Consider the following 72,089-nt stretch of genomic DNA (forward strand, 5'->3'; position numbering starts at 1 on the left):
GATTTCTGGGGAGAACTGAAATAAAAGGAGATCCTATGATTGGAGTGGCTTCCCTGGTCGCTCCGATGGTGATGAATCTGCCTGTAATACTGGAGACCCGGTCTTAACCATGGGTCAGGAAGACCCCCTAGAGAAGGGAATGGCTACCCACTCCAGTATTCTTGCCTGAAGAATTTCGTGGACAGAGGAGCCTGGTGGGCTACAGTCCATGGGGTCCCAGAGCCAGGCTCCATTGAGTAACTAACACTTTGACTTTCACTTCAAGGGTGGACATCACCTACTCAGTGGGTGTGAGTTTGAGCAAACTTCAGGAGACAGTGAAGGACAGGGGAGCCTGGCATGCTCCAGTCTGTCCATGAAGTCTCGAAGAGTCAGACATGACTTAATGACCGAACAATAAAGGGTGAGTTTTCTCTGAACACAGACCTGAGTAGTGAGGGTTTATACCAACCAACTTCATCTTTTGAAAAAAATAATTTTATTTATTTATTTTTGGTTGTGCTGGGTCTTCAGTTCTCTGAGGGCTTTCTCTAGTTGCAGCGCGCAGTCTTCTCATTGTGGTGGCTTGTCTTATTTTGGCTCATGGGCTAGGGCTTGGGGGCTTTAGCCATTGTGGTGCTCGGACTTAGTTGCTCAGAGGCATGTGGGATTTTCTGGGACCAGGGATCCCTTGCCTCTTGCATTGGCAGGCGAATTCTTATCTACTGCACCACCAAGGAAGTCCCCAACTTGACTTTTAACACTCATGACATTTCATAGCAGAACAATATTAAGATATAAATATTCAGAAAGGTAGTTTTCCTAGACCATGTTTTGAGATATAGTCATGTGTTTCTTAAAAAAAAAGAAAAATGACTTCTGGGCTCAACCATATCTGAGAAATGAAGAATTAAATAAAATTAAACAGGTTACTTTAGGAAGTCTCAAAACTATTAACACACTAATGTATTTTGCAGATCTCCAAGAAAAGATGAACATGCGGCATTGCTCACAGTTATGCAGACACTTTACCAAGAAAGTATGTTGTAACTAACTTTGGGAAATGGTGTACTGATATTATGAATGAATGAGCGAATATCTAACACATCAACATCATTCACCTTAAAAAAATACACCCACATACAAACACATTTAATCCTCACAAAAATCATACGTATTAGGTGCTATTACTTATTATTATCCCCATTTTATAGGTGGGAAACCTAAGACTCTTTCCCAAAGTCCCATAGATAACAAAGAAGGCTTCCTTTAAGTCACTTTATAAACTTTTTCCTCAATGGTAACCAAACATATTTGTTCATGAACCCATTATTAACAATTTACAGTGTACTACTATGTCATAACTTATAAATATATAATCACTACTATGTTTATGTATCAAGTCTATTATAAAATAGAGCAAAATAAAAATTAAAAAGGTATGATAAAAATGGAATAATGAATGCTTTAAAGTAATCCTTTATTTTATTACTGAATACAAAAATTAATTTGCTCTTACTACAAATATAAAATCACTATTATTGAATATACTGAATTTTAAAAATAATGTTTTCTGATACACTGACTTGAAAATCTGATTCTAGATTAGTTTCAGTTAATATTGATAATTGGTTTGGTTGTTGGAAAATACATGTCCAAAGTGTTATTATATAAAATAAACACTTGAGGTGTGTTGTATTGCTAATACTAATGAATATGCCCATATTTTACATACTCTTTTTTTTTTTCAATTTCCTTTCAAATGATCACTCTTTTTTTCTTGTATCTTAACTAATGGGAAACTAGGACTTGAAGTAGAAATATCAAGCAATGTCATTTTTTTACTGCTTATTTGTGCTTGTGCTATTTGAATTAAATTTTTAAACATTTGACTTTGAGTGTTAGGTAAAGGTAAACTAGAAAATATAATGCACAAATGCAGTTAACCCATAACACATAGCTGTCAAATGTTAGTATGTGCTGAAAGCAAGGTGCTGCTGAAAGCCGTGTCGACCCCTCTGCCCTCTCTCAGCATCCTGCTCCCCACACCTGGGATGAACGTCTGACATTTGCATGAGAACTTTGAAGTCATTAGTATGTATCCCTAAATTAAAAATTAAGAAAGATTAACTTTTATTATTCCTATTCATTTTAATATTAATGGATTAATTAGGCTGCACCTGCTTAGTTTCCACACACAGGATCTTCGATCTTCACTGTGTCATATGGGATCTTTAGGCACGGCATGCAGACTCTCAGTTGCAGCATGTGGGATCTAGTTCCCTGACCAGAGGTTGATTCTGGGTCCCCTGAATTAGGAGTGAGGAGTCTTAGCCACTGAACCACCAGGGAAGTCCTACTTTTGTTACTTTTAAAGTAAAAAATAGGTATACTCTTTCTACATTCCAGTAGTTCATTGTGTTCACCTCTGGGGGACCCCTAGCCCACTTTGGGGACTAGTCCTCTAGACAGTTCAACATAAAAGACTAATCTGGTCAGAAATATTAAGTTTCAAATAAAGCCAAAAACAAAAAAACTTCTTACTGATGAAAAGAATGATTTTGTTACCTCTTGGAAATGAACATTTTTTTTTAAGAGTAAAGTAGCATTTTATTCAAAAGAAATTTATTCTCTAAATAAATGCTATTCCCTTGAGTAAAAGTCTTTTAAATTGACAATCAGTCAACCTTTATCTCTCTTTTTTTTTTCCTGTGGCATACATAAATCCAGTGTAATGGACTCCATAGGGTAGCCTTTCCTTCTGTGTTGAAATTTTAGTTTACTGTGTTCCTTCCTGGATAACATGGAAGGTTGAGAGTGTACTTTGGAGATGGTTGTTGTTCTTGTTCAGTTGCTAAGTCAGGTCCAACTCATTGTGACCCCATGGACTGCAGCATACCAGGCTCCTTGTCTTCCACTATCTCCTAGAATTTGCTCAAATCCATGTCCATTGAGTCAGTGGTGTTATCTAACCATCTCACTCTCTGCCACCTCCTTCTTCTTTTGCCTTCAATTTTTCCTAATGTCAGGTTCTTTTGCAGTGAGTCACTTCCGTGCAACAGGTGGCCAAAGTATTGGGGCTTCAGCTTCAGCAACAGTCCTTACGGGGTTGATTTCCTTTAGGACAGACTGATTGGAAATGGTGAAGCCTCTCAGTCGTGTCCGGCTCTTTGCAACCCTATGGACTGTAGCCCGTCAGGCTCCTCTGTCCATGGGATTTTCCAGGCAAGAATACTGGAGTGGGTTGCCAGTTTCTTTTCCAGGGGATCTATCCAACCCAGGGATCCAACTCAGGTCTTCTGCATTGCAAGCAGACTCTTTACCCTCTGAGCCACAAGGGAATCCCTGATTGGAGATGGTGGAGTTAGAGGTGGGGGTTAAAGACATCAGTGGAGAGTTGCATCTTGGTGACTAGATAGGAAAAAGTTGCAGGCACTTGGCTATTGCTAGATTCGGCTTTTCTTTTTGCAAAAAGTAGAGCCCATTATTTCTGTAAAAGATTTCAGTTACCATTTAGTAACTTTTCTCCTCAGACCCAGTGCCATATTGCAATGTAGAGTGAGCAGGGCAGTAGCATTTACTCAACTTGGTCTGAAGCTCTCAGGGAGGCAGCTGCGGGAAACTGGAAGCTGCTAGGTTCCTCCAGTGGCTCAGACGGTGAAGAATCTGCCTGCAACGTGAGAGATCTGGGTTCGCTCCCTGGGTTGGGAAGATCCCCTGGAGAAGGGAATGGCTAACCACTCCAGTATTCTTGCCTGGAGAATTCCATGGACAGGGGAGACTGACGGGCTACAGTCCATGGGGTTGCAAGAGTTGGACATGACTGAGCGACTAACACACACACACACACACACACACACACACACACACACACACACACACAGAGGTATCCAGGGCTAAGTCTAACACCTCTTACATAGATGGTGTTCAATAAGCATTTGAGGAATAAATGATTGAATGAATTTATAAAACAAAGAAAGAAAAGGTATGAACAAGTAGCCATTTTGGGAAATTCGGTTAGTCATTTTATGTGAAATGAATTAGAAGAAGAGAAATCAAACTAAGGTGAGAGAGACAGAGAGTAGCAAATCTGGGATGATATAAGCAATGTAATGACTTTGGATGGAGCACACTCTAGAAAGTTATCTAGTTAGCCCCTTTGCCCATGTTATTTCCATAGGCTGCCCTAATCACAGCAGGGACAAAGTATCTGGGAGGGTGTAAAGAAGCAGTGAAAGCTGGTGCATGAACTGTAGCTTCATTTTAGGTTGGCCGTGACATGAATACATGTCCACCGGTGGTTAGAAACCTGTGATGCCATTGCTTTGCATGCATTGCAAGGCTGACTGTACTAGATCTCTGGCATCACCTTGATAGTCCAAGCAAGGTGTAGGAGGACATGCTACCAGAAAGGCTGAAAGTGTTCTCTAAGGACTGAACCGTGTAATTACACCACAGAAAGGGAAGGACTTCCATTATTCGATTTTGCAGAGACTATTGGGGAACATTAGAGTTGCTTGAAGTTGGCGAGTATTTTCCATGTGATTATGCCTCAGGTAATGCTGATATCCTAGCATCTCAAACCACCGCTGACTCACTGGTATTGAGCAGTTCCGGGAAATGCTGCTCACTCTGAGAGAAAAAGTATATTTCCTTAGCAGGGATATTGACTCTCAGTGCAATCCTTCTTTAAGAGCCAAATGAGAAGGGCTTTATATTAGAAACAGAATGAAAAAATACCTATTCAGCCAGTGTGTCTTAATTATGAATATAAAGCTAAAGATGGCACTAGTGGTAAGGAACATGCCTACCAATGCAGGAGATGTAAGAGACTGGGGTTCGATTCCTGGGTAGGGAAGATGCCCTGGAGAAGGAAATGGAAACCCACTTTAGTATTCTTACCTGGAGAATTCCAAGGACAGAGAAGTCTGGCAGGCCCCAGTCTATAGGGTCACAAAGAGTAGGACAGGACTGAAGTGACTTAGCATGCACACATGCAAAGATAAGACACCAAAACCATGGTATCAGGAGAGATTAGACTGTCACATGAGAGATTAATATGAGATTGACAGATGTAAAGAGAATTGCAGATAAGAAGGAACTAATATTGATACTTGTGAACCACCCTCCATGAGCCAGCTGCTGCGCTTGAAGGCACAAACCTTATCTTATCATGAATTCTTATAAAATTTGAGAGATAAGTAATACTTTTCAATAAGGCCGAAGAAACTCAGAGAGGTTAAGACGCTCACCCAAGGCCACATGGTTTCTTCTGGCAGAAGTGAAGTGAAGTGAAAGTCGCTCAGTCATGTCCAACTCTGTTCGACCCCTATATAGTCCATGGAATTCTCCAGGCCAGAATACTGGAGTGGGGAGCCTTTTCCTTCTCCAGGGGATCTTCGCAACCCGGGGATCGAACCCAAGTCTCCTACATTGAGGGCGGATTCTTTACCAACTGAGCCACAAGGGAAGTTTTCTGGCAGAGCAGGGACCAAATGAGGATATTGACGACTTCAAGTCTCATGTTCTTTCACGTCTCATGTTCATTCTCTACAATGAATCAGTAGAACAAATAAATAAATTGGACAATTTATTTTTGCAGGAAATGACTCCCTTCATAAAATAAGCAAATAAACTAATGAATAAAATGACTCATGAGAGTCTTAGTTATAGGTGTGCTCCCTACCAGCATGTATATTCCACGCAAAGGGTCAAAACCTACCTTGCTGGTGTTGACATAATCTATGACAACACCACAGCATAGTTTGTTCTGGTTCCACTTGGAGAGACAGGAGGGGGCAATAACTGAGTAAAGGAGCTAGAGGATGTAACTAGGCACCTGGCCATTCCTTCTGGCTAAGATATGTGGCAGGTTCATTACCTTATGTTCAAAGCAGTGTATGTCATGAGGGTTTTTCTATATTTTCCACTCTTTGGAGAGATCCCCTAGAAGTTTATTTTCAAGATTTGAAAGTGATTCTTTTCTATCTCAATGTCTAAGCTTAAAAGTTTAGACATTTATGTCATGATTATACAACATTAAAAAAGAATAAACTGTTGTCTCTTCTATATGAAATGCTCTCATAATGTTGCTACTACCTGCCAAACAAACACAAGTCAGAGATTCAAGGCAAAGTTTGGAGAACTAGTGTTAACTCTCTCATGTTAGTGGAGAAATCAGCGAAACAAGTACAAGATTTTCTTCTCGTTTCAATTACCACAAAGCTCAATCACTCTTTCAGGTGAATCAATTATTCAATTACACTTTGAATTGATAAGACTCTCAGGCAGACCACATCAATGACTTACTGATCTACCTTCAACTTCTCCACTTCTGCTTGTGAATTATATCTAGTGGGCTGCAAGAAGTGCAAGATCCAGATCCAGAAGGCAGGTGAGGTGGAGAAGGCAAGTGGAGAAAACACCCCCTCCTTTAATAACCTATATGAGAAGCACTGGGAAGCCAGGATGTATCAAATCTTACCTTCTGCTACAATGGCTGAAGTCAGCCTTTTTATGTGTCTAACTGGGAGATAAATTGTTGTTCACAGAGCATGGCAATGTAGCATCCTTTCTGTTGGGTTTGGGCAGAAAAATACCCTTCGCTACTGAAAAAGCAATGGGAAATTTGAAAATGAAGTTTATACAACCTCTTTATGGCCAAAGAGCAGTCGTTTGAAAGATTGTCTTTCTCACAATGGAAGCTAATTTTATATTCCTAATGAGGCGTGGGAGACAAAAATCTGCTCTTGAAACATTTCAATCTCTGCAGTGTTCTCTATTTAATTAGAATTACTCCCTATATGAATCTCTCCAGCTAGCAATCTAATAGCTATTAGCAGAATTTATTTACTGTTTAAATTGCTAAAGTTTAGGCTTGATTCCAAGGATTTGGGCAGGTAACTAAGAGAGGGTTTGGCCTTTTAAGTTAAATCCTTTCCTTATCTCTCCCATCAGTGGATGTATAAGAACTCGTGGGAAAAAAGAAAAAAACTCAGAGTCTTAGCAAAGGAGATTCCTTTTGGTGGGGAAGAGAGGGAACGCAGATGATGGAGTAGCAGATAATTACACGTATCTGAAAGTGAAAGTGTCAGTCGCTCAATCATGTCAGACTCTTTAAGACCACATAGACTGTAGTCCACCAGGCTCCTTTGTCAGTGGAATTCTCCAGGCAAGAAAACTGGAATGGATTGCCATTCCCTTCTCTAGGGGATCTTCCTGATTCAGGGATCAAACTTGGGTCTCCTGCATTGCAGGCAGATTCTTTACCGTCTGAGCCACCAGGGAAGCCCCATATGTATATATCTGAATGTACCTGCAAATCTGTTGAACTTGGGAAAAGTTTAAGTAAATTATTTTTTCTCCCTTTGGTAAATGTAATTGCAGATGTGAATCCTAGAGTTTAATGGTGTATGAGACAGACAACAAATTAAAACAATAAAAATGGATCTGCCACACTTAGTAAGTCAGCATTTTTTCATTGTCTATAGGGGAGAAAAGAAAGCTACAGTAGTAATAACCAACCTAGAATTAGGGAGGTTTACAATTATAACTTCAGTCCTTTGGGGACCTTTATTTATCAGTTCTATCAAATTCAAATAGATTGTGTACTTTAATGTTTCAGTTTTAAATTCATAACTCTTTTTCCATTTTTACATTAGTATGATTAGAATAATTACAAAATAATTGCATTTTATAGTTATTAGGATTAGGAAAATCAATTAAAATAAAATGGTATGTTTCCAAAGGTTAACTGACCAGCAATGTGAATGATAAATTTTAAGTAAACCGTTACATACATTGTTCTTCAGTTCAAGAGAACTCATATATTGTTTAACTGCTTTCTCAATTCTGGTTCATTAAAACATGACACAGTAGAGGATAGAAAATATATTTTCATGACTTTCTGTTTAGACATGGTTTGTTTTTGTTTTAGTTTTATTTACTTGTGTTCCCCATCCTGAACCCCCCTCCCACCTCCCTCCCCATCCCATCCCTCTGGGTCATCCCAGTGCACTAGTCCCGAGCACCTGTCTCATGCATCCAACCTGGACTGGAGATCTGTTTCACACTTGATAATATACATGTTTTGATGCTGTTCTCTCAGATAATCCCACCCTTGCCTTCTCCCATAGAGTCCAAAAGTCTGTTCTATACATCTGTGTCTCTTTTTCTGTCTTGCATATAGGGTTATAGTTACCATTTTCTAAATTCCATATATATGCGTTAGTATACTGTATTGGTCTTTCTCTTTCTGGCTTACTTCACTCTGTATAATGGGCTCCAGTTTTATCCACCTCATTAGAACTGATTCAAATGTATTCTTTTTAATGGCTGAGTAATATTCCATAGTGTACATGTACCACAGCTTTCTTATCCATTTGTCTGCTGATGGGCATCTAGGTTGCTTCCATAGACATGTTTTAAGTACTTTTTATATCAAAAATATGAAGGTCTGTGTATTTTCACTATTTTATAGGATTAGAATTGCAGAGAAGTATTGGATCAGATATACTAATGCTCTGTGATTTGAAGGAGTAGTAGTAACAATTGCAACAATAAAAATAAGCTTAGAGGGACTTCCCTGGTAGTCCAGTGACTAAGACTCTGTGCTCCCAATGCAGGGGACCAGGTCTGGTCCCTGGTCAGGGAACTAGATTTCACATGCTGCAACTGAAAACCTCAGATGCCTCAACTGAGATCCAGTGCAGCCAAATAAATGAATATGTATATGTAAAAAAAAAATTGTGTTGAATCTCCTCTAAGAAGATTGTTTGGAATAGCCTCATTTTAAATAATAATTCATTGCTCACATATGAAGATGCCATAATGGAAAATGTCATCAATGCAGAATGCATTTAAGAGGTGTTTCTCTGCAATCATTAATAGAAAGATTCAACTATGATATGGTCAAAACACGCGACTTGGAATCAAAAGTCTGGACTTGAAGATATTTCCACTTGCTTCCTATATGATTTGTAGCAACCCTCTCATCTACAGAAATTCCAATTTCCTGTTATGTAAAATAAAAGTATTAATTTCTGTCCTTACAAACGTCTCAGGGCCACCTGTGAGGATCAAAGGTCAAAATGAGTTTTGATATGTGAAAGCAATAAGTCAACAGTAGGGTACTGTAATAAATTACTATGATTTACACAGACATGGCCCCAATTTACATATTAAAATCTGGATCCAGAACTTGGGGATGAAAGTAGAGATAGGGTACTTTGGTACATAATTATATTTAGTCTAAAATGACCTTATTTCTATTCTGCATAGAGTGAAGTGGCTGCCTAACTACTAAAGTTGCCATTTATGAAGTCCTTTGTTTATTGCTTGTAATTATGCCACAAATATTACAAATCTAAGACATGTGCCAGATACTGGGAATAAAATATCCTTTGCCCCATCAAGAAGTATATAAACCAACTTGAAGATTATAAAGATACGCCATAATTTAAAAAAATTTTTAAATTGTTTTGGTAACATCCCATGGCATGTGGGATTTTAGTTCCCCAACCAGGCATCGAAACCGTGCCCCCTGCATTGGAAGCAAAGAATCTCAACCACTCGACCACCAGGGTTATAATTTTAATTATAAAACTGTTCACAAAAAGAAGAGTTTAAATCTCTGTTTCATATGTGAGTAAACTAATGCTCAGAGTTGCTAAGTAACCACCCTAAGATCACTCAGCCAGCAAGTGGTGGCACCAACATGGGGTGCCTTCTGTCAATTTCTAAAGTAAGTGATTTGGACTGTGTATGTTTGTGTGTGTGTGTGCTCAGTTGCTTAGTTGTGTCCTGCTCTTTGCAGCCCCATGGACTGTAGCCCACCAGGCTCCTCTGTTCGTGAAATTTTCCCAGTGAGAATATTAGAGTGGATTGCCATTTCCTACTCCAGGGGATCTTCCAGACCCAGGGATCAAACCGACATCTCTTGCATCTCCTGCATTGCAGGTGGATTCTCTACCAATTGTGCCACCTGGGAAACCTTTGTGTGTGTATGGCATCAAAATAAAATTTTTGGTGCTTTCCTAGAGACCCACTGAGGCTCTAATAGGTAGTTTAGATGTTACATTGTTCTTTTATAAAGAGAGTTATATACACAGTGATATTTTAAATATATCTGTTTTCAGGTGAGAAATATATTTTATATCATTTAACACTGAAGGCTTAGTGTCTCATCTTTAAAATTCCCACTCTTTGTCACCAAGTAGTGAATTTCTGATGGACTGATGAAGGCCTAAAGACAAAGCAAGTCAGACATGACTATTCTGATTAAGAACCAAGTGTTTGCCAAGAGCCTTGTGGCTTGTGATACTTTTACATGTCAACTTGGCTGAGCCATAGTACCCCCATATTTGGTCAAATGTTATTCTTGGCATTTCTGTAAGGGTGTCTTTGGGGTGAGATTAACATTTAAATTGGTGGATTTTGACTAAAGGAGATGGCCCTCTGTAAAGTGGGCAAGCTTCATCCAGTCAGCTGAAGGCTTTCATAGAACCAAGACTGAACTCCTCCCAGGAAGGAATTCTACCAGCAGAAGCCTTTGGACTTGAACTGCAACACTGGCTCTTCCCTAGGTCTTCAACCTGTAGTTCGTCCTGCAAATTTTGGACATGTCAGACTCCATAATCACATGAGTAAATTTCTTAAAACTAGTCTCTCCTTTTGCATCGTGTAGGTGTGCACACATATCCTACTGTTTCTATTTCTCTGGAGAACCCTGACTAATATACTGCTCCAGAGTGACCAGCAAACCTGTAGGGAACTTCTTAGAAATTCATAATCTCAGATCCTTCCCTTGAACTATTGTTCAGAATTTGCATATTTTATCAGGATCCCCAGGTCTTTTGTGCACACAGTTAAGTTAAAGAAGTTCTGCCCAGGATGATCAGAATTTCATTTGTTTTTTTCTCTTTTCCCTTTTATTTTTTTAAGTGCATTGCTGCTAGGTTGGTGTCTGTTTGGGGGGCATTTGAGGGTCCTTTTATTTCAGGCTCGTTGAATGCTCTGGGGCAGTGAGGGGTTAGTGAGGGAAATTGTTGTTGGTTTCATTTGGCTACTGAGAAAGCTCAAAAATTTTGATAAAACTCTCCAATTTTGTGATCGAATTCATTGCCATGGAAAGCTATTCCATGTTTCTGCTTGGATTGATGGTGTTGATGCAGGGACTGCTCAGCTAAGAAAAAAAAAAAAATTAACGGGTCATGAGTATCTAGGATAAGAGATACATAAAACCATAATAGACTCATCTCAGTAATGGTTGGATTGTGGTTAGTAAAAGCCCATTCATTTGAATGACATTTAGACGGTATCTACTTTGTGTCAGGCATTGTGATAAATGCTACAGAGAGAAAGATTTCTTTCCTGTCCTTAAAAACCTCATAGTCAGTTCAGAAGAATAGATGTATAAGTCAGAGCAATAACAAAATACAACTGCCTCCTCAACAAATGACCATGAAAGGCAAAACGGGTAAATTTTTCTTTAAATTCTTACTCTTCTAATTCATTCCATGTAAAATGATCAGCTGAATTTCCCAAAATGGCTACTTCTTCATTCCCATTCTTTCTTAGACACCAGCAGTATATCTTTACACTATTAAATTCATCCATTCATTTATTCCTCGAATACATGTTGAGCACCTCCTATGTACTAGGTACTGAATTGAGCCCTGGAAATCCAGCTGTAAACCAAATAAATAAGGTCTAATGAAAATAAAAATGAAATAATCACACAGATGATTACATAGCTGCATTGATAATGTGCTATGGAAGAAGACTGAATAATATGAGAGTGAATCACAAATTTTATCTAGACTAGGAGTTAGAAGGAGCTAGATTTCCTGGGAGGTGACATTTTCACTGAATATTAAAGGAAGACTTTTTTGACTATGCCAAAGCCTTCGACTGTGTGGATCACAATAAACTGTGGAAAATTCTGAAAGAGATGGGCATACGAGACCACCTGACCTGCCTCTTGAGAAACCTGTACGCAGGTCAGAAAGCAAAAGTTAGAACTGGACATGGAACAACAGACTGGTTCCAAATAGGGAAAGGAGTACGTCAAGGCTGTATATTGTCACCCTGCTTATTTAACTGATATGCAGAGTACATCATGAGAAACGCTGGGCTGGAAGAAGCACAAGCTGGAATCAAGATTGCCAGGAGAAATATCAATAACCTCAGATATGCAGATGTCACCACCCTTATGCAAGAGAGTGAAGAGGAACTCGAAAGCCTCTTGATGAAAGTGAAAGAGGAGAGTGAAAAAGTTGGCTTAAAGCTTAACATTCAGAAAACTAAGATCATGGCATCTGGTCCCATCACTTCATGGGAAATAGATGGGGAAACAGTGGAAGCAGTATCAGACTTTATTTTTTGGGGCTCCAAAATCACTGCAGATGGTGACTGCAGCCATGAAATTAAAAGATGCTTACTCCTTGGAAGAAAAGTTATGACCAACCTAGAGAGCATATCAAAAAACAGAGACATTACTTTGCCAAAATGTCTGTCTGGTCAAGGCTATGGTTTTTCCAGTGGTCATGTATGGATGTGAGAGTTGGACTGTGAAGAAAGTTGAGTGCCGAAGAAGTGATGCTTTTGAACTGTGGTGTTGGAGAAGACTCTTGAGAGTTCCTTGGACTGCAAGGAGATCCAACCAGTCCATCCTAAAGGAGATCAATCCTGGGTGTTCACTGGAAGGACTGATGCTGAAGCTGAAACTCCAATACTTTGGCCACCTCATGCGAAGAGTTGACTCATTGGAAAATACCCTGATGCTGGGAGGGATTGGGGGCAGGAGGAGAAGGGGACGACAGAGGATGGATGAGATGGCTGGATGGCATCACCGACTCGATGGGCATGAGTTTGAGTAAACTCTGGGAGTTGGTGATGGACAGGAAGGCCTGGCGTGCTGCAATTCATGGGGTCGCAGAGTCAGACACGACTGAGCGACTGAACTGAACTGAACTGAACTGAAGAATTTCTCAGGTTAATGGATGTGGGATGAGGGCTAAGGAAGAAGATTCCATACAGAGGCAGTGGTATTTGTGAAGGATGTGTGGAGGGACGGAAAGAAACTGACGAGAAAAGGAGAGAAGGCAGACCCTTGGGGTTAGGGTGGGAAGGGGCAGAAGGCTAGGTTTTAGAGTAGGGAGGAACCAGATCATTCAGGATCCTGACAGAATTGGAATTCTGTTCCAAGAGCAAAAGGAAGTCATCAAATCTGTTTAAAAAGGGATCAAAATGTTTATAATACACTTTTGAAGGATTATGCTTACTGTTAATTGGAAAATGTGATGGAATAGCCAAAAATGGATTTGAGGAGACACGTTCGGATAAAATCCAGGTTCTTTAGTTTAACATTCAGATTCCTCAGAGCTGAGGCCAAATCTGTCTTTCCAGTCTTCATTTTCACTTCTCCCTTACATAAACATGCATTGCAGCCAGACTAGTCTACTCACTCTGTCCTTTACTCAATCCTGATTTTTGGCTTTCCAGAACACCTTATTACCTATTTTTCAAGAGCTAGGCAAAATTTTATCTGTCCTCCGTACCCTGGTTGAGTGTTGCCAATTTCTTAAAATGTCCCAAATGATTACCATTTTTCTGATAAGTTTTTCAGAAAAAAAAAGATTGTAAGAGACAATAATATTTTTGAACAATGAAGAAAATGAAAGTACTGCTGATAAATTTGTGACAAAGTCTTAATGTCAGCCTGTTGAGGTATATAAATTAGTCATATCAGCTTAGCATTGGCTTTGAAATTTATCTCATCTATTAATCTGCTTTTGAGTCTTTGTTTCTTAGGTCCTAAAGGCACTTATTTGTTTTTTGTAAGAAAAATCAGATTGGAATCAACTGTCAAATAACATATTTTTCCTTACTATTAAATTTAAGCCCAATAACACAACATTTAATTGCTTTGCTTTGGGCACATATGATAACCTTTTCATTTTCATGCTCTTTCAGGATGGCATTTTAAACACAATTAAAATGTATTTTTGACCCTTTAGACTAGCCTGCAAGGCTCCTGTGTCCATGGAATTCTGCAGGCGAGAATACTGGAGTGGGTTGCCATTCCCTTTTCCAGGGGATCTTCCTGACCCAGGGTTCAAACCCAGGTCTCCTGCATTGCGGGTGGATTCTTTGCCATCTGAACCACTAGGGAAGCCCATAAATATATATATACATACACACACACATATTTATTGTAAGTTAATTTTTAGAAAACTAAAATCTCACAAATCTCTTATAAAGAAACACTATTTGAAATTGATCAATCCTTTGGCATGACATCAATTCTGTTTTTTTCTTTCACATTCAAGAATGGATCTCTTTCTCTTTCACACCTGGCTGGCCGTGGGCTCCTACCCACCACCTCAGTTTAAGAGAATCATTCAAGTTGCTTTGTAGACATCATCCCCTCTGGGAAATTTTCCTGATCCCACATACTACACCCAAGATAGAGGTAACCATTTCATCTTTATATGTGTTTTAAGTCTGTAATCACATGTATTATACACTATGGTAAACATTTAGCTGTCCTGCAAACACATTGTGGGAGGGCAGGCAATACTGTCTTATATCATAAGCATTTAACACTGTGCTGAGGTGAAGAAGAAGGAGAATGAGGAGGAAGACAAGGAGAAGAGGAAGAAAATCACCTGAGTATACAATAATAGTCAACTTTTTTAGTACTTATTTTGTACCTATCTCAAGAGTTCATATTTCACACATCTCTTCAATCTTCACAACCTTTGTGTCAAGAATTATTATCTCTCAGATGAAGATATCAGACCTAAAGACCTTAACTAATTTGCCTGTGGCTACACAGCTCACAGGTCACGGGGTGGGGTTGGGGGTGGGGAGTTGGAATTTGCACAGTGACTTCTCTGCAGACCACATGAACTTCAAGCGCTACAGAAAATTGGTGTATGGATGTGTATAGATACTAACAAACACAGGGTGTTTTTCCACTAGAAGAATTTCAGAGACTTGGCACTCAGGTTGAAAATTTCAAAGTTATGGTCACGGTGACCCCCTCCTCCCCCACGTACTCTGACCTCACTCTCCCTCATACGCTGGTGGCCATCTCAGAAGGACATATTTCATTCTCCCCACTACTCCCCTAGCTTCCTCTTAGCAGGGTTTCTCAAACTCAGTTGCTGGCATCCGAACTGAATAATTCTTCGTTGTCAGGATTATCCTGGCCAGTGGAAGCTGCTTAGCAATTTGCCTCTACCTGCAAATACCAATAGCTCACCCTTTCAACCTCCTGTGGTGAAACCCAAAAAACATCTCCAGACTTTGCCAAATGTCCCCTTGGGGCAATCAAATTGCCCAGGGCAGGAATTAGATACTGCTACCAATCTTTATCTATGGTTTAGAACCTAAGTCCTGGTTATTAGCTTCCAAAGAGCTGTGGGCATCGTTCTTATTTTGCTGGTCCACAATCACAGATCTAAATGACTGCTTTTTTCCCTCACTTACTGTAACATCTTTTACACTGAAGATACACCTTAAATATTAAGTCAGTGACAAGAAGTTGCACTCTGAGCCTGTAGTTTTTATCATTCACATGTCAGGGCAAAGGCTCTGAAGACACGTTATTGGGTTCTTGCAAATTCTCACAGATGATTAGAATCAGATAAATAGTTTGTAACAGAATCCATTTCCAAAGTTTAAGCTTCAAGGGGTCGTGTTAGGGAATGGTTGGAACAAAACCGAATTGGGCTGCATCCTAAATGTGTGGTCAGAATCCAGGTGACACGGGGACCTGAATACGAATGTCGACTGTGTGGTGGTTGGTGCTGCTGGAGTCAGCTCCTTGTTGGCAGAGGGATGGGTTGGAGACAAGTCTCTCTCGGGACATCCTCGCCACCAGTGTGCCAACAAAGCAGGTGCTAAATGTTGATCCCAAGGCTCTGTGCTGCTGCCTGATGCATGCTGGGCTGCTTGGTCACTAGACTTTATGACATTCGCAGTGACCCTTAAACGTAGTTTGGAACTTGTGACTTGGAGCCGGAAACTCGGGAACAGTTTCAGGGTGTGAGGGCTACTTTGTGCTTACTTGGAGTAGGAAAGCCGGCTCTAGGAAGGATGCATCGAGCCTAATAAGAACTTGCAGAAATGAGAGGTGATACAAATATGGTATTTACCAGAGCCATGTTTGGCACTACAAATATGGTAGTTAACAGACCCTGCTTGATTGTAAACCCTATGCGAGTCAATAAAGCAGATGTTATTTGGAACACAGATCCACTTTTTAAAAAATGGAAGTTCTACTGACTTAGGTGGGCTTCCCTTGTGGCTCAGACAGTAAAGAATCTGCCTGCAATGCGGGAGACTGGGGTTCGATCCATGAGTTGGGAAGATCCCCTGGAGGAGGGCATGGCAACCCAATTCAGTATTTTTGCCTGGAGAATCCCCATGGACAGAGGAGACTGGTGGGTTACAGTGCATGGGGTCGCAGAGTCAGACACGACTGAGTGACTTTCACTTCACTGACTTAGGTGCCAAAGGTGGTCACCTAGGCATGGAGAGCCACGTGCACATGTGTGTGCTCAGTCATGCCTGACTCTCTGTGACCCACGGGACTGTGGCCTGCCAGGCTCCTCTGTCCACGGAATTTTCCAGGCAAGAATACTGGAGTGGGTTGTCATTTCTTCCTTCAGGGGATCTTTCCAACCCATGGATCAAACCCATACCACTGAGTCACTGGGAAACTCTGTGAATCTGCAAAGCCAGGTCTCTGACATTGTGTTTTCGCAAGGGCTGAATTATTCCAAAGCTCAACTACTTCCTTTCACACTATCATGAACACTTTTTTTCTTCTCAGTTTGATTATCCCCAATTTGTTCTTCACGAGTATTCATTTTTCTAGGTACAGAAGCACGCTAAAATTATAGGTTAATGACAAGAAGTAAATTCTAACAAAAACTGGAAAAGCAAGAATAAATATATCTTTCCAACTTATGTCTTAAGTTACATATCTTAAAAATGTATTTTTTAGAGAAAAGTTTTAAAGAATCATGAATCATGAAATTAAGAATAAACATAGCAAATTATAGGTGTCCAAGTATTAATCAAATCTCTCTACATTTCACTTAGAATTTAAGATACAAACATGGTGAACATAGTTTTATTTAATGAATAAAGGGAGTCCTCTTGCATCTCCCTGAGCAGAAAACTCCATAGCTATTTAAGTGGGCTTCCCAGGTGGCTCAAGGGTAAAGAATCTGCCTGCTATTGGAAGAGACACTGCAGATCCAGGTTCGATCACTGGGTGAGGAATATCCCTTGGAGAAGGAAATGGCAACCTACTCCAGTATTCTTGCCTGGGAAATCCCACAGAGGAGCCTGGCAGGTTACAGTCCATGGGGTGGCAAAGAGTTGGACATGATTGAGTGAGCACATATATACACAACCATTGCAAAGCCCTGGAGAACCACCTCCCACCACAGAGAACACATCAGTGCTTTACCCGTCTCTTGTGTCTCATGGCACCTTGCTTGTGCCTTCGCTGTGAAAAGTTCTATCTTACATTAGTCACTAACCCTTTCCTTTTATACATCATCAGCTAGCCTTGTGATGGGTAAGGAGTAGGCATTCAAAAATAAAAAGTGTTAAGCTGAAATGCATAATTATTGATATTTTCAGGCTCAAATTCCATTCCAGGGGTAGGGGTGTGTGGTTCCTGTATTAAGCTAAAATTTTATTTCTTCTCTGCATTAGAACTGTTTTGAGAAATAAACTCCTTTAAGGTATGCTGAAGCTTTATATACTCATGTAGCCAAGCCAGAGGCCAAGGCAACAGGCTTCATTCTAATCTCCTTTAATAGTTCAAAAAATATTAATTACCAACTAAGACTGATTTTTGAAAATTCTTTAGGTTGATAAAAAGGTACTTTTAAATAAAAATGTGAAGTACTTCCCTGACGGTCCAGGGAATCTGCCTTCCAATGCAGGGGACTTGGGTTTGATACCTGGTTGGGGAACTAAGATCCCACATGCCTCTTGGTATAGTCAAAAAGTAAAAAAAGAAAAACATTGAGACATTTGAATAGTCAAGTGTTAATCTTTTTTTCTTATTTGCTATGCATCTATATGTTTTTATATTCTCTATATATAGAATATAATGTGTATTATATAATAAGTATTATATTCTAGATATATTTCTCCCTCTGTTTTGACTGTAAGTTAAACGAGTATCTTTAATTTTGACCAGAGGTATACTATCATAAGTAAAATGCACACTGTCTTCCATTATTCATATAGTTGTCTCTCATGGTATAAGGCAGATAGAGGCATGAATGATATCCAAATGAAACCCAAACTATAGTCTGCCAGCTTTATCCTCCCATGAGTGGCCAAACCAGTGGTTAAGTAATGCAGATGTAAAGTTTCATTCTGACGATCAGTTCAGTTAAATCAGACAGGCCTTATTTTAAAATTCTGCTCTAGTCTTCAATCAATGGAGACACACCCTTGGTATCTCACAGAGAAATGAAGCAATTGGCCTAAAGTAGAAATTAACATCACTTTTGTCTTAATAAATACTAAAAACCAAAGAATGGATATTGATACACTATTGATGTAACTAGTTAATGCCTATTTTTATTTTCCTTTACTAAAATAGTGTGAACTATTGTGCACAAGATGACTAACAATGTTTTTGATCTACACTGTTTAGCCTATTTTCAAAGCTGAGACTTTGGCACATACATCTTGGTCTTTCTGTGCATTTAAGAGAGGAGGGTAAATGGCCAATTTGAGATGTTACTACAAGTGAAACTCAAAACCCATAAACCCTTGAAAGTTCTGACATGCATGTTCAAAAGCGTCAAACCCATCAACTGTCTGTCTAGCATCTCGCTGCACTGGGCAGAGTGAACTCATTTATCTGACATCATCACTATCTTATATAACCTGGAGGCGAGTAGTCCCTGAGACAAAGGTGTATTGGAGAAAGAATTTGTGCAAAAAGTTTGGTTGGGAGTACCTGCACTTGGTTTTGGGCTTTCTTCTTTCACAGACAATGCCCAGAGCATGTTTCGACAAGGAGAGCTCTGGCAGGGCCTTAAAATCTCAACACACATAAATGACTGTTTTCAGTAACAGCAATCAATTTGTCATCCTTAAATGAATTTCAATAGTTTCTAAGAAAATAAAAGGCAAGAAACCAGAATGTATAGCGAAGATATCCCTAAATGCTAAGCAGTAAACTAATGCTTACTGTTTCATTGTACTTGTAACCTATCACAATATCCAAATAATGACCTTATTGATGGGTATTTATAAGCATTTTCATGAACTTGAGGTGATGATTCCTCCACTTTAGTGTGATGACCTGGAAAACTGGAAAAAATTTTTAACACACTGAAAAGTGAACATCAGCTGTTTTCAACCTGTTTAGATATTCATTTAATATTTCATTTTTTATATTTTGAAAATGAATTCTCTATTGGTTTATAGACCAACTCAACATTTAATAGATTAATTGGAAGCTTCTTGAGGAATCCAGTTTTCCTTATTTATCTTTAAATAATTTTTATCAGGACTTTATATATATACTTATGCCAAGTCCTCTTCTAGCTTCAGCTGGTTTATAACCATATTCCACATTCAAACTAGTGAATTATGGTTTACAATGGACTCCATTGAAAAAATGAAAAAAGATAAATTAGCAATTTCTAGGTCAGTAGCTCTCAAACTATACATAATCACTAGAGGAATGATTAAAAATGCAAATCCCTAAGCAACAGGATAAGAAACTGATTCAATAATCATGGAAAGAGGTTCTTAATCTACATCTTCAGTAAACACCCAATGGCATCTGACAAATTTAACTAGATCAGACTTTTTAAGCTGCTAGTGTGTTGAAAAAAAAAAGAACTCTCAGAATTTCTATAACAAAATAGTTTTATCAGTGCATAAGGCAGTATCTGATGAACAGTCAGAAACTAGTTAATCAAAATTTGTATGCTTTACAAATCCTGAAAAACTATACAGTGAGTAAGAATCTCTGCCCTATTTTTTCCCTAATATTCTGAGACCATCAGGGTTAGACCTTAAGAGTATTAGAATTGCAACATTCAGTATTCCAAAGTTGAAACCGAAGAGTAAATAATTTCCAAATTACTTCAGCTTTGTGTTTTTTGAAAAGCATAGAGGGCACAACTGGTGGCCTTTTACAGCAAGACATTATAGAAATGTCTTGGTTTAGGAGGCTATATGGTTCCTTGAAAGCCAATTTCAAAAAACAGAAGACAGCCTGCACTAAGACCTTAGAACAGGAAACGAGAGATTAAACAATAATGACAGGTAAATCATTTCCTAGACTTCCGGTGATTCTTGGCAGCAAAAGGTTGTGCTTTTGGAAAAAAAAAATAATCAGCCATGAAGTGACTAATCAAGTGACTTACTACAAATAAGAAAACCCAGTATTTGTCAAGATGGGCTTGTAAGAGCTTGTTTTATGTTTGGTTCCAAAAGATAACTACAAACACTGACTTTTTTTTTTGCCATACTGCAGTGTAAAATTTAACAATTTCCTGGATAATCTGATTAAACAACTAAGACAGGGCCTCTCAAACGGCTAAGTTGGGACTGACTGCTTAAGCCTGAATTATTAGGCCAATGTAGGATGACATTCCTTGATACCCAGTACCTGAATCAAAACAAGTTATATTTTCCATGTCTTTTTCTTCTATCATGGCAATAAGCCTAACAGTCTAAAACCAGAGACTAGGAAAAACACAGCCAGTTAAGTCAAGAAAACATTTTGCCTCAATTATAAGCATTGATCTGCGTATACTGCATGCCTGACACATACAGACCAGTCAATAAATGTTGAACCGAACTCATTTCTCTGGTCTTAAATCAGTCTTGACATTCATTCTTAATAACTTTATATTTAAAAAAAGTCTAATGATTCATCTTTTAGGTAAGTCTCCTGAATGAATTACTTAAGATTTTTTTTAAACCTGTAAAACAAAGGCTAGTCTGCAAATCAGCAAAACAAGGGGAGCCAAAATGAGCCCTCCTTGATTAATACTGTTAAGTGAGTCAAGTGCTCAATTATTTCTCTCCTGATTGCTAGAATTATCACTGAAAATCACCAAATCTTCACTTTACTTTAAAGCAGCAAGCATGAGTATCTCACAGATAAGTGAAACTACGTCTGTCATTTCTAAAATGGTTTCTTTTTCACTTAAAAAAAAAAAATACCAAAGAAAATGTAAAATAAGACAATACAGCTCAGTTTAATTTCAAACGTTAATATATTTTCTATTTTATATTGAACATATGCATCTGTAACCCCTCATTGGCAGCAACTATCACATCCTCATAAAAGGGGCAAAATCTGTAAGATGCCTCTTAAAATAAATATTCTTCTTTATAAAATAATAAAACTTCAAATAAATATTCTTTACACTAAACAATATGTTGAAAAAAATTAGAAAATAAAGGTTGAATTTTACTGTAACTGTACAATATACATGAAGTCCAAAGGGAAATCAGAGTCTTACAATAAAGGCTTTCTGTAAGGCAAAATACAATCTAAAAACATACTGATTGATTCACATTCTTCCGAATGTACAACATATTAGTATAATATTTTGTGAATGTGCCGTGTAGTACGGCACAACTTGTTTTTCACAGTTGCAAATATTATTGTATATACAAAAATATAGCACATTATCTCTGGAGAAAACAACGGGGGTGGGGGAGGGGAGAGGGGAAGTCATCTGCTAATTTACAAATTTTGCCAGTACTATTCACAAACAAAAACTTCGCCTAGAGTGTCTATTGCTTTAGCTTATGCAACATGTAGGTCACCAAGGTCTGTATCCCATACTCTGAGCTCCACTAGCTGAGTTCTAACAAGCATATCAATTAAAATGGCACATGGATGAAAAAAGCATTTCACTGCAAACAGCACAGGATATCCCAACCCTCTATCAATAGTGCCAAGATTCTAGCTGTTTAGTTGGTTGCATATGTGTGTATTATAAAAAAAAAAAAAGGAAGGGCGGAGGGAAACAATCCTCATGACTGCAATCTTCCTGATTCATGATGCTATGTTGGTTTTTCAAAGTTCCTGGGTGGGACAGCGGGAACTTTGCAGCAAACTGTGTTTGAATTTTTACAACGGCATCCGGGCCTGTTCACCCGGTCGTAACACCCCTGGCACAATTTAAGGCAACCCTTGGCTGGCAGGTAACACCATAAGCAAGGCAGAAAGAGGGACATGACGCCCATGGCTGACCAACGTGTACAACAGTGAGACTGGCTACAAGAGCACGGGTTGTCGGCACAGTTGTCCTCGTCGTCGTTGGAACAGTGATAGAAGAGACCCTTCACACAGCACACGCAGGTCCCGTAGTCGATCACGTTCTGGGCCGAGCAAAGGCACTGCTTGTCGCAGATCCAGTCCGACGGCAGAGGCCTCGGGTAGGTGCACTCCTTGCACTTGCACTTGCCGCAGTCCTCACACTTGTAGGCGTGCAGCCCTACATCTTCCTTGCTCAGCGGCTTCAGCTCACCTGGCTTGAGCTCCGACTTGGGCTGCACTCGGATGATCCTGTCTGCCAGAGGCCCCGAGGAGAAGGAGGATCCCAGGAGCCTCTGTTCGGAGGAGTTGCTGCTAGTACTTGTCCTCGTGCTGCTGCGAGAGCCCGAGCTGACTGTGCTGATGGACCGGGCCAGAGGCGCCCTGGCCGAAGGGTGCGCCGGCGGGTGCTGGGGCCGGGCGGGCTGGCGGGGCTCGGGCAGCCCGTGGAGTCTTTCGTGTTTGTGCTGGGCTGTGGGGCGAGGAGCAGGCTTGAGGCCAGCTCTGGGGAGCACGGTGGGCCCCTCCGTGTACTCATTCGTGTTCCGGATGGCCCTGATCTGATCCAGAGACAGCACGTGGACCTGCTGGGGGAGGGCGTCCCTGGGGTCGGGCTCCCCACGCTGCCGGCCACCGTCACGGGGTGCCTGCAGCAACGGCTGCGACCCGCTGCCACTCTGAGCTCTGGCCTCCATCAGCTCTGGGAAGTGTAGTCACTCCAGCAGGCTTAGAACACATCTGAATTCCTGCGGAAACCAAGAGGAAGGAGACGGTTTACACTCCAGAATACTACCCACTCTCCACCCACCTGGCTTAACTCTTCACTCCCCACGTCCCCTGGAGAAACAGACTTTGAAAATGGAGTGGCTGTAGAGCGTATCAGGACAGCCGTCTGATCCACGCCTGCACCCAAAAGTAAAAATTACAGCTAGGTATCCATTGTTCTTGAATCCTGTGAAGTGTAGTGACACCAAATTGATCTTTGCTTCAATCACATGAGTAACAATTCCTTACTTGTATAAGCAAAAAATCTGCGAGGTTCAGGTTCCCTGTGAAAACTGCAGGAAAATACTCTTGGAACATAGCATTCATACTGACATTTTCAAAAGCTGAATACCTTTTCAAATCGTGAAATAGGTTTCAACTTATCATGGTCATTTTTGCCTGGAACTTCAATAGATACAGCCTAGAAATTCTTGGTTCCTCCTTTACATCTGCTTTTACATTAAACAGCTTGAACTATTCTGTGACTTTACAAAATCCCATAGGATGAAATGACATGCAAAAAAAAGGGTAAATACTTCTCTTCCCCAGGGATATACACTTTATACAACAATCATGCATTAACTGTATAGTAGCATGAAGTTACAGAATTGAAAACACATCAATTCAAATCCTGTTAGGTGCCAGGAATATAATAGAGCAAACTTACACCTAGAGCAACAAAAAGACAGGAACTTATTTTCAACATCCCAACAACTTGAGAATCACATATTTTACAACCTGAAAGCCTCGGAGAACATCTTAAATTCTGCAGCTAAAAGACCTGCTCTCCCTGTTTTAGAAATCAATCATGTCAAAATCTTAACTGCTTTTGCCCATTTCCCAAAACCTAATAATTGAAAACATACACTGATTGGTGATAACAGGAAGTGATTTAAAAATTCAAGTGTCACATCGCAAATCTATCAATCCTGACAAGTAACCCCTTAAATTGCCATCCCTCTGTTCAATTTCAAAACTACCATCCTCTTTGTCAACCCAGTCTACAATAACCAAAAACGCGCAAAAGTGGACCTTCATCCAGTCTGACTTTTTAGAAAACACAGGCAGGTGACACACGCCTTCCAATTCGGAAAAAGGCAGAGCTGGAAACCGGATCTCAGCTCCAACAGAAAGGCAGACAAGCCGGAGCTGTTCTTAGTTTATCCGCTCTATCTGCGCCCCAACGCCGTCCCCAGCAGGTGGGACTCAGTCGGAGCCCCGAGGGACTTTTCTCCGGGAGGACAGACGCAGCCCAGCGGCCAAGCTGGCCCCCTGCGCACAATCCCGGGACGGACAGACAGGCGGGGCCGGGGTTGGGGGCGGGGTGGGGGGGGCGCGCGGGCGCCGCGCAATGGAACTTGCTCTGGAACGCTGGAGGAACCCCTCCCTGCCTTCCCAGATAGAAATCTCCCCCATCCCCAGAGAACTGGCTCCCAGCTCCAAGAGGGAGCCGCTCCTCCCGCAGGCGGAGGTCACACAGCCCATCGCAGGACGTTCCGGCCAAGGCCCTCGAACACAGGACACTGGTTTCCAGCCCCGACTCCGCGAGGAAGAAAGTCCTGCCTGAGACACAGAGCCGGGTCATCTAACCCTGGCACACTCGGCGACGCCACCCTGCGCTGACCTGAGGGGCAATGCCTGCAATGTGCACGCGCCTGTATATTAAAAATATACATCTGTATGCATGGATGTATTCCTTCAAGTCACAGAAAAATTGCTTTAAAAATTAAGAGCAATTTTCCAGCGCTCTACGCCGAGCATGCAAGACCTAGGTCCCTAAGCTGGACACTTGCCGCGATGCTTGCCGTGCAAAGTAGCATCTTTAGGGGATAAGGGGGTTTGCTAGAGTGATTTCCGCTGATCCCTCTTCCCCATCGCAGCACCCCCCCCACCCCCACCCTGCGCTCCCTCGTCACCCCCCTGCTTTGAAAGTACTTTGAAACCCATTAAGAACTGTGTGTGATCAGGGTAAGGATGAGGGAGAAAGGACTTCAGCATAAGGGTGGGGCAAACCGACACAGAAACCGCTTTGTAAAAACGCACAAGGTTCCGAATTAAAAAAACCAGCAGTAACCACACAAAAAGTGGATCAGTCCATCAAAGTAAAAGACCCCCCCCCCCCCCCGCCCCAATCCTAGTCTCTCTCGCCACCTATTTTCAGGTAATGGAAAACGATCACGACCGCTTGATGACTTTCTTCCTGTGCTGGGTCAGCCCAATCGTCCAAAAAAAAAAAAAAAAAAAGCGTGACCCAGGCCGACCGCGGCGAACGGAAAAAAGAGAAAGCTGCACTTCCGAACCGCGGAGACGCGGCGCCAGGCAGGGCGACGCTCCCACCGTCTGCGTGCTCGCGGCAGTCCACGCCGAGCTGAGGCGGGGGCGTCCTCCACTCGCCACCCTGTCCTCTTTTTTTCCACCCGCGAGGCAGCGACCCGCGCCCCCTCGGTACAGCGGCGCCCCTGCCTCGGGACAGCCTCTCCCGGGACCTGCCTTCCCCGGAGAGAACAGGTTCGAAGTCCGGGCGCTTGCAGCGGCGCCCTGGAAAACACAAAGTGCTTCCCTCCCTCTCCCGCTCTCAGCGCCCAGTTCGCGGCCAGTGCGCCGCCGCGAGCCGGCCGCCACCCCGAGCCCCCCAGCGCGGGCGTGCTGGGTCGTGGGGCCGGGGACACAGCACCTCGCGCGCGCTGCACCCCCCCACACCCCGCCGAGGCAGGCCGAGGCCGGGGTGAGGCTGATCCGCGGGCAGCTCCCGGGCTCCCCACGGAAAACCTGCGAGGTGGTTGAAAGGGAGGCCCGAGGAGAGACGGACCCCACTGCCGGTCCGGCTGCACCTACTCCATGTTGCCCACAACGCGCCGGCCGCGGCGCCAGGAGGGGACGAGCCGGCCAAACGCGCCTCACCGTGATCGCGGCTTTGCACCAACCCCTCTCCGTTGGATTCTCTTCTTTCCGCGATGTGCAAATAAATCCAGCCCTGATGCAAACTTTTTGCCTCTCCTTCCTTCCAAACTCTGCTTCAGTCTAACTTCTGAGCGATTGGCTGGACGAGAAAAGGAGAGAAAAAAAAAAAAAAAATCCGGAGCCAAGTCCTAGCCGAAGAACACTCTGGAGTTCGGGGCTGGAGGCGACCCCCCTTCTAGAAGCGCACGCGGAGTATTTCCTTTTTTTTTTTTTCCCCCTTTTTTCTCAATGAACTGGAGGCCGAAGCGCCAACGGCGAATCTCCTCTCCCGGCAGATGAGCGAATGAGAAAAGAAAACGGCCTTCGCGAGGACCTAAAAGCCAGATGGCCAAGTCGTGCGGCCGCGGCCGCCGCTGAGCGGAGGCGGCGCGGGGGCGCGCGGGGCTGCGGGCCGGGCCGAGCCGGGCCGGGCGGGCGCGGGGGCCTGGGCGCTGCGCGCTCCGCCGGCCCCTCTCCTCCGCTCGCGCTGCGGCGCGCAGCTCTCGGCGGTGCAGACTGGGCGTTGAGGAGGCGCGGCGGCGAGGCCGAGGCGGGGGCGGTGGGTGCGAAAGAGGAGGAGGAGGAGGAGAAGGAGGAGGGTCTGGGGCCCGGCCGGGGGGGCTCGCCGTTGGCCTGCGCCCTCGCCTTTCCGGAGGAGGCAGGGAGCTCTGCGGCGGCCGCGGCAGCAGTAAATGGCGTCATGTGGATCCGAGGCGGAACAGAGCAGTTGTTGTCCCAGAGGATATATCGCATCCGGTCCCAGCTCATTGGCTCCGCGGGGCTACATTCACTCACACTCCAGCGCCCGCCAGCGCTCCGAGCCGCAGGAGGCATTCAAAAGGGCAACCGCGCCGCCCCGCGCGTACCCGGGCCGCTCCTGCCGCCCCGGCCGCCGTCACGCGCGGTGCCCGCGGGGCCGGGCTGGGCACGGCGGGGTCAGTTGATCTAGTTTCAAGGAAACACTGACCTTAAAGTTTTCCCCAGAGGCCAGGAGGACGAACCTTGAGTTTGGCGGATTTAAGGAACTTTCTCCCCGCCACTAGGAGAAGGGAATAAACGTTTCAGACTAATCCCGGACAGGCAGTGTTAGCATGAAAAACCAGTTGCGGGTTTTGAGACTTTCTTCGGAATCCATTGCAAGACAGGCTCTCCCCTTTTCTGTTCCCCCTCGAGGGGGCGACGGGGAGAGAAGCAGGGGGAGGGGAAGGGGAGCGGGAAGTGAGGTGGGAGGGCTATTGGTTTATCCTTTGTCTACTGGATTAACCCGATTATACACCAGGCCCCGGGACAAACCGCCACCCCCACCTCCGAGCGGCGTACGAGAGGGGCGGAATGCAGATTCGGGTTTCAAGTACCTTCTGCTCTGGCCGGGATTTGCTTTTGATGGTGTCAGTTGTAGCTTTTCGGTTTAATATTAGATGTTGTTCTAACAGAGGGAGTGAGTTACAGATGGAAGATTTCTGAAGATCTTTCTTACCGTTTTGTTTCACGCAATTGCTGATGGAAATGCTACAGTCTAGGCCTTTAAAAAATTTAGTTAACTCAGTCCTACTCACGTACACGATTACTAAGGGCCACATCACGGGCTTCTGAAATGGGAGGGGGCTCGCCGTTCCATTGCAGATTTCTTCCTCAACTGGAAGAATCATCTTTCATTTCCGACTCTCCTTGTCACGTAGAACATTCCCCAAGAAGATTCTATTGTCCATTTTGAAGGTGATCTATTTTCCCACTTACAAAAAGAAATGTAAAGATAGAAAATGCATACATATGCATTGCTCTAATTGCCGATCGTTTACGAAGAAACGTGCAGGGACGTGGGAGCACCAATGGGAAATTAACCCCCCCCACACACACATTCTTAATATTGGATTCTGAATGATTTACAGAATGGTCTTACTTTACAGGGAAGTACGGTCAGAACTCCCGAATAGCACCTGCGACCTCGCGGTCTTGGGGTTAGAGTTCTTGAAACTGCTAGGAAAACGTGGTGCTAGATTTCCCGGGTCTGGCTCCAGCCCACCTCGGTTCACAACCGCCCTGGCGCTCGCCGCCCTGTCCCGAGCCCTGGTCTGCGGACGTCCCGGGCGCGTTCCCTGCCACGCTGCCCTCTCCCCTGCCTTCTCCATGTTCCTCTAGGGCTCCTCGCCCGGGGTTTGGAACCAGAGGTGGCAGGGGAAGTGGCCTGCGTTATTTCCGGACGCTGGCCTCGCGTCCCCCACCCCCCACCCCTCGGGTTCGGGTGGACCGGGCTACGTCCGCCTGCTCCGCGGCGTCCCCGGGACGATGGGGCCGCCGCCAGCCCCGGCCTCTTCCCCGACGCCCGGGTCCTCAGGTCCTCCGAGCCTCCGGGCGGACGCAGGCGCCGCTGCGGCTCCCGGCCTGTCGGGCCACCAGGGGGCGCCCACTCGCCCGGCGCGGGGCTGGGGTTGCTTTCTTCCACGCGCTTCCACGAGGGCAGCCGGGGTTGCCTTCCAAAATGTACCTTGGTCCGGCCGGTTCACAAAGAATAAAAAGACGTTTTTCATGTAAGTGCAACAGCAGGTGCCTTTCCCTACCCTCTCCGCGGACACATTCCGTTTGAATGCGAATGAGGGGCCCAGGTGCTGAAGAACCTCAGCTTTTCCCGAGGCGGACGGAGTTGGCGGCCAAAGCCAGCGTGTGCAAGGCTGACGGGAGCTCGCCGCCTCAGTCTGGCCGACAAGTCTCGGGCCGAACAGGTGAAAGAAACCCGACGGCTGCTTTTTAGGGGACACTTGTGCTCAGGTTGTGTTTCCAGCACTGCAGGAGCTCTGCGAAAACACGCTGTTCGGGCTCAAAGCATAAAGTGGAATTTAAGTTAGACGCTTCTGACTGTTTAGAACGCTTTCTGTGTTTACAGAGTCAATAGGGAAGAATCTAGGAATTTATCTTTCATGAACTAGAAGGAATTCTGTGTAATCTAGCTCACCCAACATCCGGTTTGCAAGCTGGGAAAACATTTAACCTATACCTTAAGCTCAGTGTAAAAATGAGAATCTGTTGAGTTCTTTCTAATTTACTCTTTACTATTTTTTTATTATTATTCATTGTTGCTACTTTCCGCACGTGGTGTATAAAGCAATATCTTGTGCCTCCAAGATTACTTGTGATCCCGAAGAGGAATTATGTTTCTCTGTGTGTGCGCGCGCGTGCGTGTGCGTGCATGCACGCCTAGTGAAGTGTTTGGTGTAGCTATTATAATGTGTCCTAAAATTGATTTCATATTATGTGCCAAAATTATAACGGGTTAATTTGGGGAGATACTTTAGAGTTTTGAAAAAATATTCACAATGGAGTCCATTTTCAAATGTGTCGTGGAGAGTTGGAGAGAGGTAACCCTAATTTGGGAACAGGTGTTCCTGCTTGACTGATGTTGAAAAGTGCCCAATCCTTGGAAACACCTGCTACACCAACACTTACCTCCAAGTTCTCTGGAGGCACAAAAGTAACAGGTGCTCTTAATCGCAGTCATTGAACGGTGGGATCTTATTTCTGCCTTCTTTTAGTTTTCTGTATTCATTTCTTTGGCCTTACTTCCTTTTGTTAACTATCACTTGCTGACTCAATCCTTTCTGTAGGTCCAACTCTTTTTAACCCTATGGGCTGTAGCCTGACAGGCTCCTCTGTCCATGGGGTTCTCCAGACAAGAATACTGGAGTGAGTTGCCATTTTCTTCTCCAGGGGATCTTCCTGACACAGGGATCAAACCCATCTCCTGCATCTCCTGCATTGCAGGTGGATTCTTTGCCCCTGAGCCACCTGGAAAGCCCTTTATTAACTCCACTGCTGCTGAGTCACTTCAGTCGTGTCTGACTCTGTGCAGCCCCATAGACGGCAGCCCACCAGGCTCCTCTGTCCATGGGATTTTCCAGGCAAGAGTACTGGGGTGGGGTGCCATTGCCTTTTCCGTTATTAACTCTTAAGTACCTTCAATTTGTTTTTTCAAATGAGGCAGTAAATAAACAGGTGTGAATTTTGCCTCCCGCAGTCTTCCATAGACAGTGTAGACTCTTATTTACCAGTAGGTCTGTTGGACATGTTAAGTCAGATATTTTCAAGGTTGCACTTACTCATCTAAGCTTCTGATTTATATCATAGTAACAGGAGAATGTAGTTTTAAACAACTCTTAGTTCCAGTTTTTTTGTGAGATTGACTGAACCACTTGGCTTTAGTGGTTTAGATCCAGTTTTGATAACCAACCACATCTTGCAGTGATATGCTGTTTTTTGAGACAAGAACATTGATTGTTTTATTTATTTTTTAGTTTATAACATAGACTTACCTATGTATTCATATTTAAAGATGGCCCAGTATACACAACAGTGTATACTGCTTCCAAGAGTAAAAATTGAGTATTTCAATTGCCTTAATAAATTTATGCATGGACTCTTTTGGGAGGGACCTTCCTAAGTTAAAGGCTTTGCAATAATGACCTTTTGATTTGACAACCAGGACTGTAGTCATTTTACTTTTTGAATTGCTTTGAATCTCCAAATTCTGTATCTGTTACCTCTTGGAGAGAATTGGGAGTTGCTACAATAGAAATTCAAACTAGAACACTCAGTTCTTATCTACATCCCTAGGAAGACTGGGAAGAGCTTATCTCTGTATCTGACCTTCTTTGGTGATGTCCTTTTATCCTTAGCTAGACTGGGGGAAAGATCTAGAGTCATCCTTGGGTAAGAGAAGTGATGGGTTGATCTTGAACTGGAGGCTCTGGTTGGTCTGGTTTTTTTCAGAAATCTTATGGTCAACCTTGAATCTACTTGGTGATTTCTACAGGTTGATCAGTCTTCCTGATAGCTCTAGGAACTTTATTACTACGATTATGAAAAGTCAGTTATGGACTGAATTTCTGTAACTTGGCAAAATGTCTCTACTGGCCAACATGATTTTTCTCATTATATTACCATTATATTTATCCCTTGACCTTACAGTCAGGCTTCTTCTTTTGTAAGACTGATGTCTGGAGAGAAAGTCTAATTGGTGAGACCATTGTATTGTTGCTTTGCCTTTCCCCAGACAGTCCCATGTTTGTATGTTTTATTCTGTTTTTAACATTTGGTCCCTTTATTTTGGGGCTTCCCTGGTAGCTCAGTGGTAAAGAATCTGCCTGCAGTGCAGGAGCTGCAGGAGACACAGGTTCAATCCCTGGGTCTGGAAGTTCCCCTGGAGGAGGGCATGGCAACCCACTGGAGAATCCCCTGGAGAATCCCCATGGACAGAGGAGCATGGCGGGCTGCAGTCCATGGGGGTCACAAAGAGTTGGACACGACTGAAGTGACTTAGCACACACGCATGCCCTTTATTTTGGAATCTTTTTAACCCAGATGCTGAAGTAAAAACCACAAATTGAAATGAGTATTTGGATATTACTAAGATTTTAGCCTCTGAATAAATAGGAGTTTTGGGTTTTATACTTCCCATTATGTGAACCAGTGATCAAAAGGGCATTAGGAAGTTCAGCTTGTTCTCTAAGGAAGATGTCGAACACATTCTATGATAGTGCTTATAATTCAGATGCCGTAACATCTAGGCTGCCAGCCAGCCCTGAATTAATCTCAGTTAATAAGTCAGGTCTAAAAATGTTCAATTTGGTAAATGGAAGATGGGTGCTTCTTCCTGTCCTGGTCCTTTGGACAGGAAGTGTTATGAAGTTACAGTGAATTGTGAATCATTTGAGGATATTGTGGGGTTGTATAAAACAGTTTTTCTATACAAACTGTGTGTTGGGTGTGACTATTCAAAAGGCTAATCTGCCCCAAGGATCTGAGGGAGTATATATCGGGACTGCCTTGAACTTAGTGGGGCTGGAACTGAAAATAGATTCTTTGCCATCTTATTCTTTCAAAAAACCAAAAACACTCACTTTGAAATTCCTAATCGTTCACACTTAGTAAGTGCTTTCCAAGGAATGAATGAAATTAATGAATGTAATTAAGTAAAATTTTTATTAACCTTAATTTTCTTAAATACAGAGTTTTGAAATTTTTTTTAATGACTAAACTTGAGTCATTCTGTTAACCTAGAAATTACTATTGTGTTTTGTGTAATTATTAGCAAGTGACTGAAATAAGTCTGTTAAGGCCATGATTTTTAACCCCTGAAATAGTAAATATTATAAAGTTTAAAAATAAATTTTATGGAAATTTTATGTGCTTGAAAGAAAATCTGTAGGAAACATCTGTTCTCTAACTGTATAATAAAGAAATTAGCAAAAAGACTGATCATGGGGAAGCTAGAGTATACTAAAAGAAAACTCATGAGTTTTTTCCTTCAAAAATGCATTTGGCAAAAGTCTAAATATATTAATAATTAAAATTAAATAATCTGTAGCTTCAAATTATAGAAGTTAGCACTTTGCTAACTTTCAAGAATGCATTTTTAAAATAGCTTCCAGAAAGCCCCCAAATAGCGGACTATTTTTGCCTTTCAGGTTCTTTGTGAAAATTCTAGCCATTTGGGGCAAATTTCATCAGGATGCCTTGATGCTCCAACTTGGCTTTTCATTTTTCCTGGGATAAAGATCCAAGTCCTTAACCCAACTCCCTGGTCCTACAGTCTGTCCACTTTTCCTTCCCAACCTTTGTCACACCCACCGCACCCCCTGCTTTCTGCTGCTATGACTATTACTTTTGTATATGCAATTTCCCCTTTCACTTTCTGGCCTTTTGCTGTGTTAACTCCTACATATCTTTCAAATCTCTCTTGTCGTCTTAGAAAATCTTTTTTTCTGATCTTTTGACTCGGTCAGATCTCCCTTGTTCTTCTGACCATCTCTGCTGCAAACATTCATGTAACAATTGAGTGATCATATTTTAACTGTGTCCTTCGATATATTGTAAGCTCCATGAGGTCTGGAATCCAAGTGGGTGCTGCCTGCCATTTAATCCCCAGCACTGAAGGGCCTGGCACATATAAGTATCTCAAATGTTTTTAAATAAGATGAATGAATCAGTGAGTCAGGTAATTAACCTTAGTTCCCACCTATAAAAGACTTGCTGTTGGAATTGGATGATATAAAGTAGCTACAAAGGCTAGTATGTGAGAAATTCTCAATAAGTAGCAGTGATAATTTCAGCTCAATTGGGCTTGGTAGTTTATTTGGTAAAAATAATTGTTTTGCCTCCATATTTTCAAAAGTTTTAAAAATTACGTAAGTGCTCAGTTGCTCAGTTATGTCTGAGTCTTTGCCACCCCATGGACTGTAGCCTGCCAGGCTCCTCTGTCCATAGAATTTTCCAGGCAAGAATATTGGAGTTTGTTGCTATGCCCTTCTCCAGGGCATATTCCTGACCCAGGGATCAAACGTGTTTCTTGTGTCTTCCTGCATTGGCAGGTGGATTCTTTACAATATGCGCCTCCTGGGAAGCCCCCAGTTTGATTTATGCATTTTACTTGTTTGTGTTTATGTAGGAATAAATATAGAGATTTAAAGCATGTTTCAGTGACTGTTATTAGCTATACTCAGCTGTTGATGGTATTTCTACAGAAACGTTAACCTTATACTGATTTTTGTTTTCATGAGTTATGAGCGAAAGTTGCTCAGTCGTGTCCAACTCTTTGTGACTCCATGGACTATATAGTCCATGGAATTCTCTAGGCCAGAATCCTGGAGTGGGTAGCCTTTCCCTTCTCCAGAGGATCTTCCCAACCCAGGGATCGAACCCAGGTCTCCCACCTTGCAGGCAGATTCTTTACCAGCTGAGCCACAAGGGAAGCCCCTTCTCAAAAAACTAGAGCACTTTAGAGAAGGTGGGACCTATATAGTTGATGTGGTTGTTTCTGGCCGGAAGTTCTCTTGATTTAATTACTTATTCAGAAAATACAGATGCTTGAGAAATGTGAGTTCCTTCTTATTGGAGAGTGATGTTTAGGCTCTTACCAACAGTGAATTTTTGAGTGTGTATCTTGGAGGTGGAGCCTCGTGTCTGCAATGGTGTTGGAAGTTCCATCCTCTGTTAGGAAGAAGATGCACATTTTGTTACAGTAAATGATGTGTGACAGAGGTGTTTGTTGTACTTCTGAAGGCAGTGATGTTTCATGGTTTTCAATTCTTTGAGTCATGATGATCCTGTGAAGGTGAAAGTACAATAACTCAGAATAATATTCAGAGTCTTGAACTACATCACAAGTCCTGTTCTCTAGCATTTTGGGGAAACACTTGTCAACTACTCTTTCTTATTCGACATCAACATGGAGTGGCCTTTTGGGGGCAGGGTTCCTGTCTTCATGGCCTGGGAGTTGCTGGCTTGATCACTTTGCCCAGTGGGTTTGAGATGAGAACTTGCAAGTGTCTAGCTGCAAGGAACTGACAGTCTAAATGGGAGATGAGGCAAACAGCCATGAAAACACTGGAAGCCATTTAAGGGCATCTACTAAGTCACCTGGGCTTCCTAGGGGGCATTAGTGGTAGGGAACCTGTCTGCCAAAGCAGGAGACATAAGAGATGCATTCGGTCAGGGCGGATCCCCTGGAGGAGGGCGTGGCAATCCACTGAAGTATTCTTGCCTGGAGAATCTCCATGGACAGAGGAGCCTGGCAGGCTATAGTCCATAGCATTGTAAAGAGTCGGACACAATTGAAGCTACTTAGCACGCATGCACTAAGTCATTTTCAGCTGGGTACTGTTGATGCTTGAGGGTTTGTTGGTTCAGCAGGGCTAAGAAGCAGGTTTCCAAAGGAGACATCTCTGAGCAGGGCAGTGGCCCAGCTATTAGCTCTCTCTGAACCTCAGTGTACAGGTCTGCTATTCTCCCATTTTGGCAGTACCTGGCTCAGAGGATAAAGCGTCTGCCTGCAATGCAGGAGACCCGAGTTTGGTCCCTGGGTTGGGAAGATCCCCTGGAGAAGGAAATGGCAACCCACTCCGGTATTCTTGCCTGGAGAATCCCATGGACAGAGGAGCCTGCCAGGCTACAGTCCATGGGGTCGCAAAGAGTTGGACACGACTGAGCGACTTCACTATTGAGTGGTTTATTAAAAAGCTAAGACTCTGAATGTATGCCTAGGGTGTGCGTGAAAAAGACCCTTTATGTCTCCAGTGCTCTAACTTTAGAATGGAGTTCAGATAAGACAGTTTTAGACAGAAGCTGAAATATGTAAATTTCCCTAAAATATTCTGTTAATATATACAAGTCATCCTAGGAACATTTCAACCTCAGGCAGGGCCAGGGTTTGTGGGAACAGACAAATGATTATCTTCCTGTTATTTGTCACCCTTTTCTCATGAACTTTGTACAACTGTTAAAATAAGTTTCCTTTTTAAAAATTAATTTATTTTTTTACTGAAGGATAATTGCTTTACAGAATTTTGTTGTTTTCTGTCAAACCTCAACATGAATCAACCATAGGTATACATGTATCCCCTCCTGTTAGAACTTCCCTCCCATCTCCCTCCCCACTAGTTTGATACAGAGCCTCTGTTTGAGTCATATAGCAAATTCCTATCTATTTTACCTTTTTTTTCTTTTTTAAAAATACTTTTTAAAATTTTATATTTTGGCTGCACTGTGTGGCATGTGGGATTTTAGCTGTCCAATCAGGGATTGAATTTGGACTCTGCGTTGAAAGGCAAAGTCTTAGACACTGAACCATCACAGAAATCCAAAATAAGTTGCTTTTAAGACTTACCTTTTCTTAAAAAAAAAGATTATTTTTAATTGGCAGATGATTGCTTTACAATGCTGTGTTGGTTTCTGCCATACAACAACAGTGTGAATCAGCCATAAGAATATCCACCTATGTCTTCTTTTTTGTATTTTTGGACTACTTCTCAAGTTATTGGTGGATTGAAACTTCTGAAATCTAAAATAATACCCAATGTCCTAGGCCCCAGGTGCCTCAGAGGCAAAGGGCACCATCCATGTGGCAGTCATTAGCACTGTCGCTCAGCAGGTGTCATAAATCACATTATCAGGATTGGGAGGGGTTTAGCATGCTTGCATTAAGACAGCAGAGATTTTATCTTTTAATGATCCGTTTCCATCAATTTATATTGAATACATTGTGTTCCAGAATTATCCCAAGATAGCTGACCTTGCTCTGCTTTTTTCTGTATCACTGCCTCCCAAATGACAAATGGGTTAATTTTTTTTCTGAATTACATGTTCACCGTAAGAAGAAAATAAAACTCACTCAATTCAGAAAACTATGAAGAAGTAGAAGTCCCACTCACAGATAATATTTGATGAATATTTATTTTAAGATACTTTATTGCTAGTCATTCGATTTTCTCTTTTTGAGGGCTTGGAGTTCAGTTGTTTTGCTTGAATAAATAATGCTGTGGTAAGCAGTTTTGTTCCTATATATTCATGCATTTATCTTACCCTGCTAGGATACATTCAAAGAAGTAGAATTTTAATCAAATTTATGCATATTAAATTTTTTGATACTATTGCTAATAGCTCCCCCAAAGATTTCTCCAGTTTATATTTCTTTTTTTTTTTTAAGTTAATTATTTATTTATATATATTTAATGATTTTTGGCTGTGTGGGGTTTTCGTTGCTGCACACACAAGTTTTCTCTCATTGCAGAGAGAGGGGGTTTCTCTCTAGTTGAGATGCACTGGCTTCTCATTGCAGTGGTTTCTCTGGTTGCAGAGCACAGAGCTCTCAAGCGCATGGGTTTTTGTAGTTGCAGCTCAGTTGTTACGTGGCATGTGTGATCTTTCTGAACCAGGGATCAAACTAGTGTCCCCTACATTTCAAGGCAGATTCTTAACCACTGGGCCAAGTGGTAAGGGAAACCCCAGTTTAAATTTCTAATTCTAGTTAAGAGAGACTGTTTCTCCATAAGTCCTACCAATAGTAACTTTTGCCACAGTTTTTCACCTGTGCTTATTTAATAGGTAAGTCATGATATCTCAGTGTTTCATTTTGTATTTCTTTGTTTAGTTCTGAATTTAAACCTACATTTTAATTTTTCCTGGACAGTAGCATTTTTTCTCTGTGATTTCAATTTCACATCCTTTGTTCATGTTTTAATTGGAGTGTTGTTCATTTGTTTATTTTTGGTTACCTCATTTTAAAATGCAATTATTTCCCCCATTTTCCATTTGTCTTTCAAACTTTGGTATTTTTGTTGTTGTTCTGTTTTGTTTTTGCCATATACAGACATTTTCAATTTGTTCATGAGCTCATGCCTATTTTCATTTATGGTTTCTGGCTGTGTTGCTTAAGACAGCTTCTTGACTCTCATAGTAGTAAATTATAAATTAACATTAAAGATCAAAATCATTGGGGATAATGTGGTACAAATAGTTAAGCCATGTATCTTATTGGCATGCTCATTAGGCTAAATTTGAAGGAATAATAATAATAATATTGGGATAGTGAGAGGTAAGGATGGAAAATGGTTCTGTTTGATTCAAAGCATGAAGTTTCTGGCCTCTAATTAAGTTGGGGTTGCCAGATTAAGAATCCACCTGCCAATGCAAGACCCAAGAGATGTGGGTTCGATCCCTGGGTCAGGAAGATCCACTGGAGGAGGAAATGGCAACCTGCTCCAATATTCTTGCCTGGGAAGGCTCTGCCAGGCTCCTGTCCATAGGGTCAAAATGAGTAGGACATGACTAAGCACGCTAAGCAAGGCCAGATTAACAGATAAAAACACAGAACACTCAGTCATGTTTGCATTTCAGATAAACAACAAATAAATAGGTTTTTTTTTTTTTTTTATAAGTTTGTTCAATATTGTATTTTATCTGGTGACCCCAAATTAAGCAAAGTAAGTAAATAACAATATGATGGTATTCAAAGTAAAAGCTAGTCATCTCAAAATGTACTGCTACCATATGTATTGAAATAGTTAGGCTATCCAGAATATATTTTTTTGGAAAAACTCTATCACATCCTATAGATGATCCACATTCTAACAAAGGTTTTTTTTTTTTTTTTTCCTTTAATGTGTGTTGCATGTCTACACAGCCAAGTAGAAGTATGAATTGAATTTTATCTGAGACCTAACATACAGTTGGTAGTGGTTTAGTTGCTAAGTCATGTCCGATTCTTGCCACCCCATGGACTATAGCCTGCCAGGCTCCTCTGTCCATGGGATTCTCCAGGCAAGAATACTTGAGTGGGCTGCCATTTCCTTCTCCAGGGGATCTTCCCGACCCAGGGGTCAAACCCAGGTCCCCTGCACTGTAGGCAAATTCTTTACCAACTAAGCTACAAGGGAAGCCAGTTAGCCACATTCAGTTGGAAAATTGTACTTTTTTCCAATAGCAAGAATTCTTGTTTTATTTTCTAGGTCAGTGATTTTTGGCCCTGACTACATATTAGCATTACTTGTGGAGATTTACAAAGGTTATATGACAAGATCCTTCATGTAGAGTCCCTTTTAGGTTGGTCTGAGAGGGGCCTTATTGCTTAGTTGCCCACTGCCTGTTTCCTCACCCATAAAGTGGGGGTAAAATTATTTCCTATGTCCAAGCTTCATCATGAGAGTTAAATATGTAATGCAGGTGGAGTTTTAGAAGAAGTCTGACTCGTAATCACTCTTAAATAAATGAAAGTCTTGTATTGTAATGAAACCATAATAGAGTTTCCTAGCTCATTGAGAACTAGGAAATGCAGTAGATACCAAGCAAAGCATGGGTAGATGAAAATGCTAGAAAGGCTCACATCTGCATACAATAGCTGATTATGGATATCTCTGCTCATCCCTACATTTAGTGACATTAGGTCTGAAAATCAGCCATGGTGAATTTATTTACAGCACAGAAATCATCAAAGACTGAAATCAAGGATTTTTAGTTTTTCACTTTTGTATTTTTGTACCCCAGAGATCCAGTTATTGACAATATCACCATGTGAGAGGATGAAGGCAAGTGACAGAGAGGTCTGGGGTGAAAAACATTATACATTTGCCTTGTAGTTTGGCCTGAATTTGGACCTAGCCAGTTATGACATATGAGAGTTGGACCATAAAGAAGGCTGAGCGCCGAAGAATTCATGCTTTCCAATTGTGATGCTGCAGAAGACTCTTGAGAGTGCACGGAGATCAAGCCCTGCAATTCCAAAGGAATTCTGAGTCAATTCTGAAGGAAATCATCCCTGAATATTCATTGGAAGGGCTGATGCCAAGGCTCCAATCCTTTGGCCATGTGATGTGAAGAGCTGCTTCTAAGTCGCTTCAGTCGTGTCTGACTCTGTGGGACCCCATAGATGGCAGCCCACCAGGCTCTGCCATCCCTGGGATTCTCCAGGCAAGAACACTGGAGTGGGTTGCCATTTCCTTCTCCAGATGTGAAGAGTTATCTCATTGGAAAATACCCTGATACTGGGAAAGATTGAAGGCAAAAGGAGAAAAGGGTGGCAGAGGATGAGATGGTTAGATAGTATCACTGATTCAATGGACATAAATTTGAGCAAACTCCGGGAGATAGTGAAAGACAGGGAAGCCTGGTATGATACAGTCCGTAGGGTTGCAAAGATTTGGACACACTTAGCGACTGAACAACAGTCATGGCATCTGTCATTCATGGACCCAGGCCTTAAGTGTTGAGTCCCTGGAGGTAGTAGATTTATGAGTATCATGGTCCTCTCCTGGTTTTGAATCTAGAATCACCAGAGTATGATTGAGCTATCAACTCAAACATTTGTTCCAAGTCTAGGGGCAAATTATTTAATCCTGCCCTCAAAAACTTAAGGATTTGGATAGAAACAAAGAGTAGAATGGTGGTTGTCAGAGGCTGGTGGAAATGGGGAGAGGATGGTCAAAGGGTACCCACCTTCAGTTATAGTGTGAATACAGATTCTGAGGATTTAATGTCTAGCATGGTGGCTAAAGTTAATAATACTTCATTGTGTACTTGAAATTTGCTAAGTGAGTAGATATAGAGCATTCTCACATGCACAAATACTAAGTAACTATATGAGGTGATAGATGTGTCAATTAACTTGGTATTAGAATCATTTCATGATAAATGCATGCATGCTAAGTTGCTTCAGTTGTTCCTGACTCTGTGATTTCATGGACTGTAGCCCGTCAGGGTCCTCTGTCCATGGGATTCTCCAGATAAGAATACTGGAGTGGGTTGCCATTTCCTCCTGTAGGAGATCTTTTGGACCCGGGGATTGAACCCACCTTTCCTGTGGCTCCTGCATTGCAGGCAGATTCTTTACTACTGAGTCACCAGGGAAGCCCTTCATGATATATATGTGTATCAAATTATTGTGTTGTGTGCTTTAAAGATATAAAATTTTAATTGTCATTTATACCTCAATAAAGCTGGGAAAAAAGCAAGGATTTGTGGGGGATATAGCAGGGGGCATAAGAAGCCACAAGATGAACATGGTCCATCTAACTTATATTTAGATGGATGCACATTCTCAAAACCCAAGCCCAAAATGATGATGGTGATGATGATGATGAAATTCCCTTGAGGTCTACTTTAGAATAGTTTTGGAATGCTCTGAGATGCTCTATTCATTGTCCTTTGCCTTTGTTGGGTACTCAGGTAGAAACAGATGGAAAGTATTAGAGGGTCTTCATGCCTCAGTTTCCTCATTAATCAGAACAGAATGGTTGTCAGAGTGATATGGGTAATGGATTTTAACTGCATAGTGATTGCAGTTAGTTCCTCAATTTTCAAGAACGTTTGTTGGGTTAGGTTATAACTTAGGAACTTAGAAGGATGTCCCTGGTGGCTCAGATGGTAAAGAATCTGCCTATAATGCAGGAGATCTGGCTTCAATCCTGGGTCAGGATGTTCCCCCTGGAGAAGGAAAATGGGTACTCACTTCAGTGTTCTTCCCTGGAGAATTCCATGGACAGAGGAGCCTTGAGAACTACAGTCCCTGAGTCGGACTTGTGGGCGACTAACACTTTGATTACTTAGAGCTAAGTAAGCACCCTGCCCAGATTCTGCACTTTGACCTTGGACCTCAGTAGCCCCAAGAGCTCTCTAGGACCACTAATCCTAATAGACTCAGTGGCGGTAGAGCTAGAGTCCTACTGCCTGACAGTTTGTTTTTGTTGCTCTCTAAGTAAATCAACATTTGTTATTGTTCATTTTAACCTTTATTTGACTTGCTTTAACAAAAGAGACATAGTAAATCTTTTCTCATAATGATTGAAACTTTCTTCACTTAGGTAATTATATTGTTTTGGAAAAAAGCAGCCTGTATCATTCTGCATTAAAATGTGCAACATTGTTATTTTGGATTATTTGCTATAATCCTAAGTATAAAATCATGCATTAAAAAGCCAATATGAGACTTTAAATTTCTTAACTTAAAAAACCCAACTATAACTGTATTAGGAAGAAAAAGAAAACTTACAATACTCAGGTATACAGTTCAACTAAATCAGAATTTGATATTTGTACAATCTCTCCTCCTTGGAAGCTGCAGGTAGACAAAATTTTTATATATATTGTATGTATGCTGCACGTACATAAAATTGATGAGAGACCCTGAAAATAAGCAAGCTCTTTGGAACCCAGACTGGATTGCCAAGCCGAGTACCCCTGCAAACAAATTCTCTTTGTCTGAACATATGAAACGTACCAAAAGAGAGTGAAAACCAGTTTTTGGTTTTTTTTTTTTCTTTTTTAACTTTTTTTTTTGTTTTTGTAGGAGAACCACCAGTGGAAGAAAAGATCACTTCCTCTTAGACACTTTATGGGTTTCGGATTCCATAAACTCTGCCATGTAACTTGACCCCAAAGCTAATGAAATCCTGTTAGACTTTCCCTGCCCTCCTTCCTGCTTCCATCTTTCTGACTGTCTCACCTTTGAAAAACCTAGATTTGTATTTGTATACATGTGTGATCCCTCCTCCCATTGTCTGATTTTTTACCCAGGCACTTTTCACCTACATCCTCTCTCTCCCTCATTTGGCAGTCGGTTGGGCTTCTTCCTGCCTTGAATACCACATTCCCAAGTTATTCAAGCTCAGTCATTAGCACCCTGTCCCCCTACTAAAATTATGAATGAAAAGCCTTGTTGTTCTTTACAAATAACTCAGGCTTCCTCAGTCAGTCAAATTCAAATGGAAGTGACTGCCGGACAAAGGGGCGGGATGATGGACAGTCCTCACAGCGAGTCATCAATGCCCACAGGAAGTTTGTAAAGCCACAATCTAGGTGGAGAGGATTGGGTGTTCCCAGAGGATGAGGGTTGGGGGGAGCTGGGAGGGGAGGGGTGCTCTTTGAGTCCTTTTGGATCTTAGAGGAAAAAAAAGAAAGTGCAGGAGGACCAGGGAAAGCAATGTACAGAGTCAATTTTGCCCTAGCAAAAACTGAAAAATCCTTCCCTGGAGACATCTCTACCTTGCAGTAATGCTGGTTGAAAATGAGCCACAACAGACAAAACTGAAGGCCCTGACCGTTTAGTGGGTTTTGAATGTTGAGCGGGGCAGTAGTGGGTTACAGACTGGGAGCTGCGATACTCCCCGCTGAGAAGTTGCATTGTCCAGGGGCCCCCTTTTTCACAACAGGGGAAAAGGTAATTGACAGCCTGATTGTTTGGCCAGGCCCCCTGCTGTTTTAAAATCCTGGAAGGCCCCAGTCACACGTTGTCAATAACAGCGGCGGAGGTGCGGAGTGAAGGGCTGTCCAGGAAGCAGTGTGAGCCCTTCAAGTGGACAGGCCTCAGTGACTTCTCTTGCACTCTGCTGCCACAAGCGACTCATTCAAAAATAACCTTCAAGTAATAAATCAAACTTGTTTCCTGAACTATACAAGGAACAGCTGGTTATTTTTCCTCACTTTTTTTTTTTCAAAGACTGAAAAAAAAAAGAGATTTTTTACTACAGGAAATCAAGCATGTCAAAATTTGGCAAAGCAATTTGGATGATTTAACAGCTAAATACTTCTCTTTTTAATGTTATGCTTTCATCGGCCTTTTTTTATTTCGGCTTTTCCTTTCTGCATTCTGTGTGCTGTCGTGGGTCCCTTATCTCTGCTTTCCTCCTTCGTGACAGGAAAACCAGTTTAGTATTTTGTCCTTAGAAGATCTTTGGTGTAATTTCTGACATGGTGGTCAAGATGCTCCACTTATACAGCTAAAATTTGTTTTGTTCTGTAGGAGAAGTTTGGCTTTAGACCTAGGGCTCCACGTCTCTTTTTCTCCAGAGATCCATTTATTTTGGAGTTCTGATGACAAGGCAGTTTTTCTCCAGTCTGCTGATTTAGGAACCCTGAGCTAGTACATATGTCACAACTGAAGTAGTCTGGTGTTTTAAGAAAGTACATTTTGAGCTCTTTGGTCTTTTTGCATCTCTCTTTGTGCCTATTTTTGTGTTTCCTTTGTGTGTGTGTTTCTCTCCTTGACTATGTCTGCCCTTCAGATTCTAGAAAAATCTGCTAACCTCTGATTGACCTTAGCAGTAATTAAAAATATAAGTAACATGAAGCAATGCCCTTCTATGACGATTACTATTTACCTTTCTTTTACAGATTCTTGATATTTCCAATAGAAATCCATTTTAAGTGAAAATATTTTAATGATCTATCATGTGTACCTTAGAGGTCAGCTTTTCACAACTTGTGGACTTTGAGAATTAGAAAAAGAAGTGTATTTGAGAATCTGTCAGATTTTAGTACACTAGGTCTATTTCAATCTGTTTAAATATAGCTAAAAATCAGGATTAGATATTAAGATTATGTAAAACATCTCTTTTACAGGGTATTTTGACCACTCTACAGTAAATGAAAAAACATTGATTATAATGTAGCATTAAGTGAGAAATTATAAATTATACTTAGGGATTTTGACCTTTATGTATAATTATATTTCTTAATTTTGTTGAAGAGATTATTCATTTTTAATAAAACACTTGTAATGAAAGTTATGTTTACAGGAAGATAATAATGAAATTCAATTTGCAGTAGAATTAGGTCATGGTAGGCTTCTTTTGTATTTCTAGTCATTTCTTTTCAAATATCTTTTCCTTTGTATTTCCTTTATTAATGACAATGCTGTAATAGCACAAATAAACCCATCTTTGTGCTGTTTAAGTAAACTTATACACTTTGTAAATATACAGATATCTTGGCTGATACAAGTGTGAGTTTAGCAGTGGGTGTGGTTTCCATCTAAACGATTCTTCCATATACGGCTGATATTCATACTGAACCTGTTTTGATGTAATATTTCTTTACTTTCAGCGTTTAAGCTTTGAGCATGTGATACGTGACTGGATGGAATTCCTGGAGAACTGTATTAACATGTTCCAAAAAGCTGAATCCTGAGGTTAGTACCATGTCAGAAAGTTTGAGACTTTGTGCAGTGGTTATAGTATAGTTCATAAATGGTCGTATAATTTGCAAGTGAATTACATCATAAATATTATATTTAAAATAACATAAAGCACTCAGTTCTGTAGATGAATCATTTCTTACGAAGTCACAGCCTTTTGTTTCGCTCAGAGATGCTCAGGGATTGCTGAGTTAAGCGGCCTTTGAACCTCCTGGTGTCCTCCCCGGCCTCACAGCTCCTCCCCTTGGCCCCGCGGACTCTGGCCACAGTGGGGGCGGGCGAGGTAGCGAGTGTAGACCGAAAGTGCTCTGTGCAGACGTGCCTTCTGGCCTCCTGTTCAGCTGCCAGCCTCACAGAATGGACTTCCTGTGCTGTCCTTTACACCCACTGTCACACTCAGCGCTCTTTGTCACTCAGTCTTTGAGACAGAAGGGGGCGAGATAACACATCTAGACTTCTCCTGTTGACTTTGTAGATAAAGTCAAGGGCTGGAGTCAAGAACCCAGGGTCTTATCCTCCTTACTTTGCAACTGCCTTGCTTTGTGACATTGAGCCAGACTTTGGACCTCCCCATTCCTCGCTTTTCCTCTTCTATCCAGTGAGAATTAGTGATGTTCCCTTATTTATCAGGAAGGTGTGGTTGTTGAAGGAATTTCTAAATGCTTGAAGCCCCTAGCAAAAGGAAAATGAAATCAGATAAAATGACCTTTTCTTCTGCTTTTTGGGGGGGAGATGGAAAGGAAGCTGCGACTGGTTGTAATTCATTCTATAGTCTTGTAGATAGGGAATTTTCCTCCCATCCTTGTCAGTTTTTGCCTCATCCTTATCTTTGGCTCTTTGCATCTTTCTCTCTCTCTCTTCCTGCCTGTTTCTCCCTTTTCCTCTACCCCTGCAATGTTTCTTTCATGGCAGTGTGCTGTGAGATCAAGGTGTGTAGAAATCAGCAAAGGTGAAGAACATCTCTAAAAGCCTCTGTTCAATGTGGGTGAGCGGAGACACCAAGAAAATAGGAGGGCATCCTGAGTTGACTGGATGGGGAGGGACAGTAAGGGGAAGCTTTTGCAAATATGTTAGACTTAGACAGATAAACCTTTAGAAACAGTCACCAGCTGGCAAGATGGGTCTCTGGGGCCTGGGACCACTTATTTAGAGGTTTTCCCAAAGAGATGGGATTGGAAAGGGTTGGAACCTGTAGTGAAATTCAAGGATTCTGTCAATGGGATAGGGTGGAGGGCCTGTTCTGACCACAGCCCTGGCTTCCCTTTTCAGTAAATTGTACAACTGCACAGAGTGTAGCTTTGAATCGAAAGGGATTTCAAAACTCCTACTTCAAGGAGAGTGTGTGAAGTATCATGAATTTTAAAGCATGCATTTTAATACATTTTACTTGGTTCAGTGGGTAAAGAATTTGCCTGCAGTGTAAGAGACACAGGGAACATGGGTTTGATCCCTGGGCCAGCAAGATTTCCTGGAGAAGGAAATGGAAACTCACTTCAGATTTCTTGCCTGGGAAATTCCATGGACAGACGAGCCTAGAGGGCTATGGGTCCAGTCCAGTGGGTCGCAAAGAGTTGGGTACGATAGAGTGACTAAGCACACACTTTTAAAAAATCTTTAGTGGTTGAATTTTATTGCTATTGTTTTCATTTTATTCTGTGAAGAGCTTGGTAATATAAATTACAAGCCAGACATTAATTCACTTAGCATTCCTCATGGCCTTTTAAGATGGGTGCTGTATATTCTGGCTTGCTTATTGGATTTTCCACATCTACACATTGATTCATATGTGTTTGGAGTTTTTTCATTCAAAAGGCAGCAATATCATTTTGGTCGTGTATGCTTTTGATCTTATGTACATACATGGTTTTTATATGGCCTGACGTTGTGTTTGTTACTTCTTATTGCATCCATTGTATATTCTAAAATGTATTATTCTATTTTACTACCTATAGATAGGCTTTTTTAGGGTGATTCCCCTCATTAAGAAAAACAAAAAGACTACTACGTGGGGGACATAAATAATATATAATGTAGTATATGTACATAAATATATATTTAAAATATAATATACAAATATATATATTTTACTTGTTTTAATAAGAAGGATATGAAAAAATTCATATCAGTCTGTCTATAACTCACAGGATCTGAAGGGGAGGCAGGAGCTTATTAACTTAAAAAAAATTTATTTATTTCTAATTGGAGGATAATTGCTTTACAATATTGTGTTGGTTTCTGTCATACATCAACATGAATCAGCCATGGGTATACATATGTCCCCTCCCCCTTGAACCTCTCTCTCACCTCCCACCCCATTTCAGCTCTCTATGTTGTCACAGAGCACCAGATTTGAGCTCCCTGCATCATATAGCAAAACCCTACTGGTTATCTGTTTTACACAGGGTAATGATTATGTTTCAATAAGGAACTTATTAGCTTTCTAAACTTTTTTCTGCTCTGTTTCACTTTGTACAACAAATATGTGTTACTTTATTGTTATTATTATTTTATTGTATTACTTTCTTGAAACATTAATGAAAAAAGTTTCAATACTGATTTAATATAAACACTTAAAGACAAAATTTAGTAGTCATTGATAATATTTGTGCTTTACAAGGTTTTTGCCAATCTTGTTAAAATGTCTAAAAATCCGCAAGGGAAAGAGTCCCTTTTGTTTTTAGAGCACACACATACACAAGGCAATGGTTGGTGCTCCCTCTGCTGGTTTCCCTGTAAGAATTAGGCAGCCAACTTGGGAGAGTAAAAAGATAACAATGAAAATTACGTTGATTCTTTGTCTTTAAACACCCTTTCTACATATGAGCTTTATCCTAGATTGGCAGCAAGTGTTAAAGCAGTTTGTGAAAATGGGTTCTTTCCTGATATTTAACAGTGATACTGAAGTTGGGCTAGATAATTAAAAATCTCCTTTTTTGTATCATATAGTAAGATATAAAAGACAATTATTCCTAATTTATTGGGACTTTTTGAGTGGGGATTAATTTTATACAACTAACTCTAGGAGTTAGTTGACGAAACACCTTTACATTAGTAAGCAAAAGTGATGGGAGCAGGGACATTATCACAGGCCATTTTTATTCTGAGCTTCCTTGGTGGCTCGGATGTAAACATTTTAAATTTTATTTATTTGTTTATTAATTTTTGGCTGCGCTGGGTCTTCCTTGCTGTGCGCAGGCTTACTCTATTTGCGGCGAGGGGGGTCTACTCTCTAGCTATGGTGCGTAGGCCTTTCACTGTGCTGGTTTCTCTTGTTGTGGAGCACAGGCTCTACCTAGATGCATGGGCTTCATAGTTGCAGCTCACTGGCTCTAGAGAGTGGGCTCAGTAGCTGTGGCACACCAGCTTACCCGTGGCATGTGAAATCTTCCTGGACCCGGGATCGAACCCGGCTCTCCTGCATTAGCCGGTGGATTCTTATCCACTGTACCTCCAGCGAAGGAAGTCCATGAGCCATTTTAAAAATGAAATACCTTGTTATATCATTACTGCAATTATAAATTCTTATATAAAAGATAGTTGAAATTTTCTTGGTTTAGTTAATATCAATATCTAAACTATAAGATTCTTAGAATTCATTGAATTCACCAGTTTTTTTGGGGGGGGGAAATCCTGACTTTCATGGATCAGAATATATTGAATTATATATACTATTCATTTATCAAATATTAGTATTAAATCATTCCTAAATCTTTTATTGTATTCTGTATTATATGTATAATATGGTATTCTGTGTCTTAAAGCGGTTTAATGTGAAGATTCTGTCTGTACATATTCAACTCTTTTTACTAGCTTTTGCCTTTAGGTAGATGTCGGCTATAGAATTAACTGATAGAATATATGAAACTATTTCCCTTAGGGATATAGTCCTTTAATAGGGAGCTCTGGTGAATCTATGAACTTTCAAAGGAAACATTTTTAATGGAAGGTTTCAGGGAGGGCTTTTGTAGGAGGATAAAGTAGTCTAGAGAAGGGTCACCTCTGGACAGGCCCATGGGAAAGAAATGGAGAATTTAGAGAAGTCCAAGCAATAGGCAAAAGAACCTGGCAGTCTGTAGTTCATGGGATCCCAAAGATTCGGACACCACTGAGCGACTTTCACTTTTTCAAGCAACAGGCAATAAAGAATGTGGGAGGTGCTATTTAGTGGGGAAGAGCAGGAGTTGCATTTCCTTATAAGAGAACTGCTTTCCTTTTTCAAAAAAATTTTTTTATATTATATTGGAGTGTAGCCATTTAACAATGCTCTGATAATTTCAGGTGGACAGCCAAGGGACCCAGCCGTACGTACACATGTATCCGTTCTCCTCCAAACTCCCCTCCCATCCGTGCTGCCCCATAGCTTTGAAGAGAGTTCCCTGTGCTATACAGTAGGACTTGGTTGGTTATCCATTTTAAATGTAGCAGTGTGTATTGCTCTCCTTTAGAAAAAGTCATTCCCTTTGTGAGGGGTGCTCAGGGAATGGGGAAGGAGAAAGGAAATAAAAGGGTAGAAAGCCAGATCTCATAAATCAACTTTGCCCATCACTGGATGGGCCATAAACCATACTCAGATCATCCCTACAGCATGGAGAATGCAAGGCAGAGACTTAGGCAAGTGACAGTGTTGGGGACAGGCAGTTTCATGTAGCTGAGATCAGCCGCAGCTACTGGAGTTTAGGCATGGGAATTCTGGGCTCTGGAAAGAGTGGGGAGGGTGATGAGTGTTGGGGGTCTGGGCATACTGAGGGCATCTGCATACATACCGTAGGACTCCAGTGCTGGAGAACCTGGAGTACCAGGCAGTGCATCATAGCAAAGACAAGACTCAGTTCCTGCTGCTGGCCTCTGAGTTCAGGAGGATTCCTGGCAGGATCTCTGTTCTGGATCATGGGCTATGAGCAGTTAGAGTCAAGGCTGATTTGATACTGACCCCAATGTTCTAGCAAATTCCTTCATCCTGAGTCTGGAGAGGGTTTGTATATGAGTGCATGTTCAGTTAAGACCTACAAGCCACACAGATGATGGCCCAAATCGGAATTTTAGGAGATGTTATTGGATGGGAGGTTATGTCCCTTGCATCTCAAACCGTGATATATGGGCTAATGCACACTTAGCCTACTTAAAAAGTCACTGTGCATTAGAGGTTAGAGATTAAAGAAGGAAAAACCCCTGCTTCGAATTTTTTAAGTAGCTTTATTGAGGTATAAGGGGCTTCCAGTGGCTCAGTGGGAAAGAATTCACCTGCAATGCAGGAAACATAGGAGACTTGGGTTTTATCCAGACCTGGGTTTGATCCCTGGGTAGGGAAGATCCCCTGGAAGAGAGCATGGCAATCCACCGCAGTGTTCTAGCCTGGAGAACTCCATGAACAGAGAAGCTTGGCTGGCTATAGTCCATGGGGTCACAAAAAGTCAGACGCAACTGAAGTGACTTAACATGCATGTTTGTATTGAGGTAGAAATTCAGATACTATACAATCCACCCTTTTAAAGTGTACAGTTAAATGAGTTTGAGTATATTACATAACTTCTTTGAATTGTGGAATAATACATACAATATAAAATTTGTGATTTTCACCATTTCTTTTTTATCACAGTAGTAAAAGAATGTTTATCAGTTTTCACAATAAATAGCCAGACAAAAAATAAAAGATAATTACAGTTGCAAGCTATAATGGAAACATGATTAACCTAACAATATAAAATAATTACACACAATTTGGGGGATTAAGTAGAGTGATGTGGTAAGTGGAAGTGCATACATGCATATGTTTTCATCCACTCAGCCAGTCTATGTCTTATGGTTGATGCATTTAATCTATTTACATTAAAGATAATTATCCATATGTATGATCCTGCTGTGGAGAAGGGAATGTCAACACATTCCAGTATTCTTGCCTAGAGAATTCCATGGACAGAGGAGCCTGGCTGGTTACAGTCCATGGGGTCACAAAGAGTCGGACACCACTGAATAACTAACACACTCTCTTTCTCTCTGTCTCTCTCTCTCCCTCTCTCTCTCTCCCCCCGCCCATTGGGACTTCCTAGGAGGCACTAGTGGTAAAGAGCCTGGTTGCCAATGCAGGAGACTTAAGAGATGCAGCTTCAATCCCTGGGTGGTGCAGATCCCCTGGAGGAGGGCATGGCAACCCACTCCAGTATTCTTGCCAGGAGAATCCCATGGACAGAGGAGTCTGGTGGACTACAGTCTATAAGGTCGCACAGGGTTAGACATGACTGAAGTGAGTTAGCAAGTATGCAGGCATGATCCTATTGCCAGTTTCTAATTGTTTTGACTTTATTTTATGTAGGTCTTTTCCTCCTCTTGTGTTTCCTGCCTAGAGAAGTTCCTTTAGCATTTGTTGTAAAGCTGTTTTGGTGGTTTTGAATTCTTTTTACTTTTGCTTGTCTGAAAAGCTTTTGATTTCTCCATCAAATTTGAATGAACATTTATATTTACCATTAGTCCCACATAATTGTTCTCTAATTTTTTTAAAATTTATTTTTAGTTCTGTCTCTTCAGGTGATATATTTTAAATTTCTTAAATGCAGGACTGTTTTTTCAGATCTTTTGCATTACCCTAAGAACTTTAACTTGATTTTACCCAGATTACTCTAAATGACAGAGATCGTAGGGCTTTGTTTGTTTGTTTGTTTTTTCCAATATGCTCTATCGAGCAAATCCCCTGAGTTTCTACATGAGGATGTGAGAGGGAAAGGAGCTTTGATTTTATGTATTTGGGTTTTGTATGGTATTTCCCTTGAAGAATGAATTGCCCTGAAAAATTTCAAAGACTATGAGTGTATTTTGCTAATGATAATCAACTCAATATTTAGAAGCAACTGAATGTAGAAAACTTTTCATTGAAAGTCTAAATTAGATTATTTATGAATTGATTTCTTTATGAATATATACTCTATGTATTACTAGTCCTATATGAATCAACTTAAAATTATATATGTTTCTTTTTCTTGTTTTGTTCATGATAGTGGTTTTAAAAGCCATGCTTTTTACTGTTAGAAGAACTTTTAGTCCAAGAGTGCTCATGTGTTCATAAACCTTATAGTCCAGGAGAAGCAGTCTGGAAAGAGAAAACTCTCTTTATACCCCAGAAGTTCCCCAGCAAATAGATATGTACTTAAATGGATGTGCATTTTTTCCACCCTTGGACTGACCACATAAAATTTGACACAGCCAAGGCAGTGATCTAAACGAAACTAGGATGCATATAAGAGCTCATGGATTTATTTCAGGTCCTTTTTAACCAAAGCTACTTTTTTGCTTTATTTATATTATCCGAATCTTCTTTGCCTTTCATTGTCTTCTGATCAGAGAGGTAGACTCCTTTAGACCTACCTTCTCTGTCAACAGTAGCCATTAGTCACATGTGGCTGAAATGTCTTGAGTACATGCTAGATTTCAATGACCTAGTATGGAAAAAAAAACTGGTGAACTAGCTCATTTGCATATTTTTGTATTATACATTGAAATGACAATAGTTGGTTAAATAAACATTATTGAAATTAATTTCTTTTCATTAATTTCTGTTTCTTTTTACTTTTTACCACTGAAAAATGTTAATTTACATATATGGCTCACGTTTCTGTTGAAGGAAACTCCTGTAGACCAATAGTTCTTAAACTCTTTTGAATAATGATGCATTTCTTTGACACTCTGATGAAAGCTCAATAGATCATAGAGAGACAGATACTGTCATTTCTGTTACAGCCAACAGATGTGTTCCCAAGACTCACCTTACTATGCAAAATGATGCAATAGAAGCTAAAGGGCTGGACATTCAACGATTTTGTCCGTGACATGTGAAGAAACATAATAAACATGGTAGCATGGTTCTGTCCATAGCCAACGGTTAAGAAATGTGCCAGTATTACAATAAATATGGTGCTTGACTCTGAAAATGTCTCATTTGTCTGTGGGGGTGGAGCCCTACAACTGCCCGCCTCCAATGCCTGCCTTGTTCCCCTGGCCGCCACTCTGTGTCAGAGGAAGAGAACTTGTTAGGAAAGGAGAAAAAGACCGAGGGAAAGAGAAAGAGAAAGACAACAGAGGACAGACAGGAAAAACACAAAGTAGGCTGAGGGAAAGACGGGAAAAAATGAAAGAGAAGGGCGGGCATGAGGCTGATTGACAGTCAGCGGGGTTGCGGCTTGTGTTTGGGAGGTTACCTGAACTCGGATGGAATGTTGGAAGAGCACAAGGAGAAAGTTGGGAAGTGAAAGTGAAAGGTGCTCAGTCATGTCGGACTCTTTACGACCCCATACAGTCCATGGGATTCTCCAGGCCAGAACACTGGAGTGGGTAGCCATTCCCTTCTCCAGGGGATCTTCCCAAATCAGGGATGGAACCCAGGTCTCCCACATTGCAGGTGGAGTCTTTACCAGCTGAGCTATCAGGGAAGCCAGGAGAAAGTTGGAACAGTAAATTAAACAGCAAAGGTAGAGTTCATTGTTCTTAAGAGATGTGCGCATGCGTGCATTTTGTTGACTTGGGCAAAGCTCAGTTCAGCTAGGTGCAGTTTTCTGTGTTGGCCTGAAGATGAAATTGGCACAAATACAAAATTAGTGTTGTGCTAGTCTTCCCTAATTTGTCAGTCACGTTGGAACAAATTCACGTTTTCAAAATAAGCGTTCTAGCAGAACTGATTGTAGAAACATACACCAGGATAGATTGTCATACACAGCTCATATTTGCAACCTGCAGACTGGAGGAGTGTCAGGGCGTGCCAGGCATGAGGAAGCAAAGGTGAAATGCCAGCAATAGGTTTTTTCAAGGTATTGTAGTACCTTTCATAGTTATAAGAGATTACAAGAAGCGGGGAGTATTGAGCAATTTGTGGAAACTCCACTGGAATGTAGAGAGTGAATGCATTTATGGGGTTGGATTCCTGAGGATAGAAGACGTTGAACTTGAGGAGCAGAGAAGGTAGATTCCCACTGGATACCAACTGAGAATGATGTATTTACACAGCCTTTCTAATCTATGACAGAATTGTCCAGGAAAATCTATTTGCGAATAGAACTCTCAGGGACAGGAAATGAATGCTTCGTGAGAGAAAAATTCTAGGAGGTAGTAGGAAAAGAGAGCAGATATTCTCCTAATAGTCTGCTCCTATTTATCCTGGGCTTTAGTTACAATCCACAGAACTTGGTTCCTGTGACTTTATAGAAATAGGTCTAAGAATCTGTCAAAGGGAAGTGAACCGAGATCTTCAGGTCACTAGGAGCAGTGAAGTAACTTTGAAAATTAAATCAAACCACTGAAATAGTTGCCCATTAAACATGATAATACTACTGGTGGTGATGATGATGATAACAAGCTAGTGTTCTTTGGGCTTTAAGTGTAGCTGGGGACCTACTATATGTTTTATGTGGATTATTTTATTTACTGCCCATAATATTTAAATTTTTTAAATTTATTTTTTAATTGAAGGATAATTGCTTTCCAGAATTTTGTTTGTTTCTGCCAAATATCAACATGTATTGCTCATAACATTTTGAGACAGGATTTTTACCTCTCTTATCTATCTCTTTTTTACAGATAGAAGTAACTGTACCAATGTCACACTGGTAGCAAGTAGCTGAATTGGAGGAACTTGAAGGCAGGCAGTCTAAAGCCAGTGTTTGCATGGAAGACTCTGGTCTTATTAGTGATCTTGCCGGGGACTTTCCTTGTCTACTGTTGTATATTCTTGTTGTTTAGTTGCTAAGTTGTATCTGACTCTCTGACCCCATGAACTGCGGTATATCAGGTCTCCCCATCCTTCACTATCTCCAGAGTTTGCTCAAACTCATGTCCATTCAGTCAGTGATGCCATCCAACCAGTTTAATCTCTGTTGCCCACTTATCCTCTTGCCCTCAATCTTTCCCAGCATCAGAGTCTTTTCCAAAGAGTCAGCTCTTTGCATCAGGTGGTCAAAATATGGGAGCTCAGCTTCAGCGTCAGTTCTTCCAATGATGTTTGTTGATTTCCTTTAGGATTGTCTGGTTTGATCTCCTTACTGTCTGAGGGACTCTGGTACTATTTTAATTTGTGCAATGAAATGCTATTACTTAGGTTATTTTTAAAACGGAAGGAAAATACACATATATGGGTTTAAAAAAGGAAACATAGAAAAAAGAAATAAACAATTTTAAAAACTGAAATCAAGTTTAAAATTCACATCCAACATACTATAATACATATATTTGGGTAACATGACTTGAAAATGTTACTTGATACACATATGCAGGGGGTTTTCCATCCATGTATAGGCTCCTTGGGGAGTTTCCATTGCTATTGGATGTATATAGGATTGCCAACTGTAAATCATAGTAACAGTGGGTGATATAATCAATTTTAAATTGCTATTCAGTTTTATCCAAGGCATATTTAACATTCAGCTTTAAATGTTAACAAATGTCATTCATTATTTTTCAGAAATAGATAGAATTAATCATTTTTCGCAGGTTCAGTTAAATTTTCTTGTGTGATGATACAAGGATAGTATGCTATACAGAAAGCAACACATTATTGTAAAAGCCTAAGCCGCACATTTGTTAACATTATTTTCCAATGCTTATTTTTGCTCTAGATTCTAATTTATAAGAAGGGTATAGTAAGGCATTTTGTATTTAAGCAAAATCTATTTTTAAATGAAGTTTTTTTCTCTGTAAGTAACAATAGGTACCACCAGATTTTATTCTCTCTGCTTTACGATGAGAATCCGATCTATTTTCTCTATTGTCTTTCCAGATACTTGGTTCTTATTAGTAGATTAGAAATAAGACATTTTAGAAAGGAAAATAGGGACTTCCTTGGTGGTCTTGGACTGCAGGGGCATGGGTTTGATCCCTGGTCAGGGGAACTCACATCCCACGTGCCACGCAGCATGGCCAAAAAAGGGAGAGGAAAGTAGCATTAGCAAACCAGACTTGGGTTTGCTTGCCTGCCGTAAAGCAAATCTACTGGCAGTGGGTCGTGGTGAAAGAGAGAGTAGTGTTTATTGCAGGTTGCCAAGCAAGGAGTGCAGGCAGCTAGTGCTTAAAAGGTCCCAACTCCGGGAGGCTTTCAGGGAAAGATTTTTAAAGACAGGGTGAGGGAGATGGGGTTTGGGGGGTTTGTTATCCGCTTGTGAACATTCTGATTGTTTGGTGATGAGTGATCAGGAGTCACTATCATCAACCTGCTAGCTCCAACCCATCTAGGGTCTACAGGCTTGTGGGCAGTGTATAGTTAACTTCTTGTACCTGCTGGGGGTTTCAGTATCTGCAAAACAACTCAAAGGACAGGGCTCAGAATATTATATAGAGTCCTTGAAAGTGAAAGTTAGTCACACAGTTGTGTCTGACTTCTTTGACCCCATGGACTGTAGCCCACCAACCTCCTCTGCCCATGGGATTTCCCCAGGCAAGAATACTGGAGAGGGTTGCCATTCCCTTCTCCAGGGAATTTCCCGACCCAGGAATTAAGCCCATTGTAGGCAGATTCTTTACCCTTACGTGTATGTGTGTATTAGTCATTCAGTTGTATCTGACTCTCTGACCCCATGGACGCAAAATATCTTTAAATCTGTGCAATGAAATGCTATTACTTAGGTTATTTAACCTAACTAAATGCTATTTACTTAGGTTATAGCCTGCCAGGTTCCTCTGTCCATGGAATTTTCCAGGCAAAGGTACTGGAGTGGGTTGCCATTTCCTTCTCCAGGGGATCTTCCCAACCTAGGGATTGAACCCAGGTCTCCTGCATTGCAGAGCCCTTGAGGAGGAATTAAAGATCTTTGACTTTGTTTAATGGCTAAAGTATTATTATTTTGTCTTGTTTGTTTTCTATTCTTTCTGCATTCCCCCCCCCCCCCCCCCCCACTTCTCTGATTAAATTTACTATTTGGGACTCAGGGAAGTCCTAGGAGGTTAAAGTTTCTCTGTAGACAAGGGGGCAGGTGGAGTACACGGTGGGGAGTGGGGAGTTGGTTCTGGGAAGGCCCCATAGGGTCCTGCTCAGTTACAGTAGAAGACAATCCCCCTACCCCCTTTAATCCCTACTTTCAGATGTTCCATGACTTGGGAGATGTTATTTTGTCCCTTCACATTTTTTTCCCCTGTTTTCTGTTGTGTGAAACGAAATAAGCATACACATTTAAGGATAAGATTTTTCTAAAGAATGCTTTTTTTTTTTTTCCTTAAGAATTGCAGGCGGGGCACATTTTCTCCTATTATTGGATAAATACCTATTGAGATGGGCTTTCCTGGTAACTCAGCTGATAAAGAACCCACCTGCAATGCAGGAGACCCTGGTGTGATTCCTGGGTGGGGAAGATTCCCTGGAGAAGGGATAGGCTACCCACTCCAGGATTCGTGGGCTTTCCTGGTGGCTCAGATGGTAAAGAAGACACCTGCAATGTGAGAGACTTGGATTTGATTCCTGGATTGGGAAGATCCCTTGGAGGAGGGCATGTCAACCCACTCCAGTATTCTTGCCTGGAAAATCCCCATGGACAGAGGAGCCTGGCGGGCTACAGTCCGTGGGATGGCGAAGAGTCCGACACAACTGACTAGGCACAGCACACATCCGCTGAGGTGCTCTCTCTCTCCCTCGGATTCCTCTTCTGACTTCCCTGAAGAAGAACCATGTACTTAAGACTAACTTTGCTCTCCACATCACCTTACCTGGCTCACCCAACCATCTTGGCTGCACTTCCCAGGGAGATGGAATGTCTGGGACTGCTGGTAGGGGGTGGGAGACTGCTGTCAAGGGTCGCGGTTCTGCCCTCCAGCACTGGCCACCACTCAGCTCTCCTGAAGGGAATATTCCTATGACTTCTCAAGTGGTGTAACTGAGCAGATCCTGCCAGCAGTCTTGGCCAGGGACCAAAGGAGAGAGAGGAGGGTGGGGAGCCTGTGGGAGGCTTCTATCTTCACCAGCTAGAGATACCTTCATGCACTGTGGGCCTAAAGAGAATTTAGTTCATTCCCTAGTAAAGTGAAGGAAAAATAAGAGTGATGGGTGGGACTGGTTTTTTAATAAAGGGATATGCTTTTTTAATGAAGTCATATCTTAAGGTAGCTCACTTGCTAAAGAATCTGCCTGCAGTACAGGAGACCCAGGTTCAATCCCTGGGTCCAGAAGATCCCCCAGAGAAGGGAATGACTACCCATTCTGGTATTCTTTCCTGGAGAATTCCATGGACAGAGGAGCCTGGTGGGCTATAGTCCATGAGGTCACAAGAGCCGGACACGACTTAGCAACTAGCCACCACCATACTTTTCTGAAAACTACGATACTGATAATTTGTAATAAAGGTTTGAGTTCTAGTGCAACAAAGTTGATGCCCATGTATTTGTGGTATCAGGCAAGTAGACCCTTGGCCGACAGTTTCCCTTTGAGTCTGGGAAAAAGCATTTCTCTCAGGGGTGAGTCCTCTTTCTGGGCTTGATTATGAATGGAAGCATTTCTTGGCTGCCCTGGCAGTATTCACTGAGCTTGTTCAGGGGACCAGGAACATGGTGCACGATGGAACTCTTCCCTTGACTAGGGAGAACAAACTGCTGATGGCATTGAGGGCTGATTTTCCTCTCTGACCTCTGTTCCTCATCTCCCTCCTGCCCTCGCTGCCTCTCCCACAGGCTCCAGTATATGCTTACACTTAGGAGAAGTGCCCCAGGTCAGGGGCAGGCAGAGAGCAACACACTTGTGCTTGGCAGAGTGAAGCCCTACAAATCCCAGCAAGTGTGCTTACAAGTCAACTCTCGCCCCTGTAACAATTGGCTGGGGAGGAGACTAAGGTTTCTACCTTCTTCAATATCTAAGTAATTTGCCCTATCTATCTTTTGGAAACAGAATTTAAGCATGTAGTAACGATTCTAGATCATTCTTCCACCACCCCCAGAGAATTGGAACGGTAGGATGAGGGGGAAATGATTTTCCAGTTCAACTTCTGCATGCTCTAGAGAACATCAAAAGCCACTGTGCTAATTTAAAGGCATCAGCCATATCAAGATAGGTAATATAGAAGAAGGGGGCTTCCCCAGTGGCTCAGTGATAAAGAAACTGCCAGCAACTCAGGAGCCACAGGAGATGCAGGTTCAATCCCTGAGTGGGGAAGATCCCCTGGAGAAGGAAATGACAACCCACTCCAGTATTCCTGCCTGGAGAGTCCTATGGCTAGAGGAGCCTGGAGGGCTACAGTCCATAGAGTCACAAAGAATTGGCCATGACTGAAGCAACTTAGCAAACACACAAGCAATGTAGAAGAAGGCAGTGAGTCTTAGGCTACTTATTGAATATTTCATCCTACATCTTAACTGTTAAATAAAGCACACAGATGAAGCAGAAGAATGTGAGTTTCTGAGTCTCAGTGTTGTGGAAGATGCAGCTGGTAGCAGACCCTCTGGCACGTGGGTTTTTTTAGGGTAGTGTAAGATAAAACTTGGTTTTTCTGCTGTACTCTCAACACTTCTGACACCGCCAGAGATATAGATTTTCGCCACACTAAGTAATTCTCCAGTTCTCATACACACTGACTGAGTGGCCTGTAATTTCAGTGGACATTGACTCAATGTCTTATAAATTTAACTTGATTCTGACACTATCTACCTGGACATAGCATCAGATCATGCAAGTCAAGGACTCAATTCCACAGGACTGCCTCCACCCCAGATGTCAACCGCCAAGCCCAGATTTTAACCTATACTTCTGACCAAGTGATGATTTGCTAGAATAGTTCATAGAACCCAGGGAAGATTTTCCTTATATTCGATGGTTTACTTTAAAAGGATACAACTCAGAAAACAGCTGTATGGGAGAAGTGCATAGGATTAGGTGTGAGGCAAGGGGGTTTGGGACTTCCATGCCCACTTAGAGTGTGTCACTTTTCCACCACCTTCATCTATTCACTCACCTAAAGCTTATCAAATCTTGCTGTTCCTGAGTTTTTATAGAGCTTAATCTCGAGCCTACCACACCTCTACCTTTGGGGTAGAAAGCTGAGTTTTCCCAGACTGGGAGGGTGCCAATTATATCAGGTTATTGTTCACATCTCTGTCATGTTTACTTTATATCTCTATCTTCAGTCCCATACACTGAAGTGTTTTTCTGTCCTTAAAGAAAGTATTTGAAGACCTAATAGAAAGTAGACTGATTTGGTCATTTAGAAAGCTCTATAGAAATTACATCTCAAGCCTAGAAAAGGTGAATTGCATTGTTCAACCATGATCTCAAAATAACCCATCCTACATGAGTGGCTAGGAGGTCCAGCACTCCCTAATATGGGAAATGAATTAGTTTGCTAGTTCTGCTATTGCAAAATACCGTGGAATAGGTGGCTTACGGGAGACGGTGAAGGGCAGGGAAGCCTGCCGTGGTGCAGTCCATGGGGTTGCAACAAGTCAGACACTATTAGTGACTGAACAACCACAAGGCAGATTACCCAGTTTTTTCTCACATTTTCGGAGTCTGGAAGTCCAAGATCAAGGTGTTAACATGGTTAATCTCCCCTGGGGCCTCTCGCTTTGCTTTGAGGACGGCCACCTTCTTGCTGTGGTTTCTTGTGATCTTTCTTCCCTACATCTGCATGTCCCTGGTGTCTCTCAGTGTATCCTAATCTCTTCGGATAAGGACTCTAATCATACTGGATTATGGTGCCCCCCCCCCCCGCCCCACCATGGGAAATTAACTCATTTCAATTTAACTGCCTCGCTAAAGGCCTTGTCTCCAAATACAGTCATGTCTTGAGGTACTGGGTCCAGGACTTCAACATGTGAATTTGAGGAAACACAGTTCAGCCCATAGCAGGAATAATTTCTTTCTGTTCCTCCTTTAGAAGCTCAGGCAATAGTTGACCTAGACCTGGGCTTCTCTTTTGAAAGGCAGGATAGTGCTCATGGAAGGAGCATGGGCTGTGAAGTTAGACTGTTAACAGTGTGAATCCTGATTTAATCACTTACTCCTTTTTCAGTTTGGACTCTGAGCCTCTGTCTTCCCATTTGTAAGATCTGTGTAATATCTGCTTGGGGATTAAATGGGATAACCTGTGTGAAGTGCCCAGGGCAACGATGTAGGCGGTAAGCTTAGCTCTCTTTCTTCCCCTTCAAAAATAGGTAAAGGTTTCTGTTATTATCAGTGGAAGACATTCTTTTCTGGCTCCTCTGGTGGGATTCAGTACCTTCAGAATACTGTTTTCATATGTGCCATGTGAACCCACTGAGGCTTCTATGGGTTGGACTGGGGATTGATAAGCATTGAGAGCCCTTTATTTTAGGGAAGGGTATTCAGTTTGGGAATAGAAAATAAGGTATCAAGGGCTAGTGTTTGCTGACAGCAGACACAAGAGTTTGGTATGGAATTAGGACCCAGCTAAATGATTATTGAATAAACAGCAAAGCTAGTCACTAGGATAGAGCAAGCATTGCTGGGGTTTGAGGAACAGCAACAGCTCAGTGGATTTCAAAGAAAACTATATTTGGGGCCACAAGACAACTCTCAACTCGAACCTATTGGTGGATCTAGGACTTAGGCTACATTGCTAAGCAGAACTACAAGATTTTCACTTGCAATTATAAGCCCTTAGAATTTGTTATCAGGCGTCTCCCAGGTGGTACTAGTGGTAAAGAACCTGCCTGCCAATGCAGGAGACAAATAAGATGGGGATTTGATCCCTGAGTTGGGAAGATCCCCTAGAGGAGACCTTCTAGAGGAGATCCCCTAGAGGAGATCACTGGAGTGGCAACCCACTCCGGTATTCTTGCCTGCAGAATCCCATGGACAGAGGAGCCTGGTGGGCTACAGTCCATGGAGTTGCAAAGTACTGGACGTGACTGAAGCAACTTAGCATGCGTGCACAGAATTTGTCATCAGTGTAAGGCTGGGGGAGGTAGAAGCTGAATAAGGATCTTTTACTTCAGGGCAACTAGTAAGGCATTTTCTGAGCATAATTATTGCTCACACACTTTGCTCATTTATCTCATCATAGAAAGAATAGACTAGACAGTGTATAAGTTATAGTTCATCACCATGTTTTTTTTTTTTTTAATTCAGATCACTTATCGAAAAGATTTCTGGTGATACTTTTTTTTTTCTATCATAATACTCAACAGTGGAGCTGCTTGAAGAAAGAATAAAGAAGTAGAATTAAAAGAAAAAAATGAAACAAAACAAAAAAGAAATAGAGAAGTCAAACACACTGTCTGCTGGTAATTTTCCACTACTTAAGAGAAAATGTCACTTTTCTCTCAAACAACCCAATCCTTACTCTTATCACCAATGTACATAACGTGATTGGTATTGCATATCTGCTACATAAACATTGCTTTAATATTTTTCATTACTTTTGCCCAAATGACCCTGAGTAAATGTAGTATCTGGCATAAGGTGCCGGAGTTGTGGCACTGTTTCAAAGCCAGTGGCTTTGTTGCACAACGTGGAACTCTCAGAACTTTGGCATTAGCTGGATTTTTTTTTTCTTAAAAAAATTTCATTGGCGATTTCACCTTTATTATCCATGAAGCTCTATGGCCTAGTAATCAGACCCTAAAGGCTAAAGGGAAGCAAACAAATAATATACTTATAACTCCTTAATAGGGCAATGATATAAAAAATGTATATGTGACTAGTGTCCAGTAGTTGGTGAAATATTTTCATACATACACATGCACACATACACACACCATTTTGGGGAGAAATAGGAATTCATTTTGGCAGGAATAAAGCTTACCTTTTAACAAAAGAGGGAAATGTTATACCCTCATTATCTTTCTTTAAATATCCTCGTATTCACTGATATTAATGTTTGGACAGAATTTTAGCACATTTTTAAAACCCTCAGAGTCGTAGTTGTATTTTTATTCAACAAAGGTGTGCTATCTGCACACTTTTTACTAAGTCAAGCAAATTTCAAAGATATTTATATTTCTATGGAGCTGAAATACACAATTTTTTTGTTTTGGTGGAAAATTAAATGGAAGGAAGTGTTTTGACCTCATCCTTTACAGTTTTATTTGAAAATAACTATTATGTGCAAAAATAAGCAAGTGGGACATAATCAAAAGTATAAACTTTTGAACAGCAAAGGAAACCATTAACAGAATGAAAAGACAACCTACGAACTAGGAAACAGCTGCCATCAATGGAACTGACAAGGGCTTAATTGCCAAAATATACGAATGGCTTATACAACTCAATAGCAACCAAAAAAGACAACCCAATCAAAAAATGAGCAGAAGACTTAAATAGACATTTCTCCAGAGAAGACATATGGATGACCAATAGGCACATGAAAAGATGCTCAATGTTACTAATTGTTAGAGAAATGCGAATCAAAACTACAATGAGGTATCATTTCACACTAGTCAGTGGTGTGTGCATGCTCAGTCGTGTCTGACTCTCTTTGACCCTTTGGGCTGTAGCCCACAAGGCTCCTCTGTCCTGGGGATTTTTCAAGCAAAAATATTGGAATGGGTTGCCATTTCATCCTCCAGGGACTCTTTCCCACCCTGGGATTGAACCTGTGTCTCCTGTGTCTACTGCATTGCAGGCAGATTCTTTACATGCTGAGTCATCAGGGAAGCCCCCACACTAGTCAGAATTGAAAAACCTTTGCATACTAAATGCTTGGAGAAGTCATGGAGAAAAGGGAACCCTCCTACACCATTGGTGGGATTGTAAGCTGGTGCAGCCACTAGAATGAAAACAGGATGGAGGGTCCTCCAGAAAATATGAAAACCAGAAAATATGAAAATGTTAAGTTGAAAAGAACATCCCAAAGTTCATCGCAGCACTATTTACAATAGCCAGGATAAAGAAGTAACCCAAGTGTCCACCAACATACAAACGAATAAAGAAGATGTGGTATGTATGTGTGTGTGTTTGTGTTTGTAATGGAATATCACTCAGCCATAAAAAGTCATATAATGCCATTTGCAGCAACATGGATAGACCCAGAGATTATCATACTAAGTGAAGTAAGTAAGACTGACAAATATCACATGATGTCACTTATATATGGAATCTAAAATATTATACAAATGAACTTATTTTTAAAACGAAAACAGACTCAGGCATAGAAAACAGACTTATGGTTACCAAACAGAAAAGAAAGTATTGGGGGAGGGCAGTATAAATTCGGAGCTTTGGATTAGCAGATACAAACTACTATATGCAAAACAGACAAACAACAAGGTTCTATTGTATAGCACAGGAAACTGTATTCAATATCCTGTAATCAACTGTAATGGAAAAGAATTTGAAAAATTATATATATATATATATATATATATATATAAATAAACTGAATCATTTTGCTATATAAACTAACATATTATAAACTAATATATAGTTAGCCAGAAACTAACATATTATAAATCAACTATACTTCAATAAGGGATTCCCTGGTGGCTCAGATGGTAAAGCATCTGCGTGCAATGTGGGAGACCCATTTTTGATCCCTGGGTTGGGAAGATCCCCTGGAGAAGGAAGTGGCAACCCACTCCAGTATTCTTGCCTAGAAAATTCCATGGATGGAGGATCCTGGTGGGCTACAGTCCATGATAAAATAACTGTTGTATCACCTCTCTATGTCAAAAAGATGAGTTATATATTGAATGATCCTAGCTCATTTTCTTTTCTTGGCTATGTTGTGACGCTTGCGGGACTTTAGTTTCCCAATCAGGGATTGAACCCAGGCTCCAGCAATGAAATTGTAGAGCCCTAACTACTGGACCACCAAGGAATTTCCAATCCTAGATCATTAAAACCAGTTGACAGAGTTTTCAATGTCTGCAAAGTGTTTTATGACAATTATGTCAAATAATGACATTTTAAAATAAAAGCTTGAATTATTTAAAGATATCTCTTTAATATTAATCTATAATGCTCATGATACAATCATCAATCCTGTGAAACAAAGCAAAACCTCACACTAACCGTATTTTAACAGGGTGGGCATACATTTCCATACTTGAAAAGCTAAACAGAATCACACAAACATATTGGAAATAATTGACAGTTATTTTTTATCTCAGTCATCCTCATCACCATCATCATTATTCATCATTTTTTAAAAAGTCCTATTGAACAGAACTCTTCCAAAGAAGTTTTCTCCTTATAAAAATATCCCCAATCCAGTTTTATTCATGCACAGAGGCGAAACTGCTTGTCACCAATTTAATTAGATTGACTGAGAAGAGTTTGAATAAGAGGCAATGCACAAGCTAATCCAGGGGGACCAGACTATGACTAAGGAGTTTCAGTGCCTGGCTTCTATACCTGAGTTTCCACATGAAAGTTGAGCTCTTATACAAATGAACTTACTTGCACCAACAGAAAGAGATTCAAGACTTAGAGAACGAACTTTCGGTTGCTGGGTGCTTGGGTTGGGTGGGGGAAGGATGGAGGGAAGGCATCGTTAGGGAGTTTGGGATGCGTATATACACACTGCTGTATTTAATTTGGATAACCAACAAGGACCTCCTGGACAGCACATGGAACTCTGTTCAATGTTGTGTAGCAACATTGATTGGAGAGGAATTTAGGGGGAGAAGGGATGCATGTATATGTATGGATGAATTCTTTCACGGTTCACCTGAAGCTATCACAACATGTTTGTTAATTGGCTATACCCCAGTACCAAATAAAAAGTTAAAAAAAAGAAAAAGCCATGATGGACACTCCAAAAAAAAAAAAACACCCATAAATCATGGTGGCTGACTCCCTTTCTATAGCTCTGAATAAATATGATCTCTGAATAAATATGATCTCATAAAAAAATATGTTGTCTGATCCTAGAGAAATCATTTTACCCCCCATATCTACCCTTAGGGCATTGGGTTTTGCATCTATAAAATGGAGGTAATGCTTTGTTCTATGTACTTCATAGCATCTTTCTAGGATCAAATGACATCATGCCTGCTAACTGTTTTCAGTATTTTTAAGTATTATGAAAATGTAAGTGGTTATGTTATTTTTTGAGTAGAGATGCAAAGCTTGGTGGACTTGCTCAGAAAACCCAAGTCCAAGTTTTTCTTGGACTAGCTAGGAGTTTTTTGCACATATACATGGACCTTTTTTCCTAATCTCTAAAAAAAGGGGTAAAAATATTTACATCACATATTTTATGTGTAGGTATACAATATATAAAGTTGTTTTCAAATCCAAAGTGGTCAGTTATCTTTTTATTCATTTATTTTTAAATTAATTTCTATTGGAGTACAGTTGCTTTACGATGTTATTCCAGTTTCTGCTGTATAGCAAAGCAAATCAGCTGCATGTGTACACATGTCCCTTCTCTTCTGGATTTCCTTCACATTTAGGTCACCACAGAGCATTGAGTAGAGTTCCCTATGCTATACAGTAGGTTCTCATGGTCATCTGTTTTATACATAGTATGGATACTGTATATACATCTACCCCAATTTCCCAATTCATCTCACTTCCCCCTTTTCCCCCTTGGTATCCATAGGTTTGTCCTCTACATTTGTGTTTCTATTTCTGCTTTGCAAATAAGATCCTCTATATCATTTTTCTAGATTTCATGTATATGTGTTAATGTACCATATTTGTTTTTCTGTTTCTGATTGATTTCACTCTGTATGACAGCCTCTAGTCCATCCACATCTCTGCCAATTTCATTCCTTTTTGTGGTTGAGTAATATTCCATTGTATATATGCACCACATCTTTATCCATTCCTTAAAATAGTTATCTTCATGTATGGAAGATTGTTACAAGTATCGTCATGAATGCAGTTAGATATAGCAAGAAACAATTTGTGTAAGAAGTAATATACAAATTGTTACAGTGTTTTTTAAGCTGTAATAACAGTGAAAAAAGAAAAAAAAGAACTTTGTAAAATGCCAAATCTTTTCGAATATGTTAAATCCACTTGCTGACAGTGGCTGAATTTCTCTATAAAATCAGCCAGCAGTGAGGTTGGTCTTGAAACATCATCAGCGTAGGACTTTGCCTGATAGTGAGCAAATGCCCATAGTCCTTATCTAGGGGCTAGAGGGAGAAACTTCCTAACTGGGAGGTCACCAACTGCCTTTGCTGCTGCTAATGGGACCCTCTGTTGAAAGCCAGACAGAAGGGTTTAGGATTTCTCTGTATGAAAGAGACAAATCTGGCTTATCAAGAGATGACATAGAAAACAATAAATAGATAAGTGAAAATCCTTAACATTTTTTTAAAAGACTAAAACAGACTTTAAAAACATGAATGAAAGTGACTTATAGGAAATAGAATATGCAGTTGTTGATGATAAAAATCCACACAGTGGTTTCTAAATCTAATTATTAGTGTATCATTGCACACATCTCATCGATGTTTGATATTGGTAAATCATTGCTAATATTGCTTTTGATATGGTAACACGGGAAGGGAATGCAGGCCAGACATGCTGGAGCAGCTCCCCACACTTGCAGTGATTTCAGACAGGGTTACAAAAGCTCCAGTGCTTTCCTGACTGTTTAGCTTTCCCCAGAAAGCAATTCTCATAGCTCTCAAGTTCTGTAATCTTCCTACTTCAATTCTTTAAATGAATTTTGTGGCCAGCAACCAGCCTACTTGGCTTTTGGTATGTTTTAATAAATGTTGTGCTGTTTGGCAACAGAAAGCAGGCAAAAAGTCAGAAGATCCTCAACCAGATAGCCTTTTATGGTTGTGAAAATAGCACCGCTATTGCCTTTTTTCCCCATTTTCTGTGCTGTTTCTGATAAGAATAACTAAAGTAAGAGCAGAATTACCAAGAACCTAAAGGATTTAGAGTTCTGTAGAGAACAAACCAGTGATTACCAGTGGGGAAAAGGAAGGGGCAAGATAAGGATAGGGGCTTAGGAGGCACAAACTACTATGTATGAAAGAAATAAGCTACAGTGATATATGGTACAGCACAGAGAAGAGAGCCGATATTTTGTAATAACTATAAATGGAATATAACCTTCAAAAACTGTGAATCACTACGTTGTTCACTTGAAACTTATATAATATTGTGGTGGTTTAGTTGTTCAATCTTGTCCGACTCCTTGCCTCCTTGTGACCCCATAACCTATAGCCTGCCAGGCTCCTCTGTCCATGGGATTTTCCAGCCAAGAACACTGTAGTGGGTTGCTATTTCCTTCTCCAGGGGAACTTCCCAACCCAGGTATCAAAACCAGGTCTCCTGCATTGCAGGTGGATTCTTTACCTACTGAACCACCTTGTACATCCACTATATCTTGATGAAAAAAATGTTAATACAGAGGAATTCTATCTGGGTAGAAGAGTTAAATGCAGACGAGGTGTCTGGGGAGCCAGTCATAGCAATCTCCCCACTTTCTTGCCACAATTCAGCCAATGTAATATGTCTCAGTGCACCATGAGGGTCCCACATCTGAGGTTCTGTGTTACCTCTTCTACATGATTAACTTCAGGACAGATCAGCAGATGTGACGGCTGAAGAACAAATACTTTATTTTCTGGTGTTTTGAACTCCCCCAAGAAGAGTGACATATTTGAATGAATAAATAACAATAAATGCCAGACAGTATTGATACTTCTGACTGGGAATAATACTTCCAAATCAGTAGTAGCTAAGGACATTTTCTTTAAGGTTCCTCAATAATCATTGTCCTGTCTTGTGATAATAACACTTTAGCTTTTATAATTTAAGTGCACTATCCATTTTGAGTAAATTTTTGTGTAAAGTGCGAAGTTAAGGTCAGGTTTTATTTTTTTAACCCACTGATATCCAATTGCTCCAAGTGTCAAGGATATATATGTATACTCACAGACATATATCTATATGTGTCCTTCATTCAATTTCTTCATGGTGGAAGTGGAATTCATAGTGCTTAATTTTAATATACATATTTTCTTTTTCCTTTAATGCAGGGAATTTTTCCTATTACCTCTTTGTATTTTTTTAATTCAATTTGTTGACCTGAGGGAGAAATATGTACTTCCCATGTCTGATATATCTTTCAGTGTAGAGGTAACTTGATTAGTGTAATTTCAGCCCCTAACTTAATCTGTCCCAGAGAGCAATCGGCGATGCATCTGAGCTCTACAGTTTGGATGAAATAAATTAAACCTGCTTGGCTTGGTTTCCACTCTTTTTCTTGTGGGGAATAAAAGCCTGAGGGAAGCAAGAATCAGGAAGCAGGATAACTTCTGCTTTCCATGCAGTAATTCTCCCTGGATCAGACCACCCAGCTCCCATCAGGAGGAATGGAGTTCTCATCAGTACTGTGTATGTCTGAATAAAGGAGTCTGCCTAATTCTAGGGTTCAGTTAGCAGGCACATTTGGCTATCACACTAACTTTTGTCCTCTAGCTTTGCCTCTATCAATCATAAAGGCAATATTTTGGTTGCCGAAGTGCTGATATGTCTTCTTTTTAAATTGTGCAATAACTTCAGCAGGAGAGAGGGGTGCTATTTCTTAAGACCTTCTGAAATTCTTAGCATTTTGTATAGAGGTCAGAAATATTGCTAGATATAACAGAGAATAAAACTTGCCAATAAATATTACACCCAAAGAAGCTTTTGGTATAGCTTTGGACATTTGATTTTAATGTGTATATAGATTGTTTTGATCTTGGCACTTGGTAGAAGTTTATATTGTACAAACTTTCTATTTCTACTGTTTTTAGACTTGTGGTATTTGACTTTGGTCTGTGTATCAGTCAGCTCAGGTTGCTATAACAAATTACCATAAGCTCAGGTTGCTGTAACAAATTACCATAGACTGATGGGCTTAAACAACAGACATTTATTTCTCTCAGTTATGGAGGGTGGGAAGGCCAAGATCAAGATGCCAGCAGATTCAGTGTGTGATGAGGACCTTATTCTTTGCCTGTAGATGTCTGCCTTCTCGCTGTATCTTCACATGCAGAGAGGTGTCTGGTGTGTCTTCCTTATAAGGACAATAATCTCATCATGAGCAATCCACCCTCATTGTTGTTCAGTTCCTAAGTCATGTCCGACTCTTTGTGACCCCATGCCAGGCTTCCCTGTCCTTCACTATCTCCCTGAGTTTGCTCAAACTCATGTCCATTGAGTCAATGATGCCATCCTCTACCCTCATGACCACATCTAAACCTAATTACCCCCAAAGACCCCTCCTTCTAATATGATCACATTGAGTGGTAGGGATTCAACAGATGAATTTTGGAGGTATGCAGACATTCAATCTCTGACAGTCTGCAACTGTTACCTTATGGAGGTTTGATGCATAGATAAGTAACAATTTCTAAGAGTCATGGAAGATTTCAAGATTAAAAACAAAAACTTCCCATGGGCCATTTTGCTTTCTTATCAAGAGTGTACAGAGACATCTTAGGTGTCAAGGGTGTGCAGGGCTATGAGATCATTGACTTATGGGAGCCAGAGTTTCTTGGCAAGAGCACACAGAAGCCAAGTGGGCCTGGACAAAGGGGAAGAGATCCTAGTGAGTGAGTTGTCATTAGCCAGTAACAACCGCTTAGAACCACACAGAACAATCACAGAACCACATCTGTGAGCTGGTTTCAGGAATGGTCTTCGAGTGCTGACTACTACAGATTTTTATGTCAACTTAGCCTTTCCTAAGCATGTTAACCGAGGTGCGCTGATGGCCCTTATTTTTCATGCTGTCTGTGTCTATGTCCTGTGATGGTGCTTTCCCTATCTGAGTCTGCTCTCGTTCACATGACTTTCTTCACCCAATGGTATAGTAGTGAACATAATACAGGCAGAGGTCTGGGAACGTATTTGAGCGATCCTACTTCTCTTGAAATTCTGCCATTGTCGTGAAAACAAGTCTGTGAGGTCTGCTAAAGGATAAGACATCACATGAGGCAGAGCTGAGTCACCCCGGTAATGCTTGCTTAGACCACCTGCCCCCTGGTCTCTCAGCTGACCACAAACATATGGAGAATCCAAATGAGAACACTTAACCCAGGGCAACAAAACAGGTAAGGTGATACGTAGTTTCATAATAAATAGTAGTGCCTTAAGCCTCTATATTTTAGGATGATTTGTTACACAGTGATAAGTGACTGATACAAGAAACAAAGTTTCAAAGATTAAGAAAAGAGGTTCTTTAGAGACCCTTTAAATATACTTTTGGCCATACCTTTGCTCTCAGAATTGCTTCTCTTGAATTGCAAGACAGCTGAGATTTGGGATTTATAAGTTTCAGGCCCAAGTAGTCAGTGCTAGATAGACTGATACAAATTCAGCTTAATATTCCTGAGAGGAATAGAGGGGGATAAAAACTTAATTGACAAAAAGACATTGGGGAAAGAAACACATTCTCGAGGTCTGGAACATTTCATGGCACTGTTCTTTATTAGGACCCTGCGGGCTCAGTCTTAAGAAATATAAATAGTTGCTTCAGATTAGGAATCTGGTAAGGATGATTCTTCCAGCTAAATGTGGAGACAAGATGAAAACTTAATTAGGAGGCTTTAAAAAATGCCCAAGCCATTTCATAACAAAAAACAATACCCACTAAGATAAAAGGCTGAAAATGCCTGTTCACACAAATTTGTGGGTGCTCTCTCACTAGATAAAATTGATACTAAGTTTAACACAGGCACGAACAAAAATCAACAGATTTTGTGTATACTTGAAAGGATAAAAAGGTGTCCTGAATAAGACCAGGTAATGCAAATTGCTAATCTCTGCAAGAAAGCAATATACACATCAGAATGCTCTAATAGTGCACTAACTCACTATGCTGCAGTAACAATCCCCAAATCTCTGTGGTTGTTCACACCAACATAGCACAACTTTTCAGTATTATTTTCACTTGCTACATGTTCTACCTGAGTTAGAGGGCCTCAGCTTATTGCATCTTACAGGGATGTAGGCTGATAAACACTCCATGTCAACGCATCCATAATCACCCAGGTGAAAATGCAAAAGGGAATGTGGTAAATTTCATACTGCTTAGAGCTACCACTTGGAAGGAATATATAGCACTTCTGAGCACCTTTTACTGGTTTAAACAAGTGCCACTGGAGAAGGAAACAGCGTCGTCTGTTTTGCCTGGGAGGGGAGAAGAAGCAGAAAACACCCTAACATCTTCCATAGTCATTCCATGAAACACAGTATTTGATTCTTATTTTTATGCACAAAGTTTACTTATTCACCCCAAGGAAAACAGCCAGAAAGTCCCACAGAGTAAGGACACCAAATCAATGTCTAGGGTATCTAGTTATATGCTGGGGGCTCTATAGCTGATCTAAAAATGTGCTTTTTGATCTAGAGACTTTAAGACTAAAGTGGTAAATTTTCTCTTCTCTAGACATCCAATACTCAGTGATGGTTTTGGGATAGAGTAACTTATAAACATTCCCTCTCAGAAAGGGGACCATTGGGAGATGCACAAGAGAGTAATTCTGAGAATCTCACCAGAAAGACATTTCGAGGGATCTTCCACTGAGAGTGAGCATTGGCCCTCTTAAAATGTGTGCTCAATTAGTGTAACTCATCACCTCTGTTCACCTCTTTATCCTCTCTCTTCTGAGACGTTAAGAGTGACATATCATTGATAATTTTGGAAAAATAAGTTGGGGATAAATTAAGTCAGCTCTACTCTTCTTCCTTCCTTCTGGGAGTGAGCAGTCCTTTAGGAAGCAGATATTCACCTTTGTGTTGTCAGGCTATCCCTGATTAAGCATCCTGTCCTCCTACCTTTCAGGTGGGATGTCTTCCCTAAATCAGCATTGCCTAATGGGAAAGATCAGCATGCCAACTACTGATTCAGATGGCAGGTCTATTTAGCTGTACAGCTAAGCTACACATTTAGCCTTTATCAGAATAGCAGTGATATTTTGATCCTTACCATCATTGACAGACTTTTATTTCTCATTCTTTTCAGA

General features: G+C 41.1%; 1 protein-coding gene and 1 long non-coding RNA gene across 2 annotated transcripts; one reads left to right on the forward strand and one right to left on the reverse strand.

Annotated features, from left to right (window-relative positions):
- Nucleotides 1-21,247: 21,247 nt before the first annotated feature.
- SPRY2 (sprouty RTK signaling antagonist 2) lies at nt 21,248-26,532 on the reverse strand. Its single transcript, XM_065901861.1, has 2 exons — nt 25,985-26,532; nt 21,248-23,064 (listed from the first exon to the last, which is right to left on the reverse strand). The coding sequence occupies exon 2, from the start codon at nt 23,011-23,013 to the stop codon at nt 22,066-22,068; it is 948 nt and encodes a 315-aa protein (XP_065757933.1). The 5' UTR covers nt 23,014-23,064; nt 25,985-26,532; the 3' UTR covers nt 21,248-22,065.
- A 1,940-nt stretch (nt 26,533-28,472) lies between these two features.
- On the forward strand, nt 28,473-51,934 carry LOC136144385 (uncharacterized). Its single transcript, XR_010658534.1, has 3 exons — nt 28,473-28,551; nt 44,165-44,249; nt 50,303-51,934. It is a non-coding gene; the product is annotated as an uncharacterized lncRNA (long non-coding RNA).
- The last annotated feature ends 20,155 nt before the right edge of the window (nt 51,935-72,089 follow it).

Source organism: Muntiacus reevesi, chromosome 11 (genome assembly GCF_963930625.1).
Source record: "Muntiacus reevesi chromosome 11, mMunRee1.1, whole genome shotgun sequence".
Taxonomy (NCBI): domain Eukaryota; kingdom Metazoa; phylum Chordata; class Mammalia; order Artiodactyla; family Cervidae; genus Muntiacus; species Muntiacus reevesi.

What these genes read in the sequence shown, in the direction of transcription:
- SPRY2 (XM_065901861.1), bottom strand. Translation starts at nt 23,013, where the DNA reads ATGGAGGCCAGAGCTCAGAGTGGCAGCGGGTCGCAGCCGTTGCTGCAG.